The sequence below is a fragment of the Anopheles arabiensis genome, chromosome 2 (assembly GCF_016920715.1).
Source record: "Anopheles arabiensis isolate DONGOLA chromosome 2, AaraD3, whole genome shotgun sequence".
NCBI classification, from domain to species: domain Eukaryota; kingdom Metazoa; phylum Arthropoda; class Insecta; order Diptera; family Culicidae; genus Anopheles; species Anopheles arabiensis.
The window spans coordinates 71,635,496-71,704,335 of NC_053517.1; the positions used below are offsets into that span (position 1 = coordinate 71,635,496).

Below are 68,840 nucleotides of genomic sequence, written 5' to 3' on the forward strand. Positions count from 1 at the left end.
CGGACTTCTTCCTCTTAGCCACCACATCATCTCAGCTAAATTAGCCGCAACAGCAACACGAATAAAGGAAAAGAACATCCAAGCAATATCCCGGATATCACCAAACTTTTACACCTCGGCACGCGGCCGTGGTACCATGAACCCCCGTAACATAGACTGGCATTTCAAGCACATCCTAAAAGAAGGTTGCAATAGCAGAATAGCCCAAAAACATATCAACAACAAATACTCTCAACACAACCACATTTACACCAATGGATCCGTCGATGGAGCAGCGGCAGGTTTCGGGATTTATTCACCGATTGACAAAATTGCATCAAAACTACCGGATCACACTTCCATCTGTACTGCTGAAACAATTGCACTTATCCAAGCAGTAGAAGATTCCCTGCGCTCTGATCTTGAAACTGTCATCCTCACCGACAGCGTGAGTGTCCTCTCAGCACTAGAGCATGGGTCTTGTAGAGACCCAAACATCCAAAAGCTCTACCAGCTCACTAGTCCGCACATCAATCAAGACCAGCAACTTACAATCTGCTGGATACTTGGCCACACCGAACTCAAAGGCTACGAGATCGCCGACCGCCTCGCCATCAAAGGCAGAAGAAAAACATCTACCTTCAACACCTCACTGCCTAAGAGAGACGCAATATTTTTTATTAACATAATAATAAGAGCAGCATGGGAAAAGGAATGGTTTAAAACCAAGAACAACTTCCTTTGTCTAGTGAAAACAACAACTTCACCATGGCCATCAGTAGTAAAACATCGAGACCAGAAGATACTTACTCGAGTAAGAATAGGCCATACTAGACTGATCCACAGCCATCTCATTGAACGATCCAGCCCTCCTCTCTGCCAATTCTGCGGGACCATCATAACAATATTCCACCTTTTAACAGAATGCCACGGCTACACACAACTTCGAAATACTTGCAATCTTGACTTTAACATAGACTCAATATTATCAGCCAATCCACAGAAACAGGAACATCTTCTAAAATTTCTAAAGCTTCCAAATCTTTACCATCAAATGTAATAGTCTAGTTTTTTTTCTCACAAAGAGGCAAAAGAACTCCGTTGGAGCCAAAGCCTCTCTAAACTATTCCAACAACAACAACATCATGGCAGCTGACAACCACCGAGTGACGCAATCTGCGCTCTGATAGATTACCGCGGTTTTTAACTGTAAAACCACAAGCCGAAGCGGTGTGTGAGAGTGTGTTCGCTGGGAGATCGAGAACAGAGCACACGCAAGGAATTTAATCGTAAATAAAACTTAGTAAAAACCTACCGAACAGTGCCGCGTTAGATTTGGTATCATTTCGCTTATTTCGCTTAACAACATCGTATGCGATCAAATAATTTAAAAAAGAAAAGGAATAGAACATAAAATATAAGCAACAATGAATTAATAAAAATTATGATCAGAAAACGGGACAGTTAGCGACGGGTTACATGAAATATGTTACAGTTCAGGGTTACATGAAATATGATATAGTTATTTTATTGAAAAGTATGGTTAAGGAGATTATACTGGAGGATATTTGCGGATTGGGATGTTTGAAGGGTAGGCGAAGTGCAACAAATTTGCACTTGATCGCATAATGTGGTATTTTCACCGACCTGAACGGACCATTTTCTTCTATTTCATAGATGTGTAGGTCGGTAGACGATAAAAGTTTGTCGTCTACCGACACTCTAAACTAGTGATGTGCTGTATGGAGCGCCGACTCCGGCAAAATGGAACCACTAGATCCGCCCGGAGTCGGAGTCGTTCGGAGTCGTCCGGGGTCGACCGGAGTCGTCCGGAGTCCGGAGACTCCGCTAGCACTAAGGACTTGTTGCATAGCTCATAAGAAGCAACGAAAAAAGACTAGATGGAAAATATACGAGTGAAGGGGTAGGTGGTCTGAGGAGATAGGGAAATCTTTCTGGAGAGGGGAGTCAGACGGGGTAGGAAAAATTCCTCGGGGATAGGAAGGAGTTCTCAGAGGATTGGTAGGAGGAGGCGGGGAAATTTCTCAGAGAGGTAATAGGATGAGATGGAGAAAATTCCCACAGGGAGGAATCGTGGCAAGAATTACTGAGGGATGGTTGGAAGGGGGGATAGGAGGACATGGTAGGCGGAATTATCGGAGGGCAAAGCTCGGTGGTGAAGGTCAGCGACGACTCCGAACGACTCCGACGACTCCGAACGACTTCGACTCCGGGCGACTCCGAACGGCTCCGGACGATTCCGAACGACTCCGGATATTGCAGCGCGGACCTACCTTCCGGAGTCGATTCCGAATTTATCGGAGTAGGATCGGAGTCGACTCCGGATTTTTGCCAACTTTTCCCATCATTACTCTAAACGGTTTCGTCCCGGTTTTATACTGGATTCCAATTGCGGTGTACAGCAGCGGAGAAATCTTCTTCGCTTCTAAAAATTTTATAATGACATTTTCGGTGGTTAAAAACCATTAATCCTTAAAGTTTGACAGTAGGACATAATCGGCGGTTACGTGTATACCGGCATCATTGCCTTTCAACCGGGGGTATGTTTGAGTAACACGATTGGTAGCCACTTGCACTGATGCAATTTCTTGCATATGGCCTATTACCTGTGTTACTACATGCGTGCCCGATCTCACATATCGGCGTACAATTTGAGGATAATTCTCATACGGATATGCGGAATATTCAGGAACCGCTCCAAACATGTTAACGTCTCCTGCCACGTGCAGGAGATTGTGGACGTTGCTGGTCATATGGGCTCGATCATAATACTGCGGAAAGTTATTTACAAAGTTGTATAAGAACTTTTCCGTAAGAGGCCAAAGATGCTTATGTTGAATTAAAAATCGTCACACTGCAAAAGTAGCACAAGAAGTGATTGAATGCATCTGAAGACATAAAATCCTTCAAGACCGCAATACTAATATGAAGAGGGAAGCCTTCGGTGGCCTTCGAAATTCGGTGGCCTTCCAAAAATGGCGATAGCGGAAGGATCGCACAAGGCGATTCACTTCTGAAGAAAGCCTTGTCTTTATCAAAACATTATTCACGGATTTCTTTTGTCGGGAAGACCACTTTTCAAAATTTTCGAAAATTCCCTCATATAACCCTAGAACAAGCTTTAGGGTCACCCCGCGATCAAATTGATTCGGACCTTCGTAGGGAACACCGTCGATCATATTAAAACTATTCAATTTTTCTAAGGATGTTCGCCATGGTTTGTGGTGCTCTTTGTCTACTCGTCCTTTAAAGCCGGCGTCCGTACGCAGTTGCGATCCACGAATTCACGAATCGGCGTCAACGAATTCAAAAATATTTTTGTGCTCCGAGTTGAGGTGTACAGGTACACTTTAAGCACCCATGTGCTGAATTGAAGTATACTGTACCTGGAAATAAACACAAAATAAAATATATAGATATTCAGAATTTCATAAATGATAGTGCTTCGCTTACTTTTAGCAAATGCCCGCGCTGGAGAATCGGCTGCAAATGCGCTCGGTAATAAGCGTATCACTTTGTCGGCGAACCTGTTTCTTGGAGTCTATTAAACTACTTCACTAGTGTCCCTAAGAACTCTTCCACCAGCCCCGGTTTAGTTTGTCCGCAAAAAAACGTGACAAGCGTTACCAGAGCCTAGGGCAAACTTTCCACCCATATAAGAATTAGCCATAATTGCTTAGTTGAGCTCTTAAATAGGGGAAAACTCGTCGATCGACATTTGTATTTCTAAAGTATCGTGCTCAGGAATGGCATTTCTGTAAGAGAGATACATTAAAATAAACTAATAAACTGTGACAACTGTTTGAGCCGGTCTCGTAGTACAGTCGTCAACTCGTACGACTTAACAACATGCCCGTCATGGGTTCAATCCCCAAATAGAGACCGTGCTGCCATACGTAGGACTGACTATGGGGGGAAATCAATTAGTCACTGAAAGCCAAGCTCACAAGTGGTACAGGCAGGCCTTGACCGACAACGGTTATTGAGCCAAAGAAGAAGAAGAAGAAGAATTAAACTGTACAATCCAATACAAATTTAGAGTTTATTGCTATAAGCCACTTACCACAGCCATAACCACTTACCGAAAATAGTTGCTTAGGACCGTCTCTATCTATCCCCTGGTACCATAATTCACCACTTGAGATTGTTTGTACTTTTAAACCGACCTGGGTGGGGGTTTTGAGGAATGTCCACCCATCTTTTGGAACGTCTAAATGATACAAATTCCGCAAGGCCGCAAAAAGTAAATTGAGCGTCGTTCGCGGCACGTTTATCACAATAACCCATGTTCTCATGCCTTCGATGGGTGATAATTTATCCATGAAGGCTCAGGCATCCTCCCAACACGCTGTTATTTCTTCATAATCACTGCAGCGATCGGTATCCTCGTGATCACTATCCGTGTCTGGAAAATACCTGATAAAGGGTTAGTATTATCTAACTCACCGTCATCTTCAAATAAATCGTTGTTAATTGGATAGATGCTAGGCAAGTTAAAACCATCACCAGAAGTACTGCTACTTTATACATTGTTTTCACATGAAAAGGCGAGACAAAAACACAAAATAATTAGTTTTGTGGAATTAGGAAATATTTAAGAACAACTATTTTTAGGTCTATGCTTTTTATAAAATGAATTAATAATTGCCCCGTTTTCAGAAATAATATAAAACACCAACACCATATTTTACAAAAAAGGTGACTCCATTGAACCTTTAGGTGATTTATCTATAGGTTATATCTATTGGAAGTAGTGAAGTCAACCAGCTTGGTGTACGGTTAGAAACAGAATGAATTGTATTTCATACAAAAACTTATAACTACACAAATTCATGGGTTAGTATGATTAAATTACTCCTAACCCAAATACGGCTTACTATAATTCCAATAATATCCTTTATTAACACCTTAAACGAACTTGAAGATTAACACGAAGAGCAATTAAAGTTATTTTGGAATTACGGGCAATACAGCGTTTTCAACCGTTCCTATTGAATACAAAAGTTATGTTCAATAGGCGGCCTCCCGCATGTCAATTGAACAAAGAGTCAAAAGGATACGCTCTAACGAGCACTAACAGTTTTTCTCTCTAGAATCCTCGAAGGATACAGGAAAAAGGACAGTGTTAACACAGTTTAAGTAGCACGAAAACAGCAATAAGGTGTAAGTTTTAGTACTGCTATTTATGCATGCCTTCACGAATATCTTACTTACTTACTTACTTACTTACTTATCCGGCGCTACAACCGCTTTGCGGTCTTGGCCTGCCTCAGGAGTGTCCGAAACCGCTCACGGTCTCGCGCCTTCGTCTGCCAGTCCGTTATCCCGGCCTTAATGGCGGACGCCTCCACGCCATCTTGCCACCTCAATTTGGGCCTACCACGCCTCCTCTGTCCTTGTGGACGGCCTAAAAAGACTTTACGGGCTGGGTCGTCCGTTTCCATGCGTATAACATGGCCAGCCCACCGGAGCCTGGCGAGCTTTATACGCTGCACGACAGTGAGGTCGCCGTACATCTCGTATAGCTCGTCATTATAGCGGCTCCTCCATTGTCCTTCCACACATACGGGGCCAAGTATCCTTATGAGCATCTTCCTCTCGAACGCGGCTAAGAGGGTTTCATCAGATTTGGACAGTGTCCATGTCTCACAGGCGTATGTGAGTACTGGTACTATATAGGTACTATATAGTCCCAGCTTCGTCCGTCGCGACAGGTTCTTTGAGGTGAACTGCATTTTCAGGCTGTAGAATGACCGGTTGGCAGCCAGCATCCTTGCGCGCAACTCAACTTCCATACTGTTGTCGTTGCTGACCTTTGACCCAAGATAGGTGAATTCTGGGACGACTTCAAAAGTGCGTTCACCTATCTGTACATCACGCCTACGTAGATTCGGATTATTTATTGGTAGGTCCGCTGATGTTGCCACCATCAGTTTGGTCTTTGCCTCGTTTATCTGCAATCCGAGGCTCTCTGCCGCCTGCTCGATCCCTTGGTAGGCTTCTGCTACATAGGAGAGCCGCAGACCAATGATGTCTATATCATCAGCGTATGCCAGGATCTGGGTTGACTTATAGAAGATGGTTCCCGTAGTCTCCACCCTCGAGTCGCGGATGGCCCTCTCTAGCGCCAAGTTGAATAGGAGACAGGCAAGCCCGTCCCCCTGGCGCAGACTCTTGTGTAGAGTTGCGTACAAGCAGTGTTGTATACAAGAGAGAGAACAAACATAGAATGAGGGGAAGTGTGAGAACGTTGACTAAAAGAGAGGGAATTGTGGGAGAGAACATTGGTCACTGTTGGAAGTTATATAAAGAGAACGTTGGTGAGAATCGAGGAGATGGTTAATAAACGGTGACGAGGAAACATCAACGATACCGTGTTTATTATTTAAAAGAGGAGGATTCTACACCTTGGTGGAAGCAAAAGGTCCTGAGAGTTTTCCATCCACCCTCACCTAGCATGTGACGTTGGTCATAGTCATTCTAACTAGCCTTATCAGTTTGGCCGGGATTCCAAATGAGCTCATGGCGTCGTACAGTTTTACCCTGGCTATGCTATCGTATGCGGCTTTGAAGTCTATGAAGAGATGGTATGTGTCGTTTCTGTATTCAGCCATCTTCTCCAAGATCTGCCGCATGGTGAAGATCTGATCAGTGGTTGATTTTCCGTTTCGGAATCCTCTTTGATAGTTTCCTACTATCTCTTCGACGTGCGGGACAAGGCGATCCTGAAGGATCAGGGAGAATATTTTATAGGCGGTATTCAACACCGTAATACCCCTGTAGTTGTTGCAGTCCAACCTGTCTCCCTTCTTGTATACGGGATAGATGATGCCGAGATTCCAATCACAAGGCATCGATTCGCTATCCCACACCTCAGTAACTATTTGATGAATATCGTTTTCTAGTCGTGCACCTCCATTCTTGACCAGTTCGGCTGCAATTCCGTCGGTTCCGGGTGCCTTGTTATTTTTCAGCCGACGGATAGCCTTTCGTGTTTCTTCTATACTAGGTGGCAGTAGCATGACACTATCTGCTAGTGGCGCTTCTAGCTGTTCGTTTAACTGGTCGTTGAGTAATTCATCAAAGTACTGAGCCCACCGCTAAAGGACCTCTGGCTGGTTACTAACCAGATCTCCATCCTTGTTGCGACAGCAGGTTACCTTAGGTACAACGTTGTTTCGGTGACCTGCCATCGCTTGGTAAAACTTTCGTGTCGGTCCGTACGCCTCTCTGGTTTGCTCGAGTTCCCGCATGTTTTGCTCTTCCACAGCATGCTTCTTGGAGCGGTGGCCTTCACGAATAAACGTACACATAATTCAATTCCGTAATACCGAGCTTCAATGTAAATTTTAAAACGGTGTCACCTGCTGCTAGCTTTACTTGCCTCTTTCCTTTAGCGCGTGCAGACCGTTTCCTCCTTTAGACAACTGGCACCTAATTGTTCTCGACTGTCATTTCCCTCGCTGTCAGTTCAAGTTTATACGTCCAGGTTGAACTACAGTGGAGCGCCGTTTATCCGGGTACCTTTTATCCGGCTTTCCGTTTATCCGTGCTGTTGAGAAATGACAGTTCAATACAAAGGTGACATTGCGTTATGAGGAGGATATTTAAAAAAGCGGTTATAAGAGCACATTATCATAACAAAAAACACTCTAATACATGGCAAATTACAAATATTATCATGGAAGAAACATGAAGTTAATAAAAACTGGGTTATTTTTATAAAAAAATAGGAATTTTTTAAAGAAATAATCAGGAATTGGTGATCAAATATATCATTTGACTCATTATCCGTGTTATTCGCTTATCCGGTCGAGGTCAAGTCCCAAGAAGCCCGGATAAACGGCGCTCCACTGTATTTGTTCCCATGGTACTGCCTTTTCCAATTTGGAAAAAATTAAAATTTGCAGTAGCAAACAAACTGTTTGTTAAACTAAGATACACCTGCCTTGACTTCACCGTTCACTACTTTGCGCGGTTCATGTCGCAAACATTGAATGCTTGCAAACCGTTCAGGCGCCCTAAACGAGACCCTCCTTGAGTTGAAAGGAAAACACAAAGGCACAATACAAACATCACTTAATCTGCTGCTTATCACGAATATCAGATCACGCTTCTAGAAACATTTAAAATATCTGCTCTGCAATAAGTCCTGCTACCGGGCATATGAACGCCGCAAAGCTTCGCACCGAAACTGTGGTGATCCTACCGCATACCGCAGACCCGTAAAGCGCTACGTTTTTGTGTTCAGCACTGTCAGCGCCGGCAGTGCAATCACGACGTTGTACTAGCATTCGCTAGATGGCACCAGAAATGATAGGGAGTAGTAAGACGAAGGAACCGAACATCCACGAACCATAGGAGAGCAGGGATAAACGATCGCACCGATACAAAACTCATTTCTCGACACGAGTTTTCACACAAATTCGCCAGAAAAAGTAAAAATAATCGGTTCGCGCTACCGCGAAAATCTCAGCAATACCGAAGTTGGGTATCTCTGCGAAACAGCAGGCGCGATTGGAGGCGCGGAAGATTTGACAACTCTACTGTTCTACAACTGTTATAAACAAAGCGCGAATTTCGTGGTACCGCGACGATCTCGGTTCGTCTATTTCCAGCCTAAGGTATATTCGAGGACATTTGTTCGGTCGAATCAAAAAATCAGCAGATATAAGCTGGTGTGCAACTTGTGATGTATACGGCGGCACTTCGGGATGTTCAAGGATGAGCGATTCTACTTGTTTCGTTACTTCTATATTTTTTTCCGGCGGATTTTCTAATACCTATCCAGTTGCTCTCTACGATTCTAGCAGCACTTCCTCTCATGTTTGTGGTTTGTACAATTTTTATGTCCATATCTGTTAAATTCCATAATTTTGCTACTCCACTACCAGTTCTGTTAATTTCCTAATTATTTTGTTATATGTCTGAACTACTCGGACTATTGCACACAGGTTCTAGTTTTAAGATATGTATTTGGAAGTCAACTAAAGAGTGTGTGAGTGATGAGCTGTCGAGCTGCTTTTATACCGTATGGTTGCTATGTGTTACCATTGCATTTATGTTTTCCATTATCCTTGTGGTAACTGGGATCCAAAACTTTGAGACACTTTTTTTCTTCCCAAACGTCTTTTTTCAATCTAAGCATATAAAAAAAAGAATTCAAAATACTAGCCAAAAACAATAAATCGCTACTGCCTTTTATAAAAAAACATACTTGTTTCCATGCGGTTCTTTCTTATCTGGGAGGGCCCAGTGCATTAAGCTCACTTAAGCCCAAGGAGAATAAGAATTTTCAATTTCAATTTCAATTTATTTGATTGTCAGCCTAGAGAGGATAAATAATACCTATACCTATTATTACTTAATCTTATACTAGGTGTAAATTAGTGAGTAAAGAATTCTAAATAGAAAATAACTAGCATTGAGAGGTAGTTGATAATTGATGAGAGTGGCTAACATTGATGGGAGAGTAGGAATTTTACGTGATGGAAGGATAAGAGGCTTGATTAAATGCACTAATAAAAGTAAGGAAGGAGTTGTTGAATCTGAACACAGTATGACGATAAACCACGATCAAAGTATTACGCATCAAAGTACTGCTGCCATCAAGAAGTTTGGAAATAAGGCGAGCATGTTCTGCATTCCGCCGATTTTCCAGAGAAATAAGGCCTAAAATGCGACATCGAGTGTCATAATCTATTGGACCGCTCATCGCACGTTTTGCCGTTCTTGTGGTGACATGGTTAAATGATTTTCATTTAATTTAAATAAAGGTTCTATTTCAGCATCATTGCGTTTTTCTATTAGCTTTCGTAATGGATCTGCCATTATTATGCTTCCTTTATAATCAAATCCTGAATCAATTAACCAATTTCGGAGTAATTTTATCAAAATTACTTAGCCGAGCAAAATTTTATCAAATTAATTGGCCGAGCAATTAATAAAATAATAAAAAATGCGGTGCATCGGAACATACGCGTACATTTCTATTGGTTACCGGATGATTAAAGTATGGCTTGGTTATATCGTGAGCTCCCAAATCTCTCCAGCATGAAATGTTTTTAATCGACAATTGTCTAACATTTGCAACCACGTTTATCATGCGTTCACTTAATTTCTTTAATTAAGGATAAAATGATGTCTTTCGTCATCTTTTGGTCAAATCCAATAAAAACAGGTTGTTTCCGTTTGTTAAATGTACCTCGGGGCATTACAACCTGAAGATAATAATGAGGACTCAATACTTCATCGGCACCAACATCGTATTCCAAAATATTTGTCACCTTCATGTCATCGAAGCTAATTACGCATTCACGATCTCTTTGAATGAATGTTTAAGTATTCGTGAGATTTCAACAAATTCAAAATATCTTCAAGAATTCCTTGCTTGATATTATTTCATCTAACATAATGTTGAATGCTTGCTCTTGGTGGAAGTAGGAAATGCATGCTGTTGAGGAAACTGAACTCAGTTTAGCATACGTGTGCGCGCGAGAAAGAGAGAAAAGGAGAAAAAGAGAGAGAGAGAAGGAGCAAGAGAGAGAGAGAGAGAGAGAGAGAGAGAAAGAGAGAGAGAAGGAGCAAGAGAGATAGAGAGAGAGAGAGAAGGAGCAAGAGAGAGAGAAGAAGCGAGAGAGAGAGAAGGAGCGAGAGAGAGAGAGAGAAAGATCGAGAGAGAAAAAGAGAGAGAACTTAACCGTTGTCGCCGTGCGCTGCTCAAACGAGAACGCAAGAGCTGCAACGCAAGAGCTTATCTTGTTAAGAGCTTAAGAGCTTAGATTATTATCAGCTTATCAAAAAGACGCGTTCTGAACTCTGACCCGATCAGTAGCATTCCGATACCCATAGCGATAAGCGCGAGTTGAACTTTGACCCAGAAAGTCGCGTCCTGACCCATCTGTCCCAAGCTGAAAATTAATCTCGTTAACTAACAATCATACAAACATATACAGTGTTCCGAACAATTTATGCAGTGCATATTACATCTAACCCCCTAAACCCTAACGCATGTCGTCTGTTATATACACTCCATCTTTCGCCGAAGGCCTTTTTCCTAAATACAGTAAATTTTAAGCAGCTTCTAACTATTTTTTTGCCCACCTTACTTGATTTATTTCATGAACGGCACTATTTCATAACGTTTGATTGTACTTTGTTCAAGTAATCTCAACCTCTTTTTCAAAACGGTATTTAGAAATTTCAGTTTTTTGTTCTGTTGTAGTACTATTATTTTCTGTTTTATAAGAATGAATTTAACTTTGCTAGTTTTCTAAAGAATCCAATATTTTTTGTCAATTTGGCTATCACATCTTTAAGATTTTGAATTTTATCTTGATCACTTCTTAATACACTTGCTTCATGATCGTCAAAATTTGAAGCACTTTTGCTATAATTACTCTCATAAAGTTCGTTGATGCGTTGATGTTCATGTTCAGGAATAGTATGAGGATTTTTATGAACTAAGGATGGAATCGCTGCAATTCATCCAGAACATTTGATCCAAAGTGAGTGTATATATCAAGTAGGTTTGTGGTGTTCTGGATGCTTTTTTGGTAAATTTTACAACGTTTGTCCAATTATTGTACTTAAAATAGTTAAAGAATATCAAGAAACGGTAGAAAAGGGGGCAAATATCGATTATAACAAGATCAGTGCTAAAAATTAGGACGAAATCTAAGCAGCTCAAGAGAACCAAAGCTAAGAGGCTAGTTTCCTGATTGTGGTCGATATTAAGCCTTATTATGAAACACAAACGGAATATTTACAAGTGGAAAGTCAAAATTCAAACGGAAAGTAAATTCGCATTACGGTTACTCGTTGGAGCCGACGAAAGTTTCATCGATTTTATTTTGACGTATCAAAGCATGCTGATGAAAAAAAAAAACATACCGTTGAAAACTAAACACTGGTGTTCGCGTAGTTTTGGTTCCAAATTTGGATTGATCAAAATAAATTATTTAGACGCATACTCATGATTTCGACATATTAAGTTAGTGATAGTGATAGCAGTGATAGCGAAAGAGTGGAAAATCTTGTCCCGCAGCGACGATTCCTACGCAGCATGGCCGATCCCTTGGAACTTCCGAACCATGCGTAAGTACTAGAAATTTATTGGAATGGTATAAGATAACCCTTACTATTTTCTTTTCATTCTAGTTTTACGATAGATTTTGTAAGGAGATGTTTAAGGACATTCTTGCTGAGATTGCTCCCAAGTTTCCTCCAATAAAAGGAAAAGGCTTAAATCATAGGAAAATGTTTGCGGCAACGTTGCGGTTCTTAGCCGTAGGAAGCTACCAAAATAGTGCAGGACAGAGCTTCAACGTGGCAACTGCCCAACCGACATTTTCAGTCGTTTTTTACAAAAACTTTAAAAATATTAGAAGACACTTTGTGCCCTAAATGGATAAGCGTAGAAATGAGTAATGAGGAGCAGCAGGAGGCGCGGAGATACTTCTTATCCAGAAGTGGTATTCCCGGAGTAGTGATGTGTGTGGATGGTACGCACATAAAAATAATTTCATCAACCCATGATAGGGATCAACACTACAACAGAAAGGGCTTCAACAGCTTAAATGCATTAATGTGTAAGATAACCACTAAAATGAATTACAAACATTCTAACATTACAAATTACATACACTTTCTGACACCATTCACACACACATGGTACCTGAGCATTCATTGTGAGATGAATGAAAGCTTGTGCGATGTGTCTAGTTCAATGACCATTTTTGCCTAGACCGTAAACTTATAGCAGTATATGAAAATAGCCTACCATCTTTTGCTGCGGTAAGAGAATACACACATCGAGTGCACTATTTGCCAATTTGTGAGCCATGCCAAATTGGTATTAATTATCTATGTTATTGCAGTTAATTTAAGTGAATTGATATGAATCAATGGTACCTGCTTAACCGTCTTGTTATTTTTCTAATTTATTTCCTATTTAAAACATTAGAACTTATGTATGTGTGTGAAAATGCGAAACGGTTATGAACGGGAAACGGTTAGATCCATGGAAAATAAATTTGAAAATTAATTTAGTAAAAATTCACAGCGCTTTTTATTTCAGTTCTTATTAAATGGTCTACAACTACTTAAATCTACTATATGAATTCATTTCTTTACATCAATTTAATTTTTATTAGCTAGCGACTTAGCTATTTCTGTTAGTACGATAGACACATTTTTCAATTGCTCGTTAGACTCTTCTTGAGCTTTTGTAGCCATTTCTTGAACTTGAATGCTTTGTAATGTGATCGAACGTACGCGGGGCCGTCGTGCACCGTTTTTGCGGGGAGTCAGTCTTTACTGACATGAGCTGATGTGGAACGAACTATTCGAAGCGGACTGATTTGATCGTCCAGGCGATCATGGAAACCCGGAAGGAATTTCCCTTACTGGAAATGTTGGAGTTTAGAAGCCTTACCTTGGGTAGGGGGACATAACTAAACTCTTGAAATAAGTTGGTACACGAAGTTTTTAGGAAGCGTAACGTCCTATCTTGGCAGTCCGAACGAATCTGACTTGCCACGGTCGGAATTGGTTTTATTTATACTCAATAAGTTTCGTACATTTGGTTTTGGAATGTGTTTTTGTCCTAATTAAAGGTTATTGATATGAGGTGCAATGCTTATGCTGCGTTTTTAGTGTTTTTACAAAGGTTCTGGAAAGCTTCAACTGTTCTAGCCAAATAACGAGTGCGTTCGTCGATCATTGCCTACACTGCGCTTTTAGCAATAAGTTGCTATGCGTTCTCTGTTTGTCCACTTTGCTGCAGTAACGCTTGAATTGCTTATGTTGCGCGTTTCGGTTGTTTTCGATAAATGTCTCAATGGTTTTTTATATGGATGGTATGGTCTAGGTATGTTGCTATGGTGTGGATTGATTTGCTGATGTAATATAATGAATGTGTTGCAATAATGTGATTTGGCTTTCCGAAGTGTGCTACAATGTGTCTATAGCTGATAGTGTGTATTATAATAAGTTCTGTATAGCAGATATGCTACAGCTTCTTTCCATCATCTGAAGCATTTCTTTGTTTGTTTTGAGGACTTCTTCTGTATTCTTTCGCTTCCGACCTCTTCTGAATGTTTTTGGAAGAGCAGCACTTTCGCCGATCCGTGAGGGAATCGGCTCTTGATTCTCCCCATCGTTATTTGTTTGCTCCTTGTTGCTTGTTGTGTTATTGTTATGATTGGCGGTGCTCTGGTTATTATTTATCTCTGCTGGCAGTGGATGGTAGCCATGTGATTTGCCCGTATTGCCCACTATTGTTAAATTTAAGTTGGTGAGGTTTAAAACTCTTTCTTCCAACTCATTCAGAGGCTTAAGGTGGCACGGCCCACCAACAGCATGAATGGAATTGTTGTTAAGTCGCATTTTTTTCTTTACAGCGCACCTGTAATCAAACCAAACACGTTTCCATGTGGTAGAGGGTCTGATTGGCGGCCCTAGTGCATTTAGATTTTCCGCCAAGTCAGTCCAGAATCGGGTTTGATCGCCTTAAAACAATGCTCTGGCGATGTCTGGAGCAGTTTCCATCATATCAACCATTTTTTCATATTGTACTCTAGTAGTACGTCGTTCAGCATTTTCCCTGAAAATCGAGTATTAAATATTGCTTAAAAAGGTGTTCTGTCTGTTATGAACACACTCCTATTTATTCGTTTCGTTCTATACTTACATTTTATGCGATTTTCTACTGGTTTTAGTAATTTCCGTAGCAATCAAATGACGGAAAGTCGCTTGAGTTATTTTTGCTTCCGTTTGGCTCAGGTAATGCAAATTTTGGACATTCCGTTTCACGACAAGCCTACATCGATTTTTAAACGTCTTTCTGAGCCAAGCGGAAAGACAAACGGAATATCATAATACCAAAGGCAACTTTGTCTGACGTTTGGAAAGATGTTTGCGTTTCATAATAAGGCTTGGAAATGTTTGTAAACATTTTTTCAGCTAATTATCAAAAACCACATATGAAAATGGAGGACCGTAATCGAGTTATGCATCGATCTCTGTATTACACCGTTTTCAAGCCCAAATAAATTATGTCAAGTTGCTTTTGAAGATTGTTCAACTATAAGTAAACATTTAACGTCTGACTGGAATACTGATGCCTTTCAGAATATTGTTGAATCGTAACTAAACAAATAAAGCAAATAAAAAATAGCACAAAATAATTGTTGCGAGCGCTAGCAGCGCCGCACGACATTGGTACTCTGGGTTGTCGTGACCGTGCGACAACTGTCAGCCCAAGTAGCAGAGCCGAAGTTGTTCAGAGATTTTTCTGTGTGCCAAAGCAAGATGCCCTGTCTTCTCTCTCAAGATTTTGGACAGCAAACCGCCGCGCGTGTAGGGGTGTGTGCGTGTGACGAAAAATGATGGATGAAAAACGCGAGGAGCGGGATCTGAAGTCTTTCGTTGGTCACACACACATGCATCTACCAGCGGATTACGCTACACCGTGTCTACCCATCTTTCTCGATCTACCATGATTTTTTTCTGCTATCGCACTCATCCGGTTGTTAGGCATCCTCAGTCTGTCCATAACTTTCGTTGTGGAAGGATGTGCAGGAGTGATATGCGATTTCTTGTGTCCCCTACTTTCCTTGTTTACGTTTTGCGCAGTGTTGCTTCTTCTTCCATTGTTGAATGATTTATCCTAGCTAACTTGTTGAGGTAAGTTTCTTGATCTCATATGTGCGTCAATGTACTAATTCAACTAATGCTTATCGTCTTCAAAGTTACAGGTGCATGCGCCATTCATCAACGCCTACATGTTGGCATCATCAACAATCTTCAAAGTGGGTGACGGAAAGAAATTGTTTTCCAGTTTTAAAATATTAAGGTAATTGTTGCTCTCATCATATACGCTAAACTATCCAAAGTAATGCTCTGTAATGGGATGGGATCCGAAGCCCTCCGAGGGATAATATAGGCTCTCCCATCCAACTCCTATTCCGACACGTCCTCGTCGTGCAGAGTGGTATCATGTGCCTCCATATATCCTAGCTTGGGTACACGGGCTAGATCCAACCCCTTGGGCGGATGGTGGCATATGGCGAACCAGGAGGGGGGTGGGTATCCCGGGAAACCAGGTGCCTGAACGTCGGGGGGGGGGGCATCCCGACGTTAAATAAAACGGCCACGTGAGCGCAGGGCCAGTCACCCAGTCTCACGGAACAATCGACAACGGAAAGCAACAGGAAGTTACGAAACGGACCTAACGATACCGACCCAACGCAATGCCCCCGGACAACGATCAAAATGGGCTCATGGAACGTACGCACTGCTAGCAAAGCCGGATCTTTGAAACAACTTGATGACGCCCTAGCCACACTGAGCATGGACCTCGTAGCTCTACAAGAGATTCGGTGGCTAGGGAACGGTGTGCACAACAGGCGTGGTAAGCAATGCTACGACATTTACTACAGCTGCCACGACCGCCACCACGTGCTCGGAACGGGTTTCGCCGTAGGTCCCCGGCTGAAATCCGTAATCATAGATTTCAAGGCTATAAACGATAGGCTATGCACCCTGCGCATGCGAGGCAAATTTTTTAATATAAGCCTCATAAACGTTCACGCCCCTACCGAAGATAAAGAGGAAGAGGAGAAGGACCTTTTTTACGGTCGCCTCGGTAGAACTATAGATGCGTGCCCCAGGCATGACCTCATAATCATCCTGGGGGACTTCAACGCAAAAGTCGTTAGGGAACCAATGTACCGCCAATACACTGGCTGTCACAGTCTGCATGAGCACAGATAATGGTAGTAGATTGGTCCAGTTCGCCGCAGCGAACAATCTGGTTGTAGGAAGTACCAAATTTGCGCGGAGGGACATCCACAAAATGACGTGGGCGCACCCGGATGGCGAATCCTTCAACCAGATCGACCTCGTGTTAATAAGCCGCCGACGACAGTCGAGTCTGTTAAATGTCAGAACATATCGAGGAGCCAATATCGATTCCGATCACTACTTGGTTGGCTTAGTGATACGTTGTAGAATCGCCCGCCCCCGCGACAATGGGGGCGGAGAAAACACGCAGCCTCGGCTCAACACGAACTCTCTAAGGGACATTACTGTCCAAATGGAATTCAAAGCCGCTTTAGAAAAGTCTCTACTGCCAGAAAACAGATATGAAACTACGAGCGAGAGGTGGAACGCTCTAAAAACAAAAATAATAAACTGTGCAAGAAATATACTCTTACCACGTCGTGGCAACACCAAATCTGGCTGGTTCGACGATGAATGCAGACAAGTGACCGAACGTAAGAATACTGCATACCGAGCAATGCAGCAACGGCATAGAACGCGGGCATGCGCAGAGGAATACTCACGGCTCAGACGCGAAGAGAAACGAGTTCACCGCTCCTAGAAGCATGCTTTAGAAGAGCAAAACATGCGGGAACTCGAGCAAACCAGAGAGGCGTACGGACCGACACGAAAGTTTTACCAAGCGATGGCAGGTCACCGAAACAACGTTGTACCTAAGGTAACCTGCTGTCGCAACAAGGATGGAGATCTGGTTAGTAACCAGCCAGAGGTCCTTTGGCGGTGGGCTCAGTACTTTGATGAATTACTCAATGACCAGTTTAGCGAACAGCTAGAAGCGCCACTAGCAGATAGTGTCATGCTACTGCCACCTAGCATAGAAGAAACACGAAAGGCTATCCGTCGGCTGAAAAATAACAAGGCACCCGGAACCGACGGAATTGCAGCCGAACTGGTCAAGAATGGAGGTGCACGTCTAGAAAACGATATTCATCAAATAGTTACTGAGGTGTGGGATAGCGAATCGATGCCTTGTGATTGGAATCTCGGCATCATCTATCCCGTATACAAGAAGGGAGACAGGTTGGACTGCAACAACTACAGGGGTATTACGGTGTTGAATACCGCCTATAAAATATTCTCCCTGATCCTTCAGGATCGCCTTGTCCCGCACGTCGAAGAGATAGTCGGAAACTATCATAGAGGATTCCGAAACGGAAAATCTATCACTGATCAAATCTTCACCATGCGGCAGATCATGGAGAAGATGGTATGTGTCGTTTCTGTATTCAGCCATCTCTTTATAGACTTTAAAGCCGCATATGATAGCATAGCCAGGGTAAAACTGTACGACCCTATGATCTCATTTGGAATCTCGGTCAAACTGATAAGCCTAGTTAGAATGACTATGACTAACGTCACATGCCAGGTGAAGGTGGATGGAAAACTCTCAGGACCTTTTGCTACCACCAAAGGTCTGCGCCAGGGAGACGGGCTTGCTTGTCTCTTATTCAACCTGGCGCTAGAGAGGGCCATCCGCGACTCGAGGGTGGAGACTACGGGAACCATCTTCTATAAGTCAACCCAGATCCTGGCATACGCTGATGATATAGACATCATTGGTCTGCGGCTCTCCTATGTAGCAGAAGCCTACCAAGGGATCGAGCAGGCGGCAGAGAGCCTCGGATTGCAGATAAACGAGGCAAAGACCAAACTGATGGTGGCAACATCAGCGGGCCTACCAATAAATAATCCGAATCTACGTAGGCGTGACGTGCAGATAGGTGAACGCACTTTTGAAGTCGTCCCACAATTCACCTATCTGGGATCAAAGGTCAGCAACGACAACAGTATGGAAGCTGAGTTGCGTGCAAGGATGCTGGCTGCCAACTGGTCATTCTACAGCCTGAAAAAGCAGTTCACCTCAAAGAACCTGTCGCGACGGACGAAGCTGGGACTATATAGTACCTGTATAGTACCAGTACTCACATACGCCTCTGAGACATGGACACTGTCCAAATCTGACGAAACCCTCTTAGCCGCGTTCGAGAGGAAGATGCTTAGAAGGATACTTGGCCCCGTATGTGTGGAAGGACAATGGAGGAGCCGATATAATGACGAGCTATACGAGATGTACGGCGACCTCACTGTCGTACAGCGTATTAAGCTCGCCAGGCTCCGGTGGGTTGGACATGTTGTACGCATGGAAACGTACGACCCAGCTCGTAAAGTGTTTTTAGGCCGCCCACAAGGACAGAGGAGGCGTGGTAGGCCCAAATTGAGGTGGCAAGATGGCGTGGAGGCGTCCGCCATTAAGGCCGGGATAACAGACTGGCAGACGAAGGCGCGAGACCGTGAGCGATTTCGGACACTCCTGACACTCTTTGGCGGTGTGTTCGAGCATGGAGCGTGGAGGAGAAGGATGAACTACGAGCAAGCTGCGCTGTAGTGCAAACTGAGCATCCTGACGGTGGCAAAGGCTGGCAGGATACGATGGCTGGGGTATGTCATGAGGATGCCGGACTCATGCCCCGCCAAGAAGGTGTTCGACAGCGATCCCCAGTTCGGCATAAGACGCAGGGGAGCACAGCGAACTCGATGGCTAGACCAGGTGTAACGAGACCTGACGGAGATCGGGTGTCTGCATGGATGGGAGAATGCAGCCAGGGACCGAGCATCCTGGAGAATAATTGTTGACCTGGCCATGTCACATCGACGTACTCTATCGTGAGCAGGCCAACAAGAAAGAGAGAGATGCTAGATAAGTATATAAACACGGTTAGATAGTAATTTAAGCAGTACTTGAGATAGTACAAGAAAAGTAGATTTTTTATGGGGAGACAATGCCCACGCCCTGTTTTCTATACTTAAAATCGAACATTCTTCTTTGCAAGCCATTATGTGTGGCTTGCAAATTACCTTATACAGGGTAGTCTCGGTTTAATTAAAGCTATTATATGTTGATTTTATTTAAAAAAAAGTGTCTGTTACAAATGTGGTTTTGGTTAGAGTTCTTTATAAAGGCTAGTTATACGAAGGAATTTGAACAATTTTTTTGCTGGCAATCGCTGTCTGGTGAGAGGATGGTGTCGATGCTGTGGTCCAATTCGCAGGTGATGTGTTCCTCTATATACCCATGGCATTCGGTTAAGATGTAACGGACGGTGATTTCGACGCCACAGAAAGTGCATAGTTGTGGACTGGATTTTTGCAATAAAAAGGTGTGGGTGAGCCGGGTGTGTCCTATCCGTGGTCATGATAGGATTCTCTGGTATTGGTATGATGGATGATCTTTCCATGGTAGTGTTGTGGTCTTGATGGTTCTCAGGAAAGAGCGACCGCGGCTAACCGAATAAGCATTCCAGCTATTGGCGATGATGTTTTTGCAAAGGCCAATGAAGTCACGGCGTGGAAGAGTATTATGGTAACAGGCCAGGTTATTACGTCCAGCGTTGGCTAGTCGGTCTGCTATTTCGTTTCCCTGAATGCCTGTGTGACCAGGAATCCAGCAGAATGTGACTTGGGGTGTATTCGGTATGTTACGGCAAGCGTAATGGTAACGCGTCACCCTTAGTACGCCTAACGTACGGTAGAGTGTTTCTTTATTTGAACAGTTTAGAGAGGCTTTGGCTCCTGCGGAGTTCTTTCGCCACTTTGTGATAAATAATTACACTATTACATTTGATGGTAAAGATTTGAAAGCTTTAGAAATTTTAGAATATTTTCCTGTTTCTGTGGATTGGCTGATAATATTGAATTTATATTGAACTCCAGATGGCAAGTATTTCTAAGTTGAGTGTAACCGTGGCATTCTGTCAAGTGGTGGAAAATCGTAATGTCGGTACCGCAGTGTTATGGGATCTGCATGCTAAGGTTAGCGCAGTGTAACGCATGCTTTAGTTTATAGCAAACCCGAAGCTAGGGAGTGCCTGCGAGAGGCACTCAGTTAGGCTTTATAAGTAGTGGCAATGTGGTAACGAGGCTCTCTCTTTTGCTCGACACCGAAGCGATCGGTTCGACACACACACCCATCCTGTTATCTTAAGTGGTGATAATAAAAAGTACTTGTAACCCCTGTAAACCCACAAAACATGGCGATCCTGCCAGGAGCTGTTCGCTTGGATGGTTAATAAAGTACTGTGTGCCGGTAGCCGTTTACGTATAACACAATAATCAGTGCAACGTGGTGAAGTGAAAGTGTAAGTGCCGCAAAGTATTGGACAGTGTTAACAAAAGAGGATCGACGCAACAGCCAACAAAAACGAGGACGAAGAGAGACGAATAACCCTCAGAGCGACGCTCATCCCGATCGAAGTCCATGCGCACGCATACAACCACGCGCACACGCCACCTAACTGCAGAACGCGCTACACGAGCGTACCGTCCATCGCACACATCGTGAGCCGACGCGTACACCGTTCCATCGCACGCATCGTGAGCCGACTCGTGCACCGTTCTACCACACGCATCGTGAGACGACGTGTGACCGTTCTATCGCACGCATCGTGAGACGACGTGTGACCGTTCTATCGCACGCATCGTGAGACGACAGGCCGAAAAAACTGACCGAGAGGAAAGCTGCAGTTACAAAAAAAAACGCCGCAAAAAGACACCGTAAGCCGCCACGTGAAGACAATCCAAGCCGCCATCGTCGTGTCTATCTGAAGACATCTATATCCCGCCATCGCGCTGAGCAAAACCACGCGGTCTGAAGACACCTATATCCCGCCATCGCGCTGAGCAAAACTATGCGATCTGAAGACTTCTATATCCCGCCATCGCGCTGCTCAAAACCATGCGGTCTGAAGACATCATACTAAGCTGCACACACTTAACCCTTCGAGAGCAAGGCACGTAACCACAAAATTGCCACATATTTTTTTTTAAAGAGAGCTAGCTAGATAATTTAAATTATTTTTTTTGTTCAATTGCGTCAAAATGCGTTTATATTTATAATATTTATTTTAAACTGCGCAAACTCAAACCGCTAACAAATCGAGTAAAAAGTGTTAAACCAGTGCTAAGTGAAAAAAAAAAGCTAAAACTATGATCCCTATATTTTCTCATAATTAGTTATCGCTTTGTTGATTTTAAATAGTTATTCAATACATTCAAATCCGTCCTATAGCTCAACCTGAAAGTGCATTTATTACTAAATCCATTCTACGTAAATTATGCTATCGAAGTGTTTGATTGTGTTGAAAGTTCGACGAATGCTATAAAGTCCTACAAGCTTGTGAGGTGATCGTTCGTCATTGGTTTCAATCCGGTTTCTTGCTTTTGATCATTTTCCTTTTTAACAATATTGGCATATTCCTGAATTTAAAACAATTTGAATAAACCTTAACCATTTAACAAAAGGATCTCGTCCTAAACCTTCATGAAAAGAACAACTCGCGCTACTCGTACACCTCGGCGCATCATTACTGCAGTTGGTAATATTGTAAGGCACAATATGGCTCCCAAACTTGATATTCAATTGGCTCTGAAGTTGGTTCAATCAACTTCATTTGATGGTACACCCACATTACTAAATGCATACATTGAAAGTATCGAATTGTTGCAAGATTACGCACAAGAAGTAGATGAAAAGGAAATCCTCAAGTTTGTGAGAACTACTTTAGTTGGTATTGCCCATGGAGTTATCGATACAGCAGAGACGCTAAAATAAGCTTTCGTTCTTCTACGAACACGTTTTAGTGTGCAACTAACACCATTAGCCGTGGAAAAAGAAATCCTGTCTCTAAGACAAGGTGCTAAATCGATTTCTGAATTTGGACTAGAATTGGAGAAAATGGCTGCTAAACTTGCTGCTGCTCACGTGTCTACTGGAACGTTTGAAACCGAATTTGCCGCGCATAATATAGTAAACCCTATAGTGATTCGTGCATTCATACAAGGTTTAAACAAAGCCAATACAAAATTCTTCCTTCAAGCTCGCAACCCCTCTACTCTAAATAAAGCCATATCTGATGCTTTGGAGTGCGAACCAGTTAAATCAGCTGGAGAGGATAGAGAAATGACACTTTGGTGTTCATATCCGCAGAACATGCGTCGATATACCAGACGCCCTCATCACTCGTATTATCCTAGATCATTTTATAATCAACCTTACCGTGGATCCAATTCACAACGTTTTGGTAACAATTCCTCAAGTGAAAATCAATCAAGATTTACCAATAATAACAACAGAGGAACGTATAGAGGTAGACCTTATTCCAACAATCACTTTAGTCAGTTACCATCTAACAATAATTCCAATAAACGAAATAATACAACAACTCGAGTGCAATTGGCATCTAGTAATCCATTAGAATCTGTTAACGGTAACATCCCAGAATTTGACTGGACTGGATGTTCAATGAGGAAATAATTAATTTATTTCGCTAAGTTACATTTCAATAGCAGTGTTAAAGCAAAATTTTATTTATTTGGTGAATATCATGATCTTGTCCTTGATACAGGAGCCACCTGTTGTGTATTAAATCTTAATTACTTGCCTAAAAATGCAATTATCGATAAAACAATTGTGTTAAAACTGTATGGAATTAACGGTCCAGCCAAATCACTAGGATGTATTAACACCATCATTTCTACGGATTCAAATAGTTTTCATATAGCGTTTCATGTTGTGGATACATTGCCTTCTCATATCGTAGGATTAATAGGAGCTGATTTTCTTAAAAAACATAAGGCTATCCTAAACTTTGGAAATATGGATTTAATTTGTACTACCAATAATAATGCAGTAAACCTAATAATTCCGCCTAGAACAGAGATTGTTACATTTTTTGAAACAGCAGAAACCAATACTTGTGTTGTATTAAATCAAGTGCTTCAACCAAATGTGTATGTAGCAAATTCTATAGCCCATCCTAAAAATGGTAAACTTCCAATTCGGATAGCAAATTTCCAAAACAAAACCGTAACTTTAGCAAAGATACTTCCAATCATAAAACCTGCTACAGATTATAAAATATTAGAACTCAATACTCCTCGTCACGATAGTAATCACGCAAATCAACTATTAAAAGAACTCAAACTAACTCATTTATCGGAACCTGACAGATCTATTATTGGGAAAATTTGCATCAAATATAATGATGTATTCTGTCTACAAAACGATCAATTAAGCACTACTTCAATTTACGAAGCTTCCTTGAAAGTTAACAACAATACTATGCCAATATATTCCAAACCTTACAGACTACCATACTCCCAAAAGGCAGAAGTAGAAAATCAAATTAACAAAATGTTGAAAAATAAAACTATAGAAGAAACACAATCGGAGTGGAATAGTCAATCTTATTGGTCCCTAAAAAGAGTGCTGATGATACAAAGAAATGGAGACTCGTAATAGACTACCGAAAGGTAAATACGGTATTGCAAAACGACAAATTTCCTCTACCTAACATCGATGAAGTCATTGATACGTTGCCTGGATGCAAATATTTTTCGCATTTAGACTTATCCCAGGGTTACTATCAATGTCCATTACGAAAAAAAGACAGGCCTATTACAGCTTTTACAACCCCTACCGGTCAATACCAAATGACTAAGCTACCGATGGGATTACAAATAAGCCCATCTACGTTTTCAAGGATGATGACGGTAGCTATGTCAGGATTAAATACAGAACAATGTCTGATATATCTAGATGACATTATAGTATTTGGAAAAACAATAGAGGAACATAACAAACATTTAATAAATATATTTGAAAGATTAAGAAAGGTAAACCTAAAGCTGAATCCGGAAAAATGCCACTTCCTTAAAGAAGAGTTAATCTACCTAGGTCACTATATTTCCGCGGAAGGTATAAAACCAGATCCGAGCAAATTGGAATGCATCCAAAATTGGAAAGCCCCAACATCTGCTGATGAAACTAAGAGATTTGTAGCTTTTGCAAACTATTACAGAAAACATATTAAAAACTTTGCTGCAATATGCATGCCACTAAATCGTTTGACAAGAAAAGGTGTTCCCTTTGAATGGACTCCTGATTGTCAATTTGCGTTTGAAAAATTGAAAGAATCATTTGTTAAACCACCGATTTTGAATTTCCAGATTTTAGTTCAACAAATACTTTCAATTTGCACACTGATGCCTCCAACAGTGCCATAGGAGCAGTCCTTAGTAATCAAAATGGAAAACCAATATCATTTGCTAGTAGAGCATTAAACAAAGCCGAATTAAATTATGCAACAATTGAAAAAGAACTATTAGCAATAGTATGGTCAATTAAACATTACCGTCCCTACTTATTTGGAAGACATTTTAACATCTTCACAGATCATAAACCTTTAACGTATCTATTTACCATGAACGATCCTTCAAGCCGCCTAACTAAATTTCGTTTAGCGTTAGAAGAATACAACTTCACCGTCTGTTACAAAAAATGAGCAGAAAATGTAATAGCGGACGCCTTATCCCGATTGCCAATTTCTGAATTGAAAGCCATGAGTGTGCGAGATGAAGTGCTAATATCTACGAGATCCAAAACTGAAAGCAACGATACTTGCGAAGACATTAATGAGTCAGCAATATCTAAAGTAACCCATGTTGAGCTTCAGTTAAATCCTAATACTAAAGATCTTATTATTTCTAAACACAAAATAATATTACCACAATCCACCACTATCGTTCGCTTACGAGGAATGATAGTAAGGATAAAATCTTACATCAAAATTTGGTTCCATAGTGCACATTTTTATGTTCTATGTTATTGTAATCCATTGTAAAGAACTCATTGCAAAACATTGCTAAAATGGTTCGAGAGGGCATTATTGTCCATCGATAGACAAATAAACATAAACATAAACATAAACATAAACATAAATCGTTGAAAAGTAAGATATATTTGGTAATAAGAAAACGTGATGAACATACAACCAAATTCATGGAAAACTTAAAAACCCTCAATGAGAAGGGGATGCCAAAAATAATCATACTAAACGAAGACGTAAAAGTACTTGGAGAACGAGAAAAAGCAAAGAGATCGATTGTTATGAATGATTATCATACACTACCAACCGCAGGGCACGCAGGAATTCAAAGAACGATTAATACAATTAAGCAAAAATACACTTGGCCCGGAATCGATAAAGACGTTAGAGATATGATAGCAAAATGTATGCACTGTCAGCTTTATAAATCAAATAAACCATTTAAAATTCCTCTCAAAATAACAGATATGGCCAATGAAGCAATGGAGAAGATTTTTATAGACCTTGTTGGTCCCCTAGTAAATTCTAACGGATTTGAATATATCTTAACTACGCAATGCGATCTAACTAAATTCATAACAGCCACGCCAATCACAAATAAACGAACAGATACAGTAGCACGAACTTTCGTAGAAAAAGGCATCCTAAAGTATGGAGTGCCAAGAATCATTTGTACTGACAGGGGAACTGAATTTTTATCAGGATTATTTAGCGAAATATGTAAGGTATTGCAAATTCAGAAATTACAATCAACCGCTTACCATCACGAAACAGTTGGAGCGCTGGAAAATTCAGATAAACAGCTAGGAAATTTCTTACGGATATATAGCGAAGAGAAAGCACTAGATTGGTTCCAATGGGTAAACTTTTACGAGTTTGCTTATAATAATACCGTGCATACCGCTACAGGATGTACACCATTTTACCTAATGCATGGAAGACAGGCTAATGTACCAACCAACATAATAAATGAGAGCGCAAAGAAAGTGCGATACAATCTAGACGACTATGCGAATGTATTACAAATAAAATTGAGAATAGCCCATGCAGAAGTCAGGGAAAGGTTGATAAAAAATAAGCAAAAAAGCAAATTCCACTACGATGAAAAAACAAAAACGAAAATGTTCCAACCAGGCAATCAAGTAATCAGGGAAGAAAACAAAAAAAAATTAGAACCTCCATACACTGGTCCGTACACCGTAATCAAAGATGAAGGAGAAAACGTTAGGCTCGAAGATCATGATAAAAGCGAAGTAATACACAAGAATAGGCTCAAGAAATGGCATAACTAAAAAAAAAAAAAAAAAAATGGGCGTGTTATGGGATCTGCATGCTAAGGTTAGCGCAGTGTAACGCATGCTTTAGTTTATAGCAAACCCGAAGCTAGGGAGTGCCCGCGAGAGGCACTCAGTTAGGCTTTATAAGTAGTGGCAATGTGGTAAGGAGGCTCTCTCTTTTGCTCGACACCGAAGCGATCGGGTCGACACACACACCCATCCTGTTATCTTAAGTGGTGATAATAAAAAGTACTTGTAACCCCTGTAAACCCACAAAACAGCAGGATTGGCAGAGAGGATGGCTGAATCGTTCCATGAGATGACTGTGGGTAAGTCTTGTGTGGCCTATTCTTACTCGAGTAAGGATCTTCTGGTACCGATGTTTTACTACTGATGGCCATGGTGAAGTTGTTGTTTTCACTAGACAAAGGAAGTTGTTCTTGGTTTTAAACCATTCCTTTTCCCATGCTTCTTTTATTATTCTGTTAATAAAAATGATTGTATCTCTCTTAAGCAGTGAGGTATTGAAGGTAGATGTTTTTCTTCTGTCTTTGTTGGCGAGGCGGTCGACGATATTGTTACCTTTGATTCCGGTGTGGCCAGGTATCCAGCAGATGGTAAGTTGCAGGTCTTGGTTGATGTGCGGGCTAGTGAGCTGGTAGAGTTTTTATATGTTCGGGTCTTTACAAGGTGCTGAGAGGATACTCGCGCCGGTGAGGATACTCGCGTCGGTGAGGATGACAGTTTCAAGATCATAGCGCAGGGAATCTTCTACTGCTTGAATTAGTGCCATTGTTTCTGCTGTGAAGATAGAAGTGTGATCCAGCAGTTTGGACGCTGTTTTGTCGATCGGTGAGTAAATCCTGAACCCTGCCGCTGTTCCATCGACGGATCAAGGAAAGCGGTACTGTTGGATGAGATTTGTTGCAGATATGTAATATATTGCTTTTGTCAGCAACGATGTCATATCCAATGTTTTTAGACCTTTGCCATAAGATGTTGAGTCCCTGTTGCAGATTGTATAGCGTGACTCCTTTATCTGTATTGCTCGAGATCAGAACGATATTATCAGCGTATACCAATGGAATGATAGATGGTGGCAGTGAGCGGGAAAGACTTTCAAAATTGATCAAAAATAATGTTGGAGAAAAGATAGCTCCCTGAGGAACTCAGTTTTCGAGTGTTTTTGTGCTGGATTTGTGCGTTCCAATCAGAATCTCGAAGGAATGGTCTGAGAGGAAATCATCGAGGAATGCGATCATGTTACCTCCGAAATTTCATCTGGCTAATGCAGGAGTCTTCCAGTTGTTAGGTAAGGCGTCGGTTTACCATTCTCTAGAACACTTTTCCGATGCAGTTCAGCAAGCTGATTGGTCGGTAGCTATTGGGACTGTGTTTCGGTTTGTCAGGCTTTAATATGGGGATTGTAAGGCAATTTTTCCAGTGAGGAGGAATTTTGACACTCTTCCAGATGTGGTTGTGTAGGTAAGAGCAAATATTTTCCTTCAGAAGGAAGGTTTTTTAATAGTGGATAGCCAATGTCGACTGGTCCGGCTGTGTTGCCTATGTTCTTGGAAAAATGAAAATGTAATGGAATGGACTCGGTTTTTGCACTGTATGTCTTAAAATATGGCGAATAGCTATTTGTGGCGGATATGGTGAGTGGCAAGTACCTCTGCTGTTGATTCAGCTGGGACTATTGTGTCATCATCGGTTCTGATAATGATTTGAGCGATGTCTTGCTTTCGTTATGTAAGGCATTTTACATTTCTCCACATGGGTTTTCCTTACATTTCGGGATTAATGCCGTCTTTGAATCTATTCCATGTTTCTTGTTTTGCCTTTTTAATTTCTTCTCTTGCAATGCGATGGGCAATTTGAAATTCCTTGGAGAGGATAGGGATATGATTGTGGTCTTGATTTTTTCGAGCATTCTGTAGCTTTCGATGTGCTTTTCGTCTCTTTTTGATGGTATTTGCGACAGTGTCGTTCCACCAGTGAACGCTTCGCTTGCCTGGTTTGCCTTTGGATTTAGGGATCGATTTCGCTGCTGAATCGTTGATATTTTTGATGTGGTTTTCTTCTGTAGGCTGGGGGTCTGAATGTAAATGTTTTAATATATTAATTTTGAATGATGTCCAATCGGCATTCTCATATTTCCATTTCGAGTGGTGGGATTTGTTTTTAGAAATTTTCCCGATGCCGGTAAACTATTTCAATGCTTTCAATGGAGAAAAGTTTTGGTAGAAGCCAGCTGTTGATGATTTGAAGTTGTGTTTGTCGGGAGGCGCGATGTTGGCCAGTATCAAACATTCTGATATGCAACTGCATTGATATTGCAATGATATTTGCTATTGCAGATGTGAAGTATTTTGGATGTAAAGTGTGAATTTGTGTAACCTGTCCAACGTGACTATTTCTGAACTATATTGACTCCTTCTTGTAAAGTTGTGCGTGATGGAATGAATGTGAAGGAGCCGATACAAAGACGAGCAGTGCGAGATGTATGCCGGAGACTCAACGTGGTTTGGGACACGTCCGACCAATATTGATTCTATACCGTTCGGGTCGTTTAGGAAAATGCAATACTTTGAAAAATTGTGTAGAAGGCGATCGTTTTGATTTTATTTTCAACAACATACATTCATTTTTTAAAATGGTTATATTTCTTACTGAATATCCTAATTATAATTCACCAATGTATGCAGTAGCGAAATTACTATGAGCTTTTTACCGTCCTTAACACTGATTGTAACCAATTTGCATCGTCTTCTACATGAACTTGCACCTGTTTTGCATACAATAGACGAGCTGCATGGTATCGTAAAAAAATTGCGTTGTTGTTCAATGTATTTTTGAAACAGATTGTACTGCGTTTTATAAGTGCAAAATTTTATAATTACATTATTTTTCAAAAGGAACCACTCATCTCGCTATCAATTTCTGAGTAAGAATTTTTTTCTGACGTGAAGTCAGGTCTTATTTTTTTTTTCGTCAGATCATCAGATATGTTTTTCCGTCGTTCTTACCAGCAAAGGTGATTTGTGAGAGCTCTTTCAGCCTGTTTACAATTTGTGGTATAATATTACTCCCCGTGCGTAACAAATGTTTCACTTTGCGCACGAATCGTTGGAGCAATTCATCTGCTAATTCATAAAATGCTTCATGCGCCGGGGATGAAAAAAATTGTAACCGCACAGCAAAGTAGCTTAAAATGGTCGTATGCCTGTTTTGGTAACACATGCCAAAGAGCTATTATACTTGGATCATGAAGAAAAATTAGGTACTCTGCACCTCTTGAAAAGTTATTGATCAATCTAGGGCTGGACGTTGCGGTATTTTTCTTCACATAAATTTATTTTAACGACTAACTTAAACCTAGACGGATTGCGCGCGTCCGATCGCTGCCGTTGCCGTTCGTGGAAGAAAGTTCCCGCTGTTCGGGCGATCACCTTTCATCCGTTGCCCTCTCACGCACACCAACCAACGCGTTGATGGCCGCCAAATTATGGCACTCTAATTATGGCATTGCTTGTATTATTGCTGAACTCTCTTTCATGCAATCTCCTCCGCCGATCCTAACTCTTATGTATAAACATCCTCCCCCCCCTTGATATGGCATATCAACAAATCGATTGCTACCGGAACAAGCACAACACAACAAACTCCCGTCAGAACGGTGCAACCAAAAATACAGACTGCTGCACGTGCATTCAGCGCTATCAAACTATTCTCCTATCAATTTCTCTTTGCTCAAATCAACCTCCTCTGAAGCTGCGTTGTCTATTGACGATGGTATCGGTAACAGGCATATTTTTGTTATGGGACGTTTGTATATACCCTTACTGGTGCGCACAGATACTACTCTCGTTATTCCGTCCCTTCCAGCATGCGTCTCAACAATACGTGCCAAAGGCCATCGGGTTGCGGGTAACAGCTCGTCGATGAGAATGACCATCCTGCCTATCGTGAACTGAGGATTCTGTTCATGTCCCACCGTGTCCTTTTGCAGCTCCTGCAAATATTCGCCTTTCCAGTGGACCCAGAAACGCTGCACGTAGGCTTGTAGCTTCCAATAGTGCTCCAACCGGTTTAAGGGAACGTCACACAAGTTGGGTTCGGGAAGTGCTTGCATGGAGGTGCCGATCAGAAAGTGGCCCGGAGTTAGCGCCGCCAGTTCATCAGGATTTTCTGAAAGAGGAAGCAACGGTCGCGAATTCATGACCGCTTCGATTTGTGTTAGTATCGTATAAAGATCTTCAAATGACAAACGAGATGCACCGAGGATACGATACATATGTCTTTTTGCTACCTTCACCGCAGATTCCCACAGTCCGCCGAAATGAGGAGCCCTTGGGGGATTAAAGTGCCATGATATGCCTTGGGACGTGCAGAACTCATTTACTTGCTGTTCTTCTTCCTTTCTAGCGATGAGCGATGCCAATTCTGTTATTTCGTTACTAGCTCCTTCGAAGTTTTTTCCGTTATCCGAGTGAATGTGACACGGCTTACCACGGCGAGCAATGAATCTTCGTAGCGCTGCTAAAAAGGCTGATGTAGACAAGTCACATACCAGCTCGAGATGTACCGCCTTTGTAGCGAAACACACAAAAAGGCAGAGATAAGCCTTGCAGGCGGCTGCCCTTCTGTGTACCGGTTTTAAATAAAATGGGCCGGCGTAGTCGATTCCTACGTTGCTGAAAGGTCGGCTAGGTGTCACTCTGGATGCGGGTAGTTGTCCAATTCGCTGGCATGCGATAAAGGGATCCGACCGAAAACACCGGAAACATTCCCGCGTTATGCTTCTAACTAATCGTCGAGCATCCAAAGGCCAAAACTCCTCTCTTATGTTGCTGATGAGATTTCGCCCTCCAGCATGAAGTAGTTTCCAGTGATAGTGAACCACTATGTTGCGTGTAAACGGATGCCCCTTTGGAAGGAGAGCAGGATGCTTTGACTGGAACGGCAAATCAGCTAAGTTTAACCTTCCTCCGACTCTAAGCACACCTTGGTTGTCCAAAAACGGGTTGAGATTCCTAATCGACGAGTTTTTCTTTATAGGTTGGCCGTTCCGAAGGGCTGAAATTTCGTTTCGGAAGGCATCGTCTTGAGCAGTCTTGACCAGAAATGCCTTTGCCTCCTCATTCTGCTCTGGTGTCAATACGATGGATACCGGGTCACCAGCAGGCTTCGTTCTCGCCTTAAGCCTTAGATTCTTTATAAATCGCTTGCAGTATGCAATAATGTGCAGTAATTGGGAGTATGATGACCACCTTTTGAACCAAGGGTTAACTGCAGGCGATGCGCTGGCAACAGCAACTAGCAAACGCGTTTCCTTTTCGATACCGGTCGGTAGTAGAGGTTCAGATGTAGGCCATTCATTAGAAGGTAGCGCCAGCCAAGCTGGCCCAGAGATCCAAATGCTGCTTTTTATAAAATCGGGTGCCGTCATGCCCCGCGAAACGAGATCAGCCGGGTTCTGCTGTCCAGGTACATGCCTCCATGTGTGGCCCTTCGTACATTGTTGAATGTCTGCTACTCTATTTGCCACATATGTTTTCCAGGTATTTGGAGCTGCTTTGATCCAATGTAGTGTAATACTGGAATCGGACCAGAAATGTACCGACTGCACAGGAAGCTGAATGGCTTTGGCAATGTGCTCGTACAGATGAGCCCCTAATACGGCACCGCAGAGTTCTAAACGAGGCAGGCTTATACGCTTCAATGGAGCTACTCTAGATTTCGATGCAAGCAAAGATATTTTAATATTCCCCTCGGCATCCTCGCACCTTGCATAAACGCATGAGCCATATGCCGACTCTGAAGCATCAGTAAATATGTGTAGTTGCACATTCGATCGTAAGGCGAAACAGTATCGTTCGATTCTATAGCAAGTCAGAATCTCCAACTTCTCATAAAAATCTTTCCATTTCAGCCCAAATGACTCTGGTACAGTCTCATCCCAGCCAATCGATAGCGCCCAAAGCTGCTGCATCATTATTTTTGCTCGCACTACGACAGGAGCGATAAGACCCAACGGGTCAAATAATCGAGCTATCTCCGAACAAATGCTCCGTTTAGTAGAGGGTAACTGCAGTGGCTTGATGCTTGATGCAAAGCATAAATTATCGCGCTCAGGTTCCCAGCAGACACCTAGGGCTTTTATAGTTTCGTCGGTATCAAACTGCAGTGATGATTTGGTTCCGATTTGAGAAGCATCGAGCTCTTGCAAAACCTCCAAACGATTTGAGGTCCACTTTCGTAATGGAAAGCCGCCCTTTAGCATCATTCCAGTTAGCTCCGATCGGAGCTGTATAGCTTCCTCAACAGATGATGCCCCGCCAATGAAGTCATCTACGTAGAAATTGCGAATCGCACGACTAGCAAGAGGGTAATTGCTTCCTTCGTCCTGCACTAATTGAAGCAAGGTGCGCGTAGCTAGGAAAGAGGAAGGAGCCAAACCGTATGTGACAGTATTCAGTTCATACTCTTTTACTGGTGATGTTGATGAGAATCGAAACAATATTCTCACTAATGCGCGGTCATCTTCATGCAAGAGGATTTGACGGTACATTTTTTCGATATCTCCGACTAAGGCCACAAAATAGGTGCGAAAACGCAAAATAATGTCCAACAGCTCATCTTGCACTATAGGTCCCACACATAGTGCTTCGTTGAGGGAGTAGCCTGTAGATGTTTTCGCGGAGCCGTCAAAGACTACTCTCACCTTAGTAGTGGAACTGCTCTCCTTTATGACTGGGTGATGAGGCAGATAAAAGGTTTTCGTTGGGCTTGACGCATTTTCATTAACAGGCTGCATGTGTCCGAGATCTATATATTCTTGCATGAAGGCATGATACTCCTTCTTCAATTGCGAATTTCGGGATAGGCGCTTTTCTAATGAGTAGAATCGGCGCAACGCCTGGCCTTTTGACTCGCCCAAGCGTATCGAGAACTCTGGATGTTTAGGCATCTGCACCACGTATCGTCCGTCACTATTTCTTCCAGTCTTCGATCTATACAGCTCTTCGCAATGCTTTTCTTCTACTGAATATGGTTCGCATGCATGTAGCTCCTCTGCCTTCCAAAACTGCTCTATTTTTTCTTCTAAAGAAACCATTGATACTCGTGTTGGGTTTGAGTGAGGATTAACGACCTCCTCGCTGGCTGGACCGACTACAAGCCACCCAAACACGCTGTTGATCAGTATTGGTAATTTATCTGCCAGATAAATACGCTCTGCAGTTGGAAAAAAGGTGTAAAAATGCTCTGCTCCGATTATCATATCTATTGATTCGGCCTGATTAAAATGAGGGTCCGCCAGGGATAGTCCAGGCGGAATGTTCCAGCGGCTTATATTAATGTGGTGGGAAGGAAGTTTTGCAGCTACTTCATCCATTAGCAGGAAATTTACTCCACAAGAAAATTGGCTGGTGCGAGATAGAATTTCAGCATACACGGACTCCCGCACCCTCGTCGTAGCACAACCAGCACCTTTAACGTCAATGTCCAATCTGGAAGTAGGTAGACCTATTAATTTTGCCAATCTTTTGCTTATTAGGTTAGGTTGTGATGCACTATCTAATAATGCTCTTGCTGGATGGTGATTGCCAAACGCATCCACAACAATGACAATAGTAGTGAGTAAGAATACCTCTCGTTGGTCCGCTGCTCGGTTTTCGTTTTCCAATGCTGCTGTGCTGTTAAATGAAGCGCTAGGAGCTACCTGAGGGCTAGTATGTAGTGTTCGGTCGTGGGTGTGCTGCCGGCGTACAAAATCAAAGGAGTGCAATAAAGAATGATGTTGCTGGTTGCAATGTTTGCACCGATTGGTCGAAGGACAATCTTTCATGCTGTGGTCGACTCTTAAACAATTAATGCAGAGACTCTTCGCTCGCACTATCTGAAGGCGCTCAGATTGCGGAAGTCGCATAAATTGGTTACAGTACCATAAGAAGTGATCTAGTCGACAGCAAGGACATCGTTTGGTATTATTTGCGGTGTACGAATAGTACGAAAGATGCGAAGAAGGCCTTACGGCAGGCACCGATGTAGAGCTTACATCCGCAGATTTACTCATATAAACAGAGTCTAATGTTTTCATTCTTCTCTGCAGAAATTCTATTAACGCCTCATATGTTGGCTTTTTCATGCTAGCTGCCTTGTCTTCCCAATGTGTAAGAGTTTCCGCTGGTAGTTTGGAGCACAAAACATATTCTAACATTGAGCTCCATTGGTCGGTTGGCTCTCCTAGCTTTTGAATCATTTTTACATGCCGATTAAATTCATCTACCAATCTATGCAAGTCAGCTGACGATTCTTTTCGTAATTGTGGGATGCCGAACATTTGCTTAAAGTGCATCTTTTGCAGAAGGTATTCATTTGAGAATCGCTCCTTGAGCTCCTGCCATGCGATGGAGTAATTCGATGCGCACAATGGGATCGACTCTATCAATCTAGCGGCCTCACCAGTTAATGAAGCTCTCAAATAATGGAATTTTTGAATATCCAAAACGCTTGCATTGTTATGAACTAATGCTTCAAAGGTATCATGAAATGCCATCCAGTGCATTATATCACCGTTAAATTCGGGCAAAGAGATGGCTGGTAATTTAACGTGGTTTTGAATGGGAGAGTGGCTTGGGTTTTGAGCGTGGCTTGAGCCAAGCTCAGAGCTAACGGCTTGAGCTGTTTGAGTAGGCATGTGCGATAGCATGGCGCTTTTCATAGCTATGAACCTTTCCTCAAAATTATCCATCAACTCCTCTTCTTCTAGCTTCTCAGCTTCACTGGGCGCTAACAAACACAATTGCGTATGAGCCGTTTCAAACTCCTTTTCCATACCTTCAATCGTTTGGAGCCTGACAGGCACGAGATGCTTGTGTTGTTCAGGCTGGAAGTTCGCTATGAAAACCTCATTTCGTTTCAGCTTCGTGAATAAAGAATTCAACCGTTGTCTTAGGCTCGCAATTTCGGTCATCTTTATACTTGACCTGTTGAGATGGCAGGATTCGGGAAAACAGTTGCAATGACGATGGCAGGGAAACACACACAGATGATGACGGATGGCTGTTCCAAACTGCGACTGGCGGGAAACACACGATTACGAAGACGGATATCACACGCGCGAAAACAACCGGTTGCGACACGGAAGATAAGCTGACGTTTTCTCACACTAATGTTCAACGGATTGGACAGTAACTTAACTTTAGTGTTCTTTGTAACAAGACGTTACACGATTCAAAGACGAACGAAATCTTATATTATAATAAAGGCAAGACGCCTCACAGCTTTTTTTTACGCGACTGCGGTGAATCGCTGAATTGTATCCAAAAACGCGATGGCTGCGGTAGAACGCTTCTTATAGCTTTTACGATGGCCGTGGCAAGACGCCGAAGAAGGCGGTAGTTAGTCTGTCTTGTTGGCAACGGACTGAATACGACGGAGACGCGGACACGCAATCAATGACGAGTAATAAACGGCACGATTGTCCCTTTGCAGGTTGAAATTTCACATTTACTGGCCGCCAAAGTTCGTACCCTCAAACACGTATTAACGATAGTTCCTTTGCACGGTACGCACTAAATCACAAAACGAAACAAAAAATGCTCAACGAATAAATCTTTTCACTTAGCGCTTTTCGAAAAAGGTTTTCAATCCTGGTCACGGCACCATATGATCAATCTAGGGCTGGACGTTGCGGTATTTTTTCTTCACATAAATTTATTTTAACGACTAACTTAAACCTAGACGGATTGCGCGCGTCCGATCGCTGCCGTTGCCGTTCGTGGAAGAAAGTTCCCGCTGTTCGGGCGATCACCTTTCATCCGTTGCCCTCTCACGCACACCAACCAACGCGTTGATGGCCGCCAAATTATGGCACTCTAATTATGGCATTGCTTGTATTATTGCTGAACTCTCTTTCATGCAATCTCCTCCGCCGATCCTAACTCTTATGTATAAACAGTTATGGTGGCGCATGCTTCTTACCTTTCTTGTAATTTCAGACGGTAACTTAACTTTATGCTACAGGGTTTCACACTTTATCTCAAGACCGCGGGATCCCTTCCCGAATCTGACTTAGCCAAAGCCAAGATTGCGGTATGATGCTTGAAAACGTTGATGATACCTGAAAACGTTGATGATAGCTGAATTCATCGGATGCAATGCTGAATCTGCGGCACATTTCTCGAAACACACTGGTCCGCGCCGAGGACATGCGGTCGAATATTTGTTTACACGGATAACCTTTGTGTACATCAGTCTATTAGAAACACTCATTTATCCTTTTCGTTTTTTTTTACCAAAAAAAGACAATTTAATAAAATGAGTGAATGCACATTTGTTTAATTAAAATATTTACAAGTGTTAAGAAAGTAGTTTGAACTGTTTAAATAATCTTTTCTGGTAAAAACACGAAAAACTAATTCACTGTTTTCAGTACACTGATGTACACAAAGGTTATCCGTGTAAACAAATATTCCACCGCATGTCCTCGGCCCGGACCAGTGTGTTTCGAGAAATGTGCCGCAGATTCAGCATAGCATCCGATGAATTCAGGTATCATCAACGTTTTCAAGCATCATACCGCAGTCTTGGCTTTGGCTAAGACAGATTCGGGAAGGGGTCCCGCGGTCTTGAGATAAAGTGTGAAACCCTGTAAGCTAACTTCTTCCAGGACCTATTCGATCTAGGTGTCATGAGGTACCTGATGAGGTGAAGCCTATGGTAGGAACATGTCGGAATCTGTCAGGTCGATCAGAGGAGTGTAGTATTTGCAATGCGTCTTGTACAGGGCTTGAACTCTCTATGCGTTGTTTTCGGTGCATCTATCCCGTCAAAATGCAACTGATGCTTGGAATGGACGTAGATAGTATCCTCAGTGCATTTTTGGCAGCAATCATAGCCCGAATGCGCTGCGACTGCTGAAATAAGCGTAAAAACTGCGGACTTTGTCCGTACTCGCTAGTGCAATTTTGTGTTTCACTAGCGCATCTAGCAGCGGCTGGTGGATGCTTTTTGAAATGGAAAGTTGTCCATTATTAGAATGCATTTACCGATGCCCAAATTTGCTATTTTTGTTTTGAGATCGCTGACGAACTCAATAAAAAATACTTTGTTGATAGCTGAGTTGCGATGTTGGTAGTGTACGATGCGCTTCCTTGTCATAACGCAAACAATTGAAATATTGCGTGAACGAAGGGCAGGGTCAACCTTCACCACTCGTTCACCAACAGGCGATTGTCCATAAGCAACACGCATTTTCACCTCGAACCCAACTTCAGCGAAGAAAATTATGGCATCATCGACGTATTCGTTCTTTAACTGCAAGAACCTTTCAGCATACATCTTCCGATCTTCTTTCAATCCTGGCAGTACCACTCGCTCAGCAACTTTATGAACTCTTTTAAAGGAGTAGTGCAAGCCTTTCATAGCTCGAGCTACAGTCGTAGTAGATACTACGACTTGGTGATGTTCCCGTAACTTTGCCACCAACGTGTTCAATGATTGTGAGCAATCCTAGTCAATCAATTCTCGGATACTAGCAATCTCACATTCTGAGCTTTTTCGTATATGGCGTTGTTCGTTTTGTCGCCTCAATAACACCGCTTTCTCGGTACCCCTATACGATGCCGTGTACCGTAGAATGCTTCAAGTGCAGCATTTCGGCAATTTTTTTCATAATCTTGCCTTGATCGTAGGCTCGAACAATGCGTTCGAAGGCTGCGATAGATGTTATTTTTTTTAATGGCCCCACGTTCCACTTCCCCAAGCTGCATGTAAAAAGCACGAATATTATTTGAACACAAGAATTATAATTACAATCAGTGAATAATGAAATTTCATTATAACTTTAGAAACGAAATGCAACCGACGAAAAAGGAAGCAGCTTTCAAACGTAAACCATGTCATGCTATGTCCGGGATTTCAGAAATCCAATGGTAGCGACACACGATTCGATCGTAATGGTGAAGGAATCCAAGCTTGCATGATTGATTTTAATCAAAGTAGTCATATTAATGTTCAATAAAAGTGTTAGTTTGCTTTCATCACTGGAAGAGAATAGTCCACATTTACTGCGTTACAACAGGTTATGGGCCCAGGCGAACTATTTTAGAAGCAAGAAACATTAGAAATGGATGGCGGAAAGTTTTGTATTGAGAAGCTGCGTACCGGTGGATATGAAACATGGCGATTCAAAGTCGAAATGTTGCTAGTCCGGGAAAACCTGTGGAAGTTCGTGTAAACGGTCGCCCCTGAACCATTGACCGAATCCTGACTGCCAGCATCTTTTGATCCGTGACTGCAAGATGGCCAAAGGAATGCGAGCTGCACTCCAGAAACATCATCAAAAAACGACGATGTCTACTAAGGTATCGCTCCTGAAGAAACTCTGCAAGGCGGAGTTCGACGAAAGCGGTGACATGGAGGCGCATTTGTTTCGAATGGATGAACTTTTCTCAAGTCTGATGAACGCGGATTTTGGATTCGAGCTTGAAAGTGGCCATGGTTCTGAAAAGTATGCCAGAATCCTACGATCATCGGACGACGACCTGACCATGGAATTTGTGAAAAATAAATTGTTAGATGAAGCGCAGAAGAGGATGGAGAAAACCCATCGAAGTGAATCCATTTTACGCGTTGGTCCTGAGAAGAAGATTACGTATCATCGATGTCGAAAACCCGGTCATATGAAACGTGATTGTCCGATGGGATCGAATAACACGCCTACATCTAGTACTATGCGTGATTATTTGAGGAAAAATTGAAATTTTTCTTCTTCCGGTGGACATAGAGAGTCTATGAAGCCCAAGCCTAAGGGTAAAGTAGCAAAATCTTCTGAATTCTCGTTTATAGTAGGTGTGGTATCCAAGAAACGAGAGCAACTGAAGTCTTGGATAATTGACTCTGGAGCCACCTCACATATGTGTTGCGATCGAGCATTCTTCAATGAGCTCATACAAAGCACAGGTGTGAGCATCACTCTAACCGATGGCAATGAGACGGTTGTCAAGGGTGTTGGTTCCGGTCATTTGCACTACTATGACGAAAATGGAGATCGACGGAAGATTACCCTGAACGACGTGTATTATGTCCAGGAATTAGAGTCGAATTTGATTTCTGTTGGGAAACTCGTCAATAAAGGAGCGAAGGTAACGTTTGATAAAATCCGAGGCTGTGTAGTGGAATGCGACTGTTGAAACGTTATCAACAGAATTCTTTCGTTCACCCGAATGTACGATAAATATGAAATACACAAGCGTTTTTTAAGCAACGTAATTAGTTTATTGTAGCTAAAAAATCAGTCGCTTGGTTCGGGGATCAGTGAAAGAATGGCTAAAGATCGTAACCTTTGCCACGTTCGGGAATTTTCGTGCTATCGGGACTGCTCGGCCCGATCGTTATCAGCACGACTCCACTTCGATAGTGTCCTCTATCGGGATTGACGGAAAACACCACTGTACCATCGAATTGACCGTTAATATTTATTTTAATATTTAACAGCGACGGTATCCTAGCAACAGTTTCTGAAGAAAAATATGGACTGTACCAGTTGAAAAGCAGTATGGAACGAAGCATGAAGGTTGTTCATCACACAAAAGATTGCATTCATTCATGGTATCGCAAGCTAGGGCACCGGGATCCTAACGCAATTCAGCGAATTGCGCGTGAAGGCTTGGCGAAGGGAATTTCTATCAAGAAATGCGACATTGTCCAGACCTGCGAGTGTTGTGTGGAAGGGAAGTTTGCTCGAAAACCTTTCTCGCCGAATACGGAACGACAATCAACGAGAGTTTTGGACCTGGCACACGCGGACATCTGTGGCCCCATAAATACAGTGACGTCAGGTGGATCACGCTACTTTTTAACAATGATTGATGATTTTAGTCGCTATACAACGGTGTATTTTTTTAAACGAAAATCTGAAGCAGCTGAAGTGATCGATGTCATTATAATCGTTTTAGAAGGAGTCCAATTGTCATCCGCTCAGACCAAGGCGGTGAGTATAAAAGTAAACGTTTGGGTCAATTCTATCGGGCCAAAGGAATCGTTCCGCAGTTTACAGTAGGTTACTCCCCGCAACAAAACGGATTTGCTGAACGAAAAAATTGGACGTTGGTAGAAATGGCTGCACCAACGGGTTGGAGTGCCTTAATGGTATCTTTTGAGTCGACCCGAACGACTCCAGGTCGCTTAGGAATTGTATGCTATATTGCACCGGCTGACCATTCTTATCGACACGTACTCGTTGCACCCGCAGCTCAAACTTGATTCCGACTCCGACCTTGCGATCCCGCTGCACCCCTGGACTAACCAATCGATTCCGATATACTCGCATTCGACTCCGGATTTTGTTATGGAATGAATTTATGATCCAGTACTAGTTCGCAGTACACGCTAAAAAAAGATGTTTAAAGCTGGGATAGCGGAGGTCCTCGTTTCTATGGTTGACGTAATTTATCAACAAAACATAAAGCGATAAATGCTGAAGGATTCTCAACCTAAAATCGTGATCGTAATGATTGTAATCTTTTTGTGAGCAAAGCGAGGGTCATTTTTCATTCGCTAGATTAATTATCGATAGCTATTGTAATTTAGAAGAGGCGTGGTAGACCCTAACTGAGGTGACAAGAACGCGGGGGCGGAGATCAATTGACCGTTTGATTAATATCAACATACATGTTTAAGTGAAACATTTTCTTATTACAAACATTTTCTATTGGACCTTAAACTTTTATACATAACCTTTAACCTAGTAGATTTTGTGCCTTTTAAATTCTAAAAAAAAAGGTAAACAAAGATATTACGCTTCTTATTCTTGGCACAACAACCGTTTGCGATAGTTAAACTAAAATAACATCATTTTCATGACAAAGAATTAGAATTGTAAGGATATGTGCAGTTTTTGATGATACAATAACCCTATACTTAAGTAGTGTATGAAAATTAATTAAATTAATTGTATAGATTTGTTTTTGGCCGGCAAGCCGGTGCATTTTTTTTGTAATGGAATTCTTAAATTGCCTGAAAGATGGGAAAATGTTATAGCTTCTGACGGGCAATACTTTGAATGAAATTTATTGTAAGATTTTTTCAAAATAACGCATAAAATTTCGCTAAAAAATTCCGGTTTTAAGTTGTACACCCAATAAAATTATGTTATATGTGTAACTGAAGTTTATTTTTGTTCATCAAGGTCATGCCTAACTATCCCTCATAATCGATCGAGTCAGTAAGAACAGGACCCATTGTTTTCATCAAGTTAACTCCGTTTCTGCTACTTATGTTTGCAATGTATAAATTGTTCGAATTGTTCAGTGTTTGCTATAACGCTACGCATTTGACGATCAGTTGCTCAAAATTTTCTCAAATGTTTTTGTATGAATGGTGTGGATTGGAATCTTACAGGTGCGTTGTTATGGTGTAGATTAGTTTGGTTAGTGTGTTATGATAAGTGTGTTGTTGTGTGTATATATTTGATAGTGTGTATTACAATAAATTCTGTATAGTAGATATGATACACTTGCAACATCAGGCCGTGAAGCACCGCGCTAATGAATACAATGGACGCTATTGTTGCGAATCATGGCACATAGAAAGATGCGAATGGATGAACCATAAAGTAGACTTACGCGGAAATTCGAGTTACGCGGATTCTTCGCAAACGCATAAACTGCTTATCTCGGGATTGGACTGTACCAGCTGATCACCGAAAGGGACGTTGAACTACTAAAATTTTATATAAAATGTACTGGCTGGTGGTGTGACTACATCAGTTACGTGTGGAGTCTTGTTTGATAGAAATGCAGAGAAGAATGAGAACGTTTTTTCTAATTTTGACGCTAGCGCTGGCGCTAGCTAGTGCCGAAACAACCGAGGAAATGGGAGATACGGTTCTGGAAGAGGTCACCAAGAAGGTCAAGGCGAGCAACATCGGAGCTTCTCAGAGTTTTAGTACGTATGACCTTGATTTGGACAACAGCGAAAGCAACTGTGCCGTCTCTAACCGCGGTGCCTGGTGGTACACAAATTGCGGAAACAGGTAAGTTAGCACCGGCGTGTTTTTAACTAATACTGATCATTTAAATTTGAACATTTTCTGTGATTTTAGCAACTTGAACGGTCTCTACCTGAGGGGTCTAACTGGTGGTATGTTCTGGGAGACTTTCCAAGGAGTTAACTACAGTCTTAAGAAGAGACGTATGATGTTGAGGCGTTAGGAAATGGTAACCACGACCGAGGGTTCTACGTCAACCAGGACAACGACTGAAGGATTTACCATGCCCCCATAGACAACTATGGAGACCACGGTTCCATTCACTGATCCGCATATGCGCCGGTTCTACTGATGAGTGAACATTCTGGTGGGATTATGATTGACTTTAAGTTTAATTGAAAGCAATAAAAATAATGATTTTTACAATCTTAACGCGGTTGTTTGTTTAATGTTTCGGCTAGTTTGTACAAATATATTATAAGTTTTGTTATAAAAATTGAATATGTATGTTTTTATAACGATCTGACTGAAATCAGAAATAACTTATAAAAATACAATTCATACACTACTTAAGTATAGGGTTATTGTATCACCAAAAACTGCACATATCCTTACAATTCTAATTCTTTGTCATGAAAATGATGTTATTTTAGTTCTGAAAACTATCGCAAACGGTTGTTGTGCCAAGAATAAGAAGCGTAATATCTTTGTTTACCTTTTTTTTTAGAATTTAAAAGGCACAAAATCTACTAGGTTAAAGGTTATGTATAAAAGTTTAAGGTCCAATAGAAAATGTTTGTAATAAGAAAATGTTTCACTTAAACATGTTAGTTGATATTAATCAAACGGTCAATTGATCTATTTATTGATTGATTGATCTATTATCAGAATTAGACAGATCGGGTGAAGATCAGCCATCATAGCAAAATCTAATTCGTATGAAACGAATTTCGGCAAATCATTCAATGTTCTTTTGTTATTTGGCCTAAGGAAAAAGGGAGAAACTATTCAAAGGCCAACAGCGGAGATACGTCCTTTTTAACGCTCCGTGAAAAAGCCTGTGACAGCGTTGCGACATGGTTTAAGAGCAATTTTCAATTATTTGTTTTCAATTTTTGGTTTATTTTGTACAGAATTAGGCTTACTTACTTATCCGGCGCTACATCCGCTTTGCGGTCTTGGCCTTCCTCATGAGTATTCGAAACCGCTTACGGTTTCGCACCTTCGTTTGCCAATGCATTATCTCGGCCTTAATGGAAGACGCCCCCCGCATTCTTGTCACCTCAGTTAGGGTCTACCATGGCTCTTCTAAATTACGATAGCTATCGATAATTAATCTAGCGAATGGAAAATGACCCTCGCTTTGCTCACATAAAGATTACAATCATTACGATCACGATTTTCGGCACTCCAACCCGTTGGTGCAGCCATTTATACCAACGTCCGATTTTTTCGTTCAGCAAATCCATTTTGTTGCGGAGAGTAACCAACTGTAAACTGCGGAACGATTCCTTTGGCCCGATAGAATTGACCCAAACGTTTGCTTTTATACTCACCGCCTTGGTCTGAGCGGATGATAATTGGATTCCTTCTAAAACGATTATGAACCATAGTGACATACTCTTCGATCACTTCAGCTGCTTCAGATTTTCGTTTAAAAAAATACACCGTTGTATAGCGACTAAAATCATCAATCATTGTTAAGAAGTAGCGTGATTCAACTGACGTCACTGTATTTATGGGACCACAGATGTCCTTGTGTGCCAGCTCCAAAACTCTCGTTGATTGTCGTTCCGTAATCGGCGGGAAAGGTTTTCGAGCAATCTTCCCTTCAACACAACACTCGCAGGTCTGGAAAATGTCGCATTTCTTGATAGAAATTCCCTTCGCCAAGCCTTCACGCGCAATTCGCTGAATTGCGTTAGGGTCCTGGTGCCCTAGCTTGCGATGCCATGAATGAATGCAATCTTTTGTGTGATGAACAACCTTCATGCTTCGTTCCATACTGCTTTTCAACTGGTAAAGTTCATATTTTTCTCTGGAAACTGTTGCTAGAATACCCTCGCATTCCACTACACAGCCTCGGATTTTATCAAACGTTACCTTCGCTCCTTTATTGACGAGTTTCCCAACAGAAATCAAATTCGACTCTAATTCCTGGACATAATACACGTCGTTCAGGGTAATCTTCCGTCGATCTCCATTTTCGTCATAGTAGTGCAAATGACCGGAACCAACACCCTTGACAACCGTCTCATTGCCATCGGTTAGAGTGATGCTCACACCTGTGCTTTGTATGAGCTCATTGAAGAATGCTCGATCGCAACACATATGTGAGGTGGCTCCAGAGTCAATTATCCAAGACTTCAGTTGCTCTCGTTTCTTGGATACCACACCTACTATAAACGAGAATTCAGAAGATTTTGCTACTTTACCCTTAGGCTTGGGCTTCATAGACTCTCTATGTCCACCGGAAGAAGAAAAATTTCAATTTTTCCTCAAATAATCACGCATAGTACTAGATGTAGGCGTGTTATTCGATCCCATCGGACAATCACGTTTCATATGACCGGGTTTTCGACATCGATGATACGTAATCTTCTTCTCAGGACCAACGCGTAAAATGGATTCACTTCGATGGGTTTTTCTCCATCCTCTTCTGCGCTTCATCTAACAATTTATTTTTCACAAATTCCATGGTCAGGTCGTCGTCCGATGATCGTAGGATTCTGGCATACTTTTCAGAACCATGGCCACTTTCAAGCTCGAATCCAAAATCCGCGTTCATCAGACTTGTGAAAAGTTCATCCATTCGAAACAAATGCGCCTCCATGTCACCGCTTTCGTCGAACTCCGCCTTGCAGAGTTTCTTCAGGAGCGATACCTTAGTAGACATCGTCGTTTTTTGATGATGTTTCTGGAGTGCAGCTCGCATTCCTTTGGCCATCTTGCAGTCACGGATCAAAAGATGCTGGCAGTCAGGATTCGGTCAATGGTTCAGGGGCGACCGTTTACACGAACTTCCACAGGTTTTCCTGGACTAGCAACTTTTCGACTTTGAATCGCCATGTTTCATATCCACCGGTACGCAGCTTCTCAATACAAAACTTTCCGCCATCCATTTCTAATGTTTCTTGCTTCTAAAATAGTTCGCCTGGGCCCATAACCTGTTGTAACGCAGTAGATGTGGACTATTCTCTTCAAGTGATGAAAGCAAACTAACACTTTTATTGAACATTAATATGACTACTTTGATTAAAATCAATCATGCATGCTTGGATTCTTTCACCACTACGATCGAATCGTGTGCCGCTACCAAAGTCTATGGCTGATATTATTGAATCCGATCGTAGCGGCGGCATACGTCCCGACACTCATTTTCTTAACGTAGGGGAAAGCGGGGCAAAATGGGCAAGCATTATTTGACTACAAAAATACTTTCCAATGCTCAAAATGTATTCATTAGAGTGTTCTATGAACACCATGTAAGTATCATAACCCTTACATAGTAAATAACCAAGAAAAATGCAAAATAAGGTTTAGTAGCATATTGATATAATTTTTGCCACTTCAAAAATAAGCTTAAACCATTGTCACAGTGATGTGTTGATGTTTTACATGATATGTTTTTAAAGATATGATATTTCTTTACAATTTGTCTGAAGAAATCAAGGCGATTGAATGCGTATTTCTACTAATATAACAAAAAATACAAAAATGCTTCACGTGGGGCAAAATGGGCAGTTACGCTTGGGGCAAAATGGGCAAATGCTTTTGACATACGGCGCTTGGTGAGGCTATGGTGGTGTATTTGTCGCCTCAATAATGATAACAGGCACAGCTTCAAAAGATTCAGTTTTGTAGATTTAAACGTGTAAAAATTGTTTTAATTTTGATAACATATTTTTGGAAGAATTTGAAGGGCTTTCCTGACCAGCAAAACAAAAGATAGAACGAAAATACATTTCACGAAACGTGTGCAAAAGCATAGACCATTACCTAAGCGCAGTTGTTGTGGCCCATTTTGCCCCAGTGTTTTGACGTTTCACAGTTTGTTTACATATGCCCATTTTGCCCCGGGGTTATGCCCATTTTACCCCGCGTGTCAAAAAAGCTTCTCGTAAAACATCAACTTTTATTTTACATTATTTTCATCTATTTAAGTTGTTTTCGTTCTATGTGGCAATTTTAATCCATAGATAAATGGTGGAGGCATACAATAATGAAAGAAAAATTGTGTTTTGTGGCATATTCATAGGGATATTCAGTAAACTGCCTAACATCCCCATTTTGCCCCGCTTTCCCCTACTTACCTACACTTACCCGCCGGACCAAGTGGTTCGAGCCGGTGCGGCCAATCGAAGTAGGGGATTTAGTCGTAGTGGCAGACAACAATCTTCCCAGAAATTGTTGCCCCAAGGGACGAATTGTGGCGGTAAGTCCTGGTAGGGACGGATAAGTAAGGCAAGCCACCGTGGAAATGATCAATGGAACATACCTTACGCCAGGACTCCACAGAGCATAACACGGAGCGCAACATAACAACTGACAGCTGCCAAACGCTTCAGAAAACGCTTCTTTGATGGTAACATGTTTTGAATATCCTTAGTAGGCCGCTCATTGCTCATAGAAGAGCTACCAACCTACTACGATGACCGACAGTTAATGAAACGCTTTACCTGCTTTTCCAAGCGTTTTCTGAAGCGTTTGGCAGCTGTCAGTTGTTATGTTGCGCTCCGTGTTATGCTCTGTGGAGTCCTGGCGTTAGGCCTGCGCACAAATTAGCAGTTTTAGACGTTTCACCTTAGAGTAAAACCGCGTGGTTACGGATCGCATGTGACAGTAAACAAACAACACACACACGCATACACAAAAAAAAAACACCTGACCAAGGTGGAATGTATAATGAGGTGTAGTTATAGCGCTTTTGGCGATCCCCCCCCTGGGCTCCGATTTTGACAGATGGTTTTCCGCTGGTATATGTATTGATGGGTTTTTTTACGTTTTGCATGGTCCATATTTGGTGGAGATCAATTTGGGTGAATATTTTAGTTGATTAGAACACAGCCCGTGATTTCCAATGAAAATTTTCCTTGGAGAACTTGAAACGTTCGCCAAACGCGGAAAACTAACTGTCAGTTTTCTTCGTCGATTCCAAGGTGTTATAAATGACAAGGTTAAGTTGTTCAGAGCAAAATGACATTTCTCGACTTGACATTTCTCTTCCGGTGGCTCCGGTATAAAAATCGGGGAGGGCTGGTGAGGGGTAATGAAATTTGTATGCAGAGATTGACAGATGTCCCCCACAATGTCGCCCAGCAAAATCGATAAAAATCAACCTTCTAAATATATTATCCTTGGTCGATTCTTCTTCCACCTAGCTGTCAAAACGGGCTTATAACTTGACCTGTTATCTTTACGGTCCTTGCACCTGACAGATGATAGGAAGTTTAGCCACGGTTGATAGTGTCGTAGGTTACGGTAGCGGAAAGAGAGGTTGCATCATACTTAAGCGGGTTGACGGTTTGTGTTAACGGGCTACAAAGTTCAAGCGGGTTACACGTTCAGCGTTTACGGGCTATTGACTAAAACAACCATCTCAACCGTAGCAAACTGGGGGGACAATGTTGGAAACTCGTGAGTGCCCAACAATCTGCCAGGTCACAGCGCGAGAGAAGAAATGGATAGATGAAGAAAGAGTGAAAGGGAAGTCAAGCGAGCGAGAGGAAAGATAGGGAAATCGATAAGTTTGGCGATAAAAGGGCAGGATGCGCCTGTACTCGCTCTTTTAGTTGAAACGGAAACCTGTAACAGTGGACTAATTTTTTGATTTCACCATCAGCACAATAAAAGCACAGTGTTATCTAAAAAAATCCACACCGTTTTCAACAGGTACTTTATTAAAACACTAATATTACAGTACACATAATAAATAACACTGACAAGCACAATACACAATAAAATACTCGGCCGCGCGCCAGCCGTACCGTGCTCTGCCGGGAGCCCTGCTCGACCGGCTGCTCGCAACACCTGCTTGTCCGAGCACACAACACACACCAAGCGGCCCGCGCTTAGTGTGCGTACGACAGTGTGCGTGACACACTGTCGTCCCCTGGACATTGACCAGTGGTAGCACAACTACCACGGCAAGTCCAGGGGTCGGCACGGCTGCCCACAACATCTCCCCCTTTTACTTATCCGGAGGGGGTCGAACCGACACGCGCATATTTCATTGCGGGAATACCGGTGTGGTGACACCCTCCGGCCATAGACCCTTGTCCTGGGGCATTTTTGCGCAAATGCTGCTCCTAAGCTGCGACCCCGCTACCCGGCTACCGCAACGCTGCTACGACGTTGCAGGAAATCTCCCCGGCGGCGACTGTAATGTCCCGCGAGCCTCATCCGGCAGGAGAGCATTACCCAACAACTCGTTCCGCACGCTGCTACGCTGCTGCTGGCGATCTCTCCGGCGGCGACCGGTTTGTCCCGCAAGCCTCATCCGGCTGAAGAGCATATCCCAGCAGCCCGTTATGGCATCCTGTAGCGGTGGTACAATTGCTGCAGCAAGGACGGCACACATTTCGCCCTTCACGTCGGGAACATCACGTCGGTGCAGCAACTGGGGACGGAATGCGACCTTCCCCTCTTTCCGACGAATACAACGGCAGCAGCGGGGCGGCATGGGACCTCGCCCTCCTCTCCGTCCAACACGACGGCTGCAGCGGGGCGGCATGGAACCTCGCCCTCCTCTCCGTCCAACACGACGGCTGCCGCGGGGCATGGCATCTCGCCCCCTCTCCGTCGAACACAGCGGCAGCAACTCAGTGACCTCTCGCGTCACCAATGATGGCCCGGCAGCTAGGCAGAAAGACAATTCGCCTCTTACACTGCCGGCGCTCCATGGGCTGCAGCCCGACGACACCTAGAGTCGCTGCATATGGCCCGGCAATCAGGCTTCGACCTTTCCATTGCCGGCGCTCCCTGGGCCTGCAGTCCGGCGAATCAAACATCGCCGAGTGTGTGTGTGCGGCTGTCCCTTCTGTCCCCATCGCGGGACGACAGCCGGGGCCACGGTCTTAACGGCGGCGGCGGCAACGGTCCTTGTCGAACGGCGTCCCACTGTCGCGGGGACCTGTGCCATCGCGATGGCGCCGGCTCCAACCGACGCGCTCAATCGCGATGGCGACCGCGGGTTCTTCTAGAGATCCTCCTTACGCAAGAGGATCCCATCCTCGTCGCCACTGTTGTGTCTTTGGCTTACATCAGGTACTTTATTAAAACACTAATATTACAGTACACATAATAAATAACACTGACAAGCACAATACACAATAAAATACTCGGCCGCGCGCCAGCCGTACCGTGCTCTGCCGGGAGCCCTGCTCGACCGGCTGCTCGCAACACCTGCTTGTCCGAGCACACAACACACACCAAGCGGCCCGCGCTTAGTGTGCGTACGACAGTGTGCGTGACACACTGTCGTCCCCTGGACATTGACCAGTGGTAGCACAACTACCACGGCAAGTCCAGGGGTCGGCACGGCTAGAAACCTTTTCGGTAGACATGTTCGTTCACGAATTTTCAAATTAGGAGAACTAATAACAATCCGGAGATCACGTCGGGATCACCAATGTGGGAGCGATTGAAAGACGATGTACACCGTTCTAAGAGTGAACTAAGACTAAATACATTTATTCGATATTCAGTGTAACCACGGTTGCTGTAACCAATGGCTACTTGATTACAACTAAGATATTGCTATGAGCAATCCACCACAGCCGGTTCATCGCATGACACGTTGTGGTGTGTCAGATGGTATTCCCGTCGCTCCTCGAGGATATTCACTGCAGCGCTCTGTGCTGGCCAATCTTTTATGGGTAGATAGATGAAGCTCCACCCGTTACGCCATCTACCTTGGGCTTCTATGGTAGTGCCACGCTTAAAAGACGGTCGGCTAGGTTTTTTCTGGAGGGATATCGAGGTTTTCGCAAACAGTTCGACTGTTGCTTCAAAGGTTCTACTTTACTGCGCGCCATCACCAGTAAGCAGTGTATTTCGCTTCCAGTGTCAAAACTGAAATAAGCTGCGCATCCATATGCCTGTTCACTTGCATCTGAGAAAACATGCAGCTAAATGCATTTGAGCTGTCATTCCACGCAGCAACCTAAGTACCATTGTGGGATACTGAGGGCGTGGATATCCGAAAGAAAGAGGATAGTCGTAGTATTGAGATATAATTTTCAATCAACACTCATGAAAAAATAAAATTATCTCTGAACTAAAAAACACAATACCAATCTGCACGACTGAACTTTACGCAATTGATACTGCATTAAAAATAGCTTTAAAAAAGAAGTGGAAAAACATCGCCGTATACACTGACAGTTTAGCGGGATGCATGATATTAGAAACAGCCAAATAAGAAGTAACAGTAGATAAGCTAATAGGCAGACTCCTTCACAATAGCGAAGTAACCCAAGCAACGTTACAATAGATTCCTAACCATATGGGTATAAGTATACTTTTACCGTCATATGTGTATTGCAACCATAATTCGCCTTTTTATGTAAAATATTCAGCTATATGAATACTGTTTGGACTCATTATACATTGAACCATCAATTAAATGGTGCGTAATGAAAAAAGTGTTTTAAATTACTGTTACATAGCAATGTGGTTGTGATGTGCATAACCGAATTAGTGCATTATCAGCATAAATGTCGTTGAGGGTAAGGTTCTAAATAGAAAAAAACTACGGTTTATTTATTTATTTATTTATTTACACTTGCAATTCAGTCCAGTAGAAAATAATGGGTGCATGTGAGAAATTTTGGTATGAATATTTTCCTATCTCCCTTTTTAACATAGTAATGTTGTTGGTAATTTACTACCGGTAAAGGTAATAAAATGTTGTGGTGTTCAAGCAAACAATCAGGTACAATTGTGCGCTAGTTAAATTATGAATAGAAGACGCCGGGCAAACAAAGGCATGGTACATTTCCGGTCAGTTCAGGGGTATCGACACTGTACTGTGGGGTATAATGGGTACATTTCCATTGCTGGGTATTCATATTGTATTCATTAAAACTAAACCATATAAATAGTGGTTTAGTTCGCATCCTCTATCATTCTCAAACCAACCAGTACGTAGTGCAGTTCAGGTATTAGAAGATCCAGTTGCTCATTTGAAGCTAACATGTCGTCAAATACCGCGTTCAAGGCGCAAACTGCGGATACCGGCAGTGATCATGGTACTAATTCGACAACTTGGGCAGCAACTGAGTTCGAATTAGCGGTGCCAGCAAATCCATTATGGGTACAACACTATCCATCACCATCAGCTACAATGATGTCGTCGAAGAATGTGGCATTGCCCGAAAAGTGGAGGCTTGCCAAGTCGAACCAGCCAAAATTTGCAAAAGTACGGAATATTCAATCCAAAAAATCCTCCTCGTCAAAATCATCATCATCATCAGCTTCAACCACGAATCGGGCCGCACCTTCCACTATTGCGAGATTTATCGTGGAAACAGTACCCAACTGACATTTTATAGCACGAATAATCGGGAATTCGAACAAATTCCCTTAAACTGGAGCCTTAAACTTCACTTAAACTTCACCAGTTTAAGGGAATTTAGAAAAAGGCCTTTAAAATCAACTGTGATGCGGCTTTTTCGTTGTTTTCTTATAGATTCGCTCGAAAATGATGTTTCCTATTGTTATAGTTGGTCAAGTACCCATTGTATACTTAAATAATACCCATTTTTATAGAATAACGTCACATAAAATTGGCTTTTGTTTTTCATCAAAAAACCATAGCTATGAATGAAAAATGAGCTCGACGGCATCGTTCATCGATAGAGGAACGTCTAATTTACGATCACATCAAATCTTGGCGTTTTCAACACACTTGATCACACACAAATCCACAATTTCAGGCGTATCGAGTACTAATCGAGCAGATATGGTAAAACAATTTCGAGCAAATGTCACTTGGGTACCTAATCCGGAGCCAGCGCCATCCCTAGAACTACTATCAAATATTTTCGGAAGAATTTTCGGAACCAATGGCTTTGACACCAAATCTCGTCAAATTGATGATCCAGAAGGTCGATCGGCTACAGTCATCCGTAAACAAGCTGGAAAAGCGGTTAACTCGACAAGGCAAAGATATCGCACTGCTTAAGGTGACGTTGGATGACGTTAAAAACAGCTTGCGAGGACTTACGAGGACAACAGATGACAAGGATTTCAACTTCAAACAGCGTTGAATAATTGGTCGAATTGGATGGTAAACTTACAGAGCACGCATATTTTGAAAAAGTGTTGAAAAGAGTAATTAACACGGCACATAAGCTAATGAAATAAACGTACTGTTGTTAATTTTATCTTGCATGTACCGTATTGATTCGAATTAGAGACACTTAAGGCAGTTTTGGTTTGTAATAAGTTCTTACTAATTTAAATTTAATCGTTGTTTATTTGAGAAAAAAAAAAGATTTCGAATAAATAAATGTTTCTCGAAAAATTGCACAAACTCATGAAACTACACAACATGTCCAAAACATATGCAATTAATCACAATTTACTTTCAGAAAATGCAATTTGCTACAATATCTGTCCGGAATTAAAACCAAGATAACAAAGCTTCGGATTTTGAACATAATTAAACACGGATTTTATTGAAATTCAGACTCCAATTTGAAAATACACTGATGTTTTCACGTTGGTAACTACTTATTCAATGGATTTCGATGTATTTCAATGCACATGAACGCGAATAATAGAATTATCGGAGAACACCTAACACCTTACAAAAACAACTTCTAACACTTGCGTCGGTTTGAAGGACAACGGCTAAGAATGCCTTTGGTGGTGAACTGACCGACAGAAAATATTTAATTACTGTGGCATCAGGGCTTACTAGCGGTCAGACACATTTTTAATTTATTATAGTACATCATGGTAATTAGTTACTTATTTATCTGACGCTAAAACTGCCTTGACCTGTCTCAAGAGTGTCCGAAACCAATCAGGGTCTCGCGCCTTCGTCTGCCAGTCCGTTATCCCGGCCTTAATGACGGACGCCTCGACGCCATCCTGCAACCATAATTTGGGCCTACTACACCTCCTCTGTCCTTGTGGCCGGCTTAAAAAGAATTTACGGGCTGGGTCGTCTATTTCCATGCGTACAGCATTGCCATCCCACCGGAGCCTGCAGGCTTGATACGCTGTACGACAGTTAGGTCGACGTACATCCCTTAAAGCTCGTCGTTGTAACGTCAGATTTGGACAGTGTTCATGTCTTAGAGGCGTATGTGAGTACCGGTACTATATAATACTATATAGTCCCAGCTTCGTCCGTCGCGACAGGTTCTTTGAGGTGAACTGATTTTTCAGGCTGTAGAATGACTGGGGCTGGTCTGGTGGTACAGTTGTCAACTCGTACGACGTAACAACATGCCCGTCATGGGTTCAAGTACCGAATAGACAGTGCTCCGATACGTTAGGAGTTTATTGCTCTATCAAGTTCCGCACTTTGATTAAGAAGCTCTGCTTTAAGTATTTGAAGGCGTTCTTTGAAGCTATAATTTTAGTTAAACACGCTTCACTAATTGTTGTTGAATTTAAATGATTTGCGAATGAGTCTGGGTGATACGAATATTTGTTATATTTTCGGTATTAATTTGAACAGTTCTGTTCCTAAGAGCCAGAACTTTGTTGTTCATTACCTTATATGTTATATGTACGAAAAAATATGTGACTATGATTAATAAAAAAATTCACTAAATAAAGGGTTTTTTTTTTCGGACACTGTAACTTTTTCAAAATATGTTAATAACTATGCACTTTACTATTAGGTCACTAAATATATGTATATTAAAATTAATTCACTAGCTATAATTACCACTATGACGCTGCGTTTTCCCTGCACCACTTATCACTAAAATATTTACCGTTACCAAATTACCCGGGTTAAGAACACCAGCCAGAAATGACTTTATATGCGCTAAATTTTGCGCTTTACCGCTGTCACCAGATGAAACGGTTAGAACTATTTATTATAAATAAAATGCTAAATTTTATGCTCCCCAACACCAGAACTTTTATTTCAATTAACTACACTTCCGATCTAGCCAAGCACCGACACCAGAATCTCCTTCATCTTTTTACCGCCATCGCCCGTTTGCTCCTTCGATCGTCAACCTTGTCCTCTCTCCATTCTCACGATGATCTTTCTCTCACCTCCTCTCCTATTTCTCGGTTCGTGTTCTTTAGCCGCCTGTACGGATACGGCCGCCGTTATCAGCTGTCATCGACGGTCTATATCGTAGCGGCCAAGGTCGCTACACTACTATGGGGGAAATCAATAAGTCGCTGAAAGCCAAGCTCACTTCACTAGTGGGTACAGGCAGGCCTTGACCGACAGCGGTTGTTGTGCCAAAGAAGAAGAATAACCGGTTAGCTGGTATTATGGTACAGTCATCAACTCGTACGACTCGTAACATGCCCGTCATGGGTTCAAGCCTCAAATAGACCTAGCCGCCATACGTAGGACTGACTATCCTGCTATGGGGGGCGGGGGGGGGTCATTGAAAGCCAACCCCACAAGTGGTACAGGCAGGCCTTGACCGACAACGGTTGTTAGGCCAAAAAGAAGAAACATGACTGGTTGGCAGCCAGCATCCTTGCGCACATCTCAGCTTCCATGCTATCGTCGTTGCTGGCCTTTGACCCAAGATAGGTGTGTTGGGAAAACTGAGCGCAGCACCGCTACTCAACCCTGTCGCCACGTGACAAGGGCTTGACGTACGCGTTCGGCTAAGCTCGGCGCTGCTCGACTAAGTTCGGGAATGAAGGGCTCGGGATCGGTCTCTTTATCTTTTATCCGCCGACCCGGACGGACGTAGCGCGTGCTCGTCCCGTTTTATCTTGTACAGTGCGTGTCTAGTAAACGCGTCTATTTTATATAATATTTAATTTGTAAAATAAATAAGTAATAAGTTGCAAACCATAAAAGGTGAATTCTGGGACGACTTTAAAAGTTTGTTATAATATTGTTCATTTAAAACAACTTAAAATCTGGTATAACAAATGGACAATGGGATACAGGACGACGTTGCGCAACATTGTGGCTCTGGGTTGCTCGCAGGGTGCGACAGCCCTGGATGTCACCCGCGCTGTCAGTCGAGGGCGACCGAGTGACTGAGCGAAAGGGCCGCGCCATCGCGGCTAAGGCACGACGGCCGTTCACCCGATTCATTCGGTTCTCGGGTGATCAACGAGTGCGGTTACCGTTACGCGGTTGCGCCGGGGTTTTTTACTGTTCGACCAATTTTAATGTGTTAGTTAATAAAGTGCGCTTGTTTTGTTTATAATATTTTAGTTGTGCGTGGTTCAGTGCGTTATTAGAATAAGTGAACGGACATCCGAACACAACACAAAGTGTTTCATGCAAGAGCTCTGGAAGAGCGAAAAGACCTGGGATGAACCTTTGGAGTCTGAACGACAACAATTCTGGTTATGCTTCAGACAACATGATCATGAACAGACCTATGACCCCTACAAAGGATTGAGATGTTCGAGGTATCTTGCGATAATTTGATAAAATGATAATATACGACGATGATAATATAATATTATTTGCAACTAAAGCCTTCCTTCGCTCCTGGACCCGACGGAATTCCTTCTACAGTGCTGAAACGCTGTCAAACGACAGTAGCACCTATCCTTGCAAAAATGTTCAATGCATCGCTAGCCAATGGCTACTTTCCCAAAACATGGAGGAAATTTTGGATGGTTCCTATTTATAAAAAAGGCGACAGGATAGTTGCCATCAACTACCGGGGTATTACATCTTTGTGTGCCATTGCCAAGGTGTTTGAGCTAGTGATATACAAACATCTGCTATATGCATGCCGCAGCTACCTAAGCCCGTATCAACATGGATTCGTGCCAAAAAAGTCGACTACCACGAACCTGGTTGAATTTGTAACCTATTGCACTAGCCAAATTGATGCCGGAGCTCAAGTCGATGCAATTTATACAGATCTGAAAGCAGCATTCGACTCTCTTCCGCACGCAATTCTTCTCGCTAAACTCGATAAGCTAGGATTCCCCTGCTCGCTCGTACAGTGGCTTAAGTCTTACCTAATTAATCGCACATACATCGTGAAAATTGATAAGCACTTGTCACTTGTGATCATCATCATCATCATCATCATCATCATCATCAAGCGTAATGGACTGACTATCTGCATCGAGAAATGCTACTGTGTGTCTTTTAGTCGATGCAGGAGCCCAGTCACTTTTTTTTTTATAAAACAAAGAACAGTTTATTCACACTTATAACAAAAAATTCTTATTCGCTAGCTTAAATCTATAATAATTCTTGTTTAACATATTATGTTTTTCAATTGATTTTTGCCTATGCTATTGGTGAAATTCTCTTTGTAAATAAATATTAAATAATTGATAAATAATGACATAATTTTAGCTCTTTTTTCTTTTTTTATATTATTCATATCTGGTTTAATAAGTTCATGAAAATTTGGGTTTATATGCAACTCGTCCTTCACTATTTGTGTAAACAATATCCATATGTTTTTAATATTTTTACAATCTTTAAATTTATGCTCGAGATCTTCGATACTTCCACATTTCTCACAGTTCGGGTTTGTTTTCATTCCGAATTTGAATTTAATTTCTTCTGTCATAATTTTTTCATTTACCAAAAGATAATAGTAGCTTCGTTGTTTTGAATTCATTTTGTTATTATTAATATTACGCCATATCTTGTTCCAATGCAGTGATGGTGTTTTAGATTGAATATGTGGTAGAGGAAGCGAATCCAAAACGTTTTTGTAAATTTCTTTTGCTGAAGGATTATTTTTATATCTATCATTTAAATAGGCTAGTTCAGTTCTTATTGGCACTAAACAAGGATAGAATGATGGAAGATCTTTAATGTTAGGTGGATTTTCTGTTTGATTCATGAAGCTTTTTGTAAATGGCATGTGTTGTTTTTCAATTAGGTGTCGGTTGATCAATAATGTTTTAAGTTTGAGTTCTGGTATTAGCAAGTTAAGACCTCCCTTGGCTTTGTTTAGAGCAAGTTGTTGCATTTTTACTCTTGGCCCTCCATTTGACCATATGAATATTCCCAGATAGAATGTAAGCCTCCCAAGATGGTATTTGCTTATTGTCATAACTGATCCAATGTACCACAATTTCGATGTTAGGAAAGTATTGGCTAGTATAACCCGTTGCTGAATGTTGAGCTCCCTCATTCTGTGCTGTCTTACTAATTGAGCAAACTTATGTGTTGTCGCTTCCCAATTCAATTTCATCGTCAAACGAAATGAGTTTGTGAATAGAATCCCTAAGATTTTGATTTTTTCTCTGTTTTCAATCCATTCTGTGTTGATTCTATTTTGATTATTGACTACTCCTATGTCCATTGCCAGGGATTTGTTTGTGTTAAGCTTTGCTCCTGACTCAGTTTCGTATTCCTCGAATGCTTTTTTTATGTTGAATATTTTATTAAGATCCGTTGTGATAATAGAAATGTCATCTGCATAACAGTTGACTAGATCATTCTGACTGTTGCATATGTTTTCTAATTTGCATAGAAGCGGGTGTATATACAAGGTAAATAAATGCATTGCCATGGGGTCTCCTTGCCTTACCGATTTTTTTATATGAAGTTTAGGTTGGAGGGATCCATTTATGTACAATCTTGAAGTAGATACTGAGTAAATTTTTTTGATGAGCGTTATAAAGTTTTCTTTAAATCCAATTGCCGTCAAGGTTTTATACAAATATGTATGGTCGACTCGATCAAATGCCTTTTCCATGTCAAAAGAGATGAGTTTTCCTGCTATTTTCTTTTCCTTGAGGTTCATAATTCTATCTTTAATCGAAAGAAGTGCCTGAAAAATATTGTTTTTTCCGTTGCCACATTTCTGAGAAGATGTTAGGATATTGTGTGTGTCAAGGATATTTTTCATTCTGAATTTCAAAATTCGACTAAAAATCTTATAATCTGCGTTGAGCAGTGTTATAGGCCTCCAATTTTCGATTTCGAAGGTATTATTATCTTTTGGTATTAAAACAATTATTCCTTCAACAAATTCGGGTGGAATATCATTATCAAGAGCTTCATTGATTATAAGATTAAGTTCCTTATGAATAATATCAAAAAATGTTTCATAGAACTCATATGGTAAACCATCTAATCCTGGACTACGATTTTTAGTTGCTGTTCGAATGGTATGAAATATTTCTACAGTTTCAATTTCTTTTGTTAGATCATTATTGAGCACACATGCCTCAGGTATTTTTCTGGGAATAATTGGAGTTGCATTTAAACAATTATCGTTGCCTGAAAAGAGTATCTTGAATTGTTCCTGAATGGCGTCGAGTATCTCTTTTTCGTTTTCTAATGTTCGATTATTTAAACGGAGTTTTTTAATGAAATTACGATTTTTCCTTCGTTTAAATAGATGAAATGTAGACATTGGTTCTCCTGCAATGTAGTTATTGTTTTCTTTGATAAAGTTTTGTGTCAGTTTCCTTTGTAGTGTAAGCATTTCAGCTTTTAAACGATTTATGGTTATTTTTTCATCAGGATTATTTACAAGCTTCGAATATGATTCATTTAATCTAGATTGTAACCTATCATGCGTTTGATTATATTCTTTGTAATGCATTTTAGTTTTCCATAGGAAAAAACTTTTGATTTTTGGTTTTGCATATTTTATCCACCATGTTAACCAGTTTCCATAGTGTTTTTTTTGCCTGGTCCATCTTATCCAGTTTTCTTTGAATTCGTTTTGAATTTCTTGTGTTGTAATATATTTCCTATATGACCATAGCTTTTGCCTTGTTATTATTTGTTGATTATTATTTGGCAGTGCTAATCGTATGACATAAGCACGGTGATCGCTAAACGAAACGCTGTGAATGTCAACCGAGCGGAGATTTTCTTTTAGATTACGTGATACATAGATCCTATCTATACGTGAAGCAGAGTTTGAAGTAATGTAAGTAAATTCTGGTTCGTTTTTTAACAAATTCCAAGTATCTACTAAATTCAAATTATTAATTGCATTACGTAATGCTGGGCTATAGTTCGAGGTTCCAAGTGCATCTTTTTTATCAATAATGCAGTTGAAATCTCCTACAATAATTATATTTTCAACGGGATGTCTTAGGTGATATGCTAACGACTGTTGAAAGAAACGTTCTCTTTGTATTCTGTTTTGGCTACCAGATGGTGCGTAGATATTAATTAGTTTTGTTCTGCCAAAGCACAGGGATATAATTCTCCCGTCTAAACTTTTTTCTACATGGGTAAATGAAATGTCTTGCTTCAAAGCTATTGCAGTCCCTCTTTGTCGTTCATCTATGTTTGTTATTAATTCATAGCCTTGAATTATTTCCAATGACGAATCATTGACCTCCTGCATGCAAATTATATCTAAATCTAGCTTTTTTACTGTGGCTATAAGAGCGTCTGTTTTGGTTGTGTTAGATATATTGCAGATATTGATACTTCCTATACGATAGGATTTTTTGAATTCTGTTATGTTTGAATGTGTAGTGGTGTTGGCCATTTCGAAATTATCTTTTTTTTTTCGATGTGTCGAATCGTTTTTTTTCAGCTGTGTTAGTAATTAGAATTTATCGAGATTGTCTCCTACCTTTTATAATTTTGTCTTCAGCCGATTTCGTATACCTCGTTCGCCATCGTTTCGATTCTACCGTTATAAAGTCAGTCAGTTTTTTTTCAGCTTGTCTTTTCACCGAAGGCGATCGTGACCTGTACCCCTTATTGGTCTCCAAATTAACCGCTGTCTCTGTGACGGTGCTGTTATCGTTCGTCATTGCATCAGTTTGTTTTATTGGTATAAATTTCAGTCCCGATGTCCCCGGTTGAGGTTGTGGTGGTTGTTCCACTGGGATTGTATTCGTCGTATTTGTTGTATTTAGTGTATTTTGTTTCTGTTGGTTCCCACTCGTCGTTACGTCTGCGTACGATTTTATCCTATCCATTAGGTTTGTTTTTTGGCTGTTGAGCTTTCTGTTGCTCAAACAGGTCATTCCGTGGTGTACGGGATGATCGCATTTGCGACATGTGTGCTGCTGTCCTCTATGGGTAGCGAGAGTTGTTTCACCGTTGATATGGATATAAGATGGTATTTGTTTCTTGATTACCATCCTAACGTAGCGATATCCGTTCGGAATACCGGCACATGCGAAGGCGTCGCTCCACACACCTTCGGTAACGCAGATAACGTCTCCGTATCTCTGCATGTGGTTTTTTATGTGTGTGTTTGTAACTTGCGCTGAAGCGTCGTGAATCTTCACGATCGTTGACCCATCGTCCATAGTAATTGGTATGGGATATTCCACACCTTTACACTGAATAGTGTGTTTGCCATCGTTCTTTTCTACGATGTCCAAGGCAATACTTTGCTCCTTGATGTCTACGTGACATGAAACGGACGACGTCCGGAGGTGAATTCTGTTCACCTGTATCATCGAAATTCCAAGTTTCCCGGTTATGAAGTCAATCACTTCATTAGTTGTTGGCTTGTTTGGGACATGAGAAAAGTCCAACTTAATGCTGGATTGTCCCGTTGCCGACATGGTGCCGGTCTGCCACACGCTAGTATTTTTAACGCACACTTGTCTTTAGTTTTTTTTTATTTTGCTGAGCACTCTGCATCTACGTCTGTACTGCTCGAGCTCTAGAACCGAACTCGAGCCCAGTCACTGGTACCTACTTCATGAACGGCACTGCAGTTAATCGACAAAATCATGCCAAAGACCTGGGCGTTCTGCTTGACTCTAGTTTGAACTTTAAACAGCATATCGATGACGTTGTAGCCAGAGAAAATCAATTACTTGGCGTGGTTATTCTGACAACTAATGAATTCCGCAACCCCATGTGCATCAAAGCTGTCTACAACTGTATTGTTTGTTCGGTTCTGGAATATTCGTGCGTAGTCCGTATGCTGCGCGGTGCCGTCTTCTAGGCCTTGAACCTCTTTCGGTTAGAAGACGCAATGCACAATGCTCTTTCATCGCTGGATTGCTAAATGGCTCTATCGATATCTATGCACCATCCCGAACACTTAGGTCTAGAGAGACTCTACGGCTCGCTCAACCCCGTTCCAGCGCTGGTCAGACTGACCCTATGTTCCGCATGTCGGCTGTCTTCAACACTGTTTCGGATTGCTTCGACTTCGACATCTCAACTCAGTGCTTTAAGGAACGTCTCCGGCTTCTGCCGTGGCTGCAGTGAATTGCGATGCAAATCTTGTTTTTGGAATGTATTTTTTTCTAATGAACTGTTACACCTTTATTAGGCCATATGGCCCGTTGAAGATTAAAATAAATAATAATAATAACTTCCGCTTACGGTTACTTTAGTTACTTGGGAGTAAAAAGTATATCAAATGATAAATGCGTCGGTTCTTACTGAAGGTTTTATTAATACTAACAATTACATTATGCGGTTAGAGACAACTATGATTTACATTTACATTTAGCAAATTACACGGTTAACATCCCCTCGCAATTGCTGAATCTTGCTTCTGAGATACAGTGAAATCTTTCTGAGATGTAGTCGGTTCAAGGTGATTTTTTTCTTTACATTTGGACGGTCCAATCATTTTCCATATATTTTCTGTCTCTCCAAGATGACAGTGCATTTTTTTAAGCTGCATATGCGATTTGGTAGCCGAAATTATCTAAGGCAAAGTAAGTTGATATATCAAGTGGGCTTATCCAGTGCAATTTAATCACTCCAAGTCAAACCATCAAGCAGCGCATACGACTTAAAACCTTTCCAAACCGTTTTTTTTTTTTTCAATCGGAGCAATAAAATAAAAACTACGAAAAATAATACAAAGTGTTAACTTTTTTTTTACTCAGTACAAGAAAAAAAGAATAAGTGGTTAAGTGCAAATAAGAAGATGGGGGTCGTGGACCCGGGAGGAAGCAGGATTACTCCAGTATATTGGGAGAACCGCCGGATAGCAACTCGAGGAAAAAAAAATGAAAATAAGAGCGGAGTGAATCAACCTCAACTTCGACGAATCGTCCAGGACTGAAGAGGTATTTATGGTGATTGAGAGTGATACTAAGGGTAAAAACCTGGCAACATATATTCCTTTTCTGTTTGCGAAAGCAACCGAGATGGTGTTGGGAGGGAAGCCATTGCAAACAACAATGCTACGGGATCGTAAAATACTTATGCGCCTAAAAAATCAAACCGAGGCAAATAAATTAAAAACAGCTTAATCTCAACCACGGTACCGATACTATCAAAGTTAACATATACGAACACAAAACCCTTAACAGCACTAAACCCTATCAAGCGAGACTATAACCTTGACTCGTGTATAATCCCACGTAACATAGAAACAAAGGACCTCGGCACTATTCTTGACTCATCACTCTCCTTCCGTCAACAATATTCGTACGTCATCGACAAAGCATATCGGCAGCTTGGTTTTATTCATCGTCTGACATCTGATTTTAATGACCCTTTCTGTTTAAAGCAACTGTTCGTCGCCTTAGTCCGATCCGTACTTGAATTTAATGTTGTAACATGGTCTCCACACACTAACAACTGGTCCACCCGAATTGAGCGAATTCAGAAAAAATTCACAAAAATAGCTATAAGAACCTTACGGTGGAACATGGACCAGCCTCTAACCTATCAAACTAGACGGCTTCTTCTAGGATTGCAGTCCTTAGAGAGACGCAGGGAGGTAGCACAAGCAGTTTTTGTAGCAAAATTAATAAAAGGCGAAATTGATGCTCCCGAGCTTCTTCTTAAAATAAATTTGTACGCCCCTGACCACGCACTTCGTCCTCGAAATTTTCTGATCAAAATAGACTGGGCCCGTACTTCCAGAGGAGCTCATGATCCAATTATTTCAATGTGTAAAGCTTTCAATAAGTTCTACTGCTTTTTTGACTTCAACATTACAGTTGCCACGTTTAAATGTTCATGTCTGTTTTCAAATATATAGCAAGTAAGGTTATTTTTAAGTATTACTTTATTTTAATATTGCAAAGGCCCCTGCGCGCGCCACGCAATTATCTTCAATAAATAAATAAAGGCATCATCAGATGTGACGCCTGCAAGTTATTATCGGAAGAAGAACTTTTAGAAGGTTTTCGACCTCAAAAAGTCACCGATGTTTACATCATGAAGCGAAAGGGATAAAATGGGGAAACATATAACACACGTACCGCCATCAGCACTTTTAAAACTACATTGCAGCCCAGAAATATAGAGATAGGATATTTAACGGAAAGGGTAGAACTTTTTGTACCTCAACCGATGAGATGTATGACATGTATGCGTTTTGGCCACACAAAGAATAATTGCTCTAGGGAGAAAATATGCGTAAAATGTGGAGAAAATTATCACGCAATTTCGCAATAACAAACTTAAATGTAGTGAATGCGGAGAAAACCATTCGGCTTTAGACAAAGAATGCCCTATATGGAAGGATGAAGTGGAAATTAAAAAAATCCAAACAGAGAAACGTATTACCATGAGGGAAGCAAGACAAATTAGACTCGAAATAGTCCCATTAGTATCACGAAAATATACAAACGAAAAATATGCAACAATAGTAACAGGAAACACAAACGTAACGCATAAAAGAATTTTAGAAATGACAATCGAAGAAGATGGGAGTAATAAAAACTCCAACGGAGATATTCAGGAAACAAATATTAATAACGAAATTGAACAAAAAGAAACAGAACAATCTTAAACAATCGAAAATCAAAACAAACGCGCGGAAACGACCATGGTTTGTTTGCGGTCTGACGTCTAAAAACAAAAATAGGAAGAAAACCTGGTTTGACAGTTAGATCCATAACAAACTGGGTGCTTTGACGATTGTTTTATGTTCTTTTTTCTAAGTCTATCCTAAATGTTCACAATTTTACACGACCTTTGAGAACAATCGGAGGTCTGTTGAATGAAACAAATGAATATATGTGCAGGCACTCTGATAAGTTCCTCACTTTAAGTATGGATAGCGTATTTGGTTCGGTTGGTACATTGCTCCTAACTTGCTGGCTGAACGGATTAAATAATTGTTTCCTATATATCAGATTTTGTTAAGGAACTGTGTTGTTGTTATCCAGTAATCTTCAGATCATCATTTTAATCCAAGAACTGGCCGTCACGTAAATTCTTTTGGCTTCTTTCGTCGTACTACGCCTGAGTAAAGCCACATACCATTTTTGCGAGATACCGTCCAAACTTCAATGCATACCCATTGCTCGTAAATTGGACGTAACTCTATCGATGGATGATGCTGGCGAGCTCATTTTTCATTAATAGCTATGTTTTTCTGATGAAAAACAAAAGATAATTTTGTGTGACGTTATTTTATAAAAAATGGATATTCTTCTACTTTGGCACAACATCCGCTGTCGGTCAAGGCCTGCCAGTACCCACTAGTGAAGTGAGCTTGGCTTTCATTGACTTATTGTTACCATAGCAGGATAGTCAGTCCTACGTATGGGAGCACGGTCTATTCGGGGCTTGAACCCATGACGGGCATGTTGTTAGGTCGTACGAGTTGACGACTGTACCACTAGACTGAATATTGAATATGAAAATGAATATTATTTAAGAATAAAATGGGAACATGGCCAACTATAACGATAGGAAACATCATTTCCGGGGGAGTCTAGAAGAAAGTAACGAAAAAGAAGCATCCCAGTTGATTTTAAAGGACTTTTTCTGAATTCCCTTAAACTGGTGCAGTTTAAGTGAAGTTTAAGGCTGCAGTTTAAGGGAATTTGCTCGAATTTCTGATTATTCGTGCCAGTGGCGGATCTAACGGTAGGCGGACTAGGCGGTCGCCTGGGGCCCCGCCGATTTAGGGGCCTCGTAGATCGCCATTTTATAGTATGCCGTATGGACAGAGTATTAGCGACAAGGCACCCGGAAGGATGGACTTTCGGCTAGCGCAACAATTGCACCCCCCCCCCTCCCCCCCGTCACTAAAAAAATTTAAAGCGTTAAAAATTTTAGAGCCTGTGAATGATGATCGTAGAGCCCCCGACCGCATTTCAAGTTTACTGTTCAATCTCCCAACAGCCAGTTTAATGCCGCTACCACCCCCCGAACACCATTACCATTTACAGAGGGCCTCAACTCGTCTTACCGCCTAGGGCCCCCGATACCCTTAATCCGCCACTGATTCGTGCTCGAAAATGTCAATTGGGTACTAGTTTTTATTATGGAACAAACTTTCAAATTGTGTGTCGATGTATTGGTGAGGAAGAACACCATAAACTCACCTGATATATACACTCACTTTGATTGCACACAAAGAAAATCTCATTTTCGCAGATTGCTGAAATATTTCACATCCCTATCAATAGAGGTCTAATGTGCCCTTCACTTCAAAATTAATGTCAAAAATTGAAAACCCTCCAATCATTCAATTAGTGCCCACATTCCATCTATGTTTGGAAGTAATCACAAAAGAATGTACTTATTGAGCATATTCAATAACGCAAAAACCCACAGCAAAAGAAATTCATAAGTCAATGTTAAACTTTCTGCCGCTCCCTCCAAATCAAATAAAAAACAACATCAGTTGAATGGAGCAATATATGGCAAAATTTGAACTTGTGTAAATTGATGTTGAGTTCTTTTTATCTGTCGTTGTTTCTATTAGGGTAAACTTTAAAATTTTCGTTTCTCGGTGTATATTCCTTTTAATCCTTCATAGATGTAGCAGTAAAGTGTCGCTACATATACCGAATGCAAACATAAACATTTCCTTGGTTCAACGCCATCCCAAACGGAACAATGTTCTGGAATAGTATCATCATTACCTTTACCGAACTATGAAATGCTCTTTTTTTAAAACGATGGACTAAAATCACGCTATGCAACGACTACTGTATCATATAAACATTGTAGAAACCCGAATATCATTGCGAGGGTTGCGAGTAGTAATATCTACTCGAAATCTTAAGGTATTTTTAATAATCTTTATCTTTTATGCATACTTGTTTTTGCAAGCTATTAAATGCGAATGCGCTGGGGCTCTTAACTTGTATGGCGTGCGAGCATTCGCGAGCCCTCGCAAATCACTGTGAATTGCATGGCGGGGTTTTTGTGAGGTTAGATTTATGGTTTCAGTGAGATTGTTATGAAATATCGAGTTAAAAATTATGTTATACATATATCTAAAGTTCACTTTTGTTCAACGAGTTCATGCAAAACTATCGCCTATCATCGATCGAGTAAGAGATCAGGACCTATTGTGTTCATCATGTTAACTCTGTGCAGACCTGCTTATGTTTGGGATGTATTTATTATTCAGAAAGAACGGCTTCGGCCGTATTGCTTGCTATGTTTGCGATAGACAAATAGTGAACAATTGAACCATTTATACATTTTTTCCTATAGGTTCCTATACGTTCTCGATTCACCTACTTTTCTATAGGCGTGTCTCAAATGTTTTTGTATGAATGGTCTGTCCTGAACTCTTCTGACTGCGTTGTTATGGTGTAGATTAGTTTGCTGAGTGTGTAACGGTAAATGTGTTGTTAACTCTGATAGTGTGTATTAAAATAAATTCTGTATAGCATATATGATACTTCAGCAACATTCGGTCATGTAGCGGCGTGGCAATAAATACAATGGACGCTAGTGTTGGGGACAAATCATGGGGACATAGGAAGATGCGAATAAATGTACCATAGTGTTGCGGAAAATAGAAGCTGCATGTGTTACGGTAGGTACGTGGTGGTAAGATGTTTCGCTAGTAACCCTTACCAGCTAATTACCGAAACGGACGTAGAATTCTCAAAATTTGATATAAATTGATTGGCTAGTAGTCTGACTGTATCAGTTCCGTTTGGAGTCTTGTTTGGTACAGGCGCAAACAAGCATGATAAAGTTTTTCCTAATTTTGACACTGGCGCTGGCGCTAGCTAGTGCCGAAACGACCGAGGACAAGGAAGATATGGTGCCAGAAGAGATCATCGAGGAGATCAAGGTGGGCGACGACACTCCTGGAATTTATAAGGGTCGTCTGCTTGGATTTTCTTACTACGATACAGTTCACGGACCACATCGAGATAACTCGCACGGTGATAACCGTCCACCTAACTTCGCTCCATAAAATATCGGTTACGAAGGTGGTGGCTCTTAGGGCGCTTATGATGAAGGTTATGGTTATGTAGGCAGGTGACACACTAACTTCTACAGCCAGTCCAAATCTCACGAAGTCTCACAAATTTTAAGAAAAACCAGGGCCATGGGCGTGTCAACTCCACGTCCAGACAACTTTCTGCGAGTGAGTCTTGTTTATCGCTTGTTTTGCTTTATCCGTTGTTTTGCTGTAGCGTGCGATAATTTTTAACTTTCCAACACCAAGGGGCCAAAAGATAGGCAATATATTTAGTTGTTGGTAAAGAAACGTGAGTAGAGAAAAGTATTTAGGTTTATAAATATGTTTTTAAGAAGAATAATTAAAAACACTGTCAAAAATTATATAAATTATTTTTGATGGCACTAAATTGTGTTGAAACTTGATATATTGAAAAAAGTTTAAGACCTTCCCGCGAAGCAATGCAAGGGTTTTTTTGAGAATCTATCGCTCTAATTCTGTAGTTGTCTCGCTTCCGCGTAGAACAGTAATAGCTAGCCAAGCTTTCAACCTCCCCTCCCCGCCATGCAATTGACAGCGATTTGCGAGAGCGTGCGAGGGCTCGCACGCCATACAAGTTCACCGCTCCAGAGCCCTCGCATTAAAGAGCTTGCAAGCCTTGGTAGTTTTTTCACCCCTAGTTTTACTTACTTACTTACTTATCCGGCGCTACAACCGCTTTGCGGTCTTGGCCTGCCTCAGGAGTGTCCGAAACCGCTCACGGTATCTCGCCTTCGTCTGCCAGTCCGTTATCCCGCCCTTAATGGCGGACGCCTCCAAGCCGTCTTGCCATCTCAGTTTGGGCCTACCACGCCTCCTCTGTCCTTGCGGACGG

At 41.6% G+C, this 68,840-nt stretch overlaps 2 protein-coding genes across 2 annotated transcripts; both read left to right on the forward strand.

Moving 5' to 3' along the window:
* The first annotated feature begins 30,108 nt into the window (after window positions 1-30,108).
* LOC120896642 lies at window positions 30,109-31,073 on the forward strand. Its single transcript, XM_040300908.1, has 2 exons — window positions 30,109-30,715; window positions 30,798-31,073. Exons 1-2 carry the CDS (start codon window positions 30,401-30,403, stop codon window positions 30,852-30,854), a joined length of 372 nt encoding a protein of 123 aa, XP_040156842.1. The 5' UTR covers window positions 30,109-30,400; the 3' UTR covers window positions 30,855-31,073.
* Window positions 31,074-39,096: 8,023 nt separating this feature from the next.
* Window positions 39,097-43,008, forward strand: LOC120893953 (angiopoietin-2-like). Its single transcript, XM_040296212.1, has 3 exons — window positions 39,097-39,409; window positions 42,647-42,830; window positions 42,900-43,008. The coding sequence occupies exons 1-3, from the start codon at window positions 39,097-39,099 to the stop codon at window positions 43,006-43,008; spliced, it is 606 nt and encodes a 201-aa protein (XP_040152146.1).
* Window positions 43,009-68,840: the final 25,832 nt, after the last annotated feature.

Excerpts from the sequence above, each read along its gene's own strand:
- LOC120893953 (XM_040296212.1), top strand. The coding sequence starts at position 39,097 with ATGGCCAAAGGAATGCGAGCTGCACTCCAGAAACATCATCAAAAAACG. Across the intron at positions 39,410-42,646 it reads GATGGAGAAAACCCATCGAA|CTAGTGCCGAAACAACCGAG; the intron begins GTGAATCCATTT and ends CGCTGGCGCTAG. Across the intron at positions 42,831-42,899 it reads TACACAAATTGCGGAAACAG|CAACTTGAACGGTCTCTACC; the intron begins GTAAGTTAGCAC and ends CTGTGATTTTAG.
- LOC120896642 (XM_040300908.1), top strand. The coding sequence starts at position 30,401 with ATGGCATATCAACAAATCGATTGCTACCGGAACAAGCACAACACAACA. Across the intron at positions 30,716-30,797 it reads CAAAGGCCATCGGGTTGCGG|CTCCTGCAAATATTCGCCTT; the intron begins GTAACAGCTCGT and ends GTCCTTTTGCAG.